This window comes from Peromyscus eremicus, chromosome 3 (assembly GCF_949786415.1).
Source record: "Peromyscus eremicus chromosome 3, PerEre_H2_v1, whole genome shotgun sequence".
In the NCBI taxonomy this organism is placed as follows: Eukaryota; Metazoa; Chordata; class Mammalia; order Rodentia; family Cricetidae; genus Peromyscus; species Peromyscus eremicus.
Window position 1 is genome coordinate 27159528 of NC_081418.1, and position 72089 is coordinate 27231616.

Genomic DNA, 72089 nt, shown 5'->3' on the forward strand with positions numbered 1-72089 from the left:
TGCCTGAAAACCTCCCATTCAAAGACACAATTTTCTAGTAATTTGCCCATCCTCGGTGTTCAGCCTTAACATTCAGAGGGCAGCAATCAGTGTGCTGTCATGTGATTTGTAATCTTCACTTCAGGTGATCTTGAGGGCTTAGAACTGGCCTGTATCTCTCACATAGTCTTAGATGGAGAAAATCAGTTAACTTTGAAGAAGTAGCTAATTGTATTACTTAGACTCAGCTTACGATTTCTCTTAAATTTCACTCCCCTATTTATTGGTTTATTGCATACTACAGTTTGTCTGTTTAGTACTGTTGAGACAGTATTATATTAACCATTTTAATCTAAATTATCTAACTTGTATACCTATTCAAACTGACTTATTAGGATAATTTCAATATTACTTTGGTTTATATGCTGTAGATACATAATAAAACTAAGCCATTTTTTGACGCCTGATCATATCCTATTGGATATAGTACTTGGTTTTCTAAGCATAGCAATATTATGTAGAAAGGACCGAGAACATTTAACCATAAACTGCATCAAGATGTGAGGTTCCGAGTAAATCATGTTACCTAAAGAATCTGAAAGGAAACATAACTTCATGTCTTCATATGCAATCCTGGAATTGTACATTTCAGGTGTTTTTTTGTGTGTATGCAACAAAAATGTGCAATAAGCAAACAGAGCTTCCATCAAATTCACATTTAAACATGCTTCTGATAAATAATGAGTAATGTAGAATTCAAATGTCCTAAAAATCCCTCTTGAAGGATCTTCATTCTTCCACTCTGCTTGTTTCTGAGCTCAGAAGTTTGTCTTCTTATCTAGAAGGAATAAGGAATGTTTCTGCCTTCTGAGGACTGTGTCTCACTTCTGGTTGAAGCATAGCTTACTTCCCCTGCCAGTTCCTTTTGTACATCAGCTAATACAACTCCCAGAGTGCATATTGGCCACATCAAGAAATGCTGTACCTTTCATCCAAATTAAACCAACTGGTTTGCTTTTTGATGTACCTACCAGATGCTGTATAGTGGCATCTGCTATCATGGTTATCCCCTCGAGCAACCTGACCACCATCACATCTTACAGGGGGTCATAAGAAACTCAAAACATCCATTGGATGCGAGGACAGTGGATATAGCTACAGTTACACCACTTCTTTCTAGCTTCATAGTATTCCGTGGTTCCCCTCCAAGACTGATTTTGCTTGAGTATGCTTTGAGAAGTAAGGAACAATCCTTGCTGCTCTGAGTTCTTTTCAAGTAGTTTACATGGATTCAAGGCCAATGTTTACGTGGGCTGGAATGCTTACATTGCAGTAACCTCTCTTGTTCTTGTCTTCTTCGGTTTCTCCCAACTCTGCTTCCCATCCTAGAAAAGCATCCATCAAACCTTCCTTTCTCACTGCTCCATGTCTTATATGGGGAGTCCTCAGTTTGCACAGATGTGAGACACTTAAACAACATCTATACAAACTATAATCACACAAAGCAGTCTTGACAATTAATGGGAAAGGTTTGTCACTTAGCTGTTAAAATACACTTTTAAAATACCATAGATCTTATTATAAACTATAAATATATAAAATAACAGCTCTAGAGCTATTATTCACTTATATATTCGAAATAGTAAGAATAAAAATATTTTATTAATTTGCAAATGTACTGAGCACTTTGGACAGCAATGTCTTTTTCCCTTGTTATATTGAATAACCATCTTTACTATGCTTTCAAACTATATAGTGTTCACGTCTAATCTTAAATAGCATTGACACTTTGTCCTGTGTATCTTCAAGGAAATATCTTTAGTGATTCCTTTCATAAAGTGTTTTCCAGTGTCAGGTCCTCTGAAACAGTGTCTGTCAGAACCACTTTCCTCGTTTTTGTCTGTAGCTCAACTTCACTTCTTTCCTTCAGATGACTGCATTCTCCTGCAGTGTCAACATGGTGACATTGTGAACACACTTCTACAACTTCATTCACTCTCAGTTGAATTATACTTCCAGGATTCCATTTCAGTTGCTATGTTGCACTTTTATGCTTTCTAAACATTTTTTTTTTTTTTTTGGTTTTTCGAGACAGGGTCTCTCTGTGTAGCTTTGCGCCTTTCCTGGAACTCACTTGGTAGCCCAGGATGGCCTCAAACACAGAGATCCGCCTGGCTCTGCCTCCCAAGTGCTGAGATTAAAGGCGTGCGCCACCACCGCCTGCTTATTTCTAAACATTTTTACTACATGCCTGAGTATATGTTTTTGTAATGTGCCAGGAGAGTTCACCACTAGGAGGTCAATCAGCAACATAGTTGCACGCATTACTCTCTATTCATGAACTAGATATTGCATAATGTCCTTTTGGTTATAGGCTTTGAAAGATATATCAGTGGTCACTAATCACAATATACATCTGTAGTTGTAGACTGAAAAATTATGGTGATGTTTATGTTTTAGTCATTATGAATAATGGTTTAATACCGTGATGACTGAATTTTATGGGGGACTGACATAATTTAAATAAATAATATTATCTGGAATTTCTGTATATCAGATTCCCTCAAATTGGAGTTACTGTTATCTGCAATGTGGGTGCTGGGAATCAAACCGTAGTGTTGTGGAAGAGCATCCAGTGCTTTTAGCCACTGTTCTATCTCTCCAGTCCCTGTAAGTTAATATCTTTTCAAAATATTTAGCTGCATTTTGAAAATTATCTGTGAAACTATATACATTTCCATATCAATAAGTGATTCATTCGATTACCAATTTGAGACACCCTTACCAAGCAGTATAGTTGAGAATGTTATTAGTATCTTTGTTTGGTCTCTTGTGTTTGTTTTGTTTGGCTTGGTTTCATCTATTACTATTGTTATTTTTCATTTCTCTTCATTGGGTAATTTTAAAAAATATTAGTATATTTTCATAATTTTACAATAATAAACTCATACCTTACATATGTTCTGAACATTTTCAGTAATATTTTAACAAGTTGTTGTGATATTTTAGGAAGACCATAGAATGAATACTTGCTACTATTCTTTTGATGTGTGAGGCAGATTATTAAAATAGTGAACTAAAAAATGACAGCTATGATAATGAAGTTAGGATTTATGACAGTAGTGTTTGAAGTTGTTTTAAAGTCAATATATAAAGCAAAGTTGTGCATATAATATAAAAATATTGTGAAGAGTACTTTAGATTCTTAAAGTTTTGAGCAGGTCTAGAAGAAATAAGACAGAGAACCTATTACCACAACTATGGAAGAAAATCAGCAAACCTTGCAGCAGGTTGTGATTTCATGCTGAATTGTAGACATGAGGGATCAGAGAAGGCAGAATACAGAACACCGGTAGCTGTGCATCAGATTTCAAATGATCAAGTTGAAAACCCTTAAATTAGTCATGTACTGTTTACTTAAGCAGTTGAGGAATAGTAACAACAGCATTTATATAAATTAGTAGTATAAATGCAAAGGAGGACTTTCAGAGTGAGAGACACGGAGTTCACTATCCATCCCCTTCATCCATCCATCCCTCCATCCATCATCTATCTATCTATCTATCTATCTATCTATCTATCTATCTATCTATCTATCTATCTATCTTATGTATCTATCTATCTATCATCTATCTATTATGAGAGCTTGGGAATATCTGAGGCTCCCAGAAGCACTACTAATACTTGCTGATTGTACAAATAAAACAACACAGCTAAACCATTACTTTCATCTTATCAATTGCTTCCTGAGCCTTTCATTCTGCAAAGTAATCATTTCAGACTTCAGGTTGCATTTTATATCAGTGAGAACACTATATTTTCAATAAAAATTTATTTATATGACTAAATTCAATGGTATGAATGTCAGGAAAAATGCAATAAATATCACAGAGAGATTAACACAAATTTTAATGTGGAAGGCAATCAATAACACACTTGATGGCTTTTATAGTTCCATGAACATATTATGATTTTGTAAATGATACATTACTGGTTTGATGAGTGTAGGGCAAAGTTAATATCTATCTCTGAATTAGTCACTTTCAAACTCATTTATCTTAAGGCACCTTTCTGCATTTTTGGCCATAAAAATGATGTAATTGTTAGATTTGGATTAATTTTATATGACATTTTTTTCTTTTTCCCTCATGCTAAATGTAGTATTCATTTGTAAAAGTCTTCCTTAGTTTTCCACACATTTGAAGTGACCACTCTGAAGAAAAACTGGAATTAATCTCCCCACTCTACAACTCTATAGCATTTGTTTACCTGGGCTTGTTAAATTCTGCACTGGTGACACATTAAGTAATCTTTCTGCCAAACATGAAATGAAAACATTTCATCTTTTCCTTCTTATATATAAGAAATTTTCAAATGTGCTTCTAGAAATTATTTCATTTTTGAAGTATTCAGGATTCAGGTTAGTGAACAATCTATAATTTGGCCATGAAAATGGCACTAAATAACATAGCTCATTCATGTAGAAATTACTAGTTTACCAAGGCTGAAGTGTTATTAAGGCAAGCATGTTGTTTTCAGACATTTTAATTCATTACTTTCCTATGCTGTAAAAGCACCTTCAAGTCAAATGGAATTTGGAGTCAGGACAGGCTGAAGATTTTGTGTCTACCCCATTTAGTCTTTGCCCACGTTGCCCTTTATACAGAATACTTATAGCGACTATCTCACAACTGAATGACAATTACCCTTCAATTTCCCAAGGTCATATTTTCACCTGTGATACCAGTAACATTAGATGTGTCAATTACTATGACCTCTTTTCTCAGGTGACTGAAAATTCAAAACTACTCTTCCCTTAAGAACTTAACCCATTTCCTGCTAACCTGTAAGGTCATAGCTCAATAACTATGTTTCTGCCAATTAAATTTTTCTTTCTTTTAAGTCACTATAATGTCAAAATATTAAAAATAAATTTAAAGTATATTTACGTTGTTGAAGAATGTCAGAGAAAAACTGCTTATGAAATCATATTTTGAACTCATTTCATTTATTATACAAGCAATTGCATAGCCCGATCTTGTTGTAATTTACAGCTCTAATCTTACTTACAGGAAAAAGGAAAGACCTTAACTGAAGTTGTGAGCTGTTACTTCATCTTTTCGTATTCCAATCATTTCTGTTTTTGCTGCAGTATATAAATTCTCTAGTCTTCTACCCTCCATCCATCCTCATTCTTCCCACCAGTTAAAAATGCATTTGGCTGTGTTGCATTTAGTTGTGAAAAGTTCTGTAATATTATAAACAAAAAGAACTCTCTAAAAATAGTGGAAATTTATAGTTAGCTGAGAGAAAGAAAATTTTTCCTTATTTTTTAAAGAAAATGTAAACTCTACCATGAGAAGATATGAAAACTGAATAATCTAAGGATAAAGATACACATAGCCAAGTTTCCATCTCCATTAAAAATAAACAGTTGATTGGCTTGATCTGTTTGGGAAGCATCCAGGCAGTGGGACCGGGTCCTGTGCTCATTGCATGAGTTGGCTGTTTGAAACCTGGGGCCTATGCAGGATCACTTGGCTCGGCCTGGGAGGAGGGGACTGGACCTACTTGAACTGAGTCTACCAGGTTAATCTCAGTCGTCGGGGGAGGCTTTGCCCTGGAGGAGGTACGAATGGGGGGGTGGGCGGGGGGAAGGGGAGGGGGGCGGGAGGAGGGAGAACAAGGGAATCCGTGGCTGATATGTAGAGCTGAATTGTATTGCAAAATAAAAATTAAAATTAAAAAAAAAATGTTAAACGTTTATATCATCTATTGAATTTTCTATGCAGCAAAAGAATATGTAAAATATATAGATTGAACAAAGGCTAAACATGAAAGAAAATCATTTGAAGATATATTGTTAAACATGGCAGATTGAACAAAAAAAATTGTTTTCCTTGCTATTAAAATTTCTCTACAAATAAAAAAAATAAATAAAATAAAATTTCTCTACAATGTAAAAAAAAATAAATATTTGTGAGCATAATTTACACTACACAACTCAGGAACTGAAAGCAGCATTATTCAGGAATGGAAAAATTTTTTAGAAAACATACAAATGGGAAAAAATGACAAATTATAGTAATTAAATAAACACTAATGTTTTTGTTGTTTTTTTGTTTTTTGTTGTTGTTTTTTGTTTGTTTTGTTTTGTCCTTTAGGAATCCTACTTTAAGTAACTATTTTCTTAATAACTCACCATTTTCTGTAGAACAATGCTAGGAAATGATTCTGATTCTCATAAGCAAGCTACTTATTTCCTCTATAATGTATCTCAGATATCCTCTTTTGCTTCACACATTAACCCATCACCAAGAGGCACAATATTTACTAAAAAATGTTGGAAATAATCTGGAATCCTGGTCTTCAAAGTCTTTATAATAGGACTTCATTTTACTTCATTTATCCTATTTCCCACTGTGTCTGTAGGAACATCCACTAAATCTGGTTACTGATTTCTTCATCTGTCAGAATGCACACGTGTACTTATTTTGTTCATTGTTTAAAAATTCATGCTTATTCTGCTTGCACAAATTCTAAAGGTCAAGTTTAAGTTTATTATTCTTTTATTTCCCTATGTTAAGATATTCTATTTATTTACTTATTTTATTATTATTATTATTTGGTTTTTCGCGACAGTGTTTCTCTGTGTAGCTTTGTGCCTTTCCTGGATCTCTCTCTGTAGGCCAGGCTGGCTTCAAACTCACAAAGATCTGCCTGCCTCTGCCTCCTGAGTGCTGGGATTAAAGGCGTACAGCACCACTGCCTGGCAAAATATTTTATTTTTTAATTTAATATTTCATAGAAAAGATGTACATCATATCCATACCGATCTCTTCTTCTTCCATGCCAACTTTCACAAAGGTCCAACACCCAGATCAATAGCTATGGCCTCTCAACCAGAAAGAATCCATTTTCTCCAGGGATAAGAGACAAACTTTCTGATAGAATATCCAAGTCCGTGTGATTGGCCCTAAACACATATACAGAGGAACAAAGCTAAGTCACACATTCTTAATAGAGCCTCCTTTGAAAATCACTTGCGCTTACCAGTTTCCTTTCTTTCAATGTTCATATGTATAAAACACGGCTTTCAACCCAAATCATGATATATGAGAGGAATGTCTGGCATCAACATAGTTCTGTCATTGTGTACTGGTTTGCTTTCCAAGTATATTGTTAAACAACTCTAGGGACAAGTTAATTCTGTTAGGGGCTTATATTCATATACATTAACTAATAAAATATTGAAAAGTTGTTCTCCAAAATAAAACTTACAGCAAAATAGAAATATGCCAGCAAAGACGTGGAATAAATGATAAATAATACCTAGCAGTTACATTACCATCATTTTAAAAACTAGGCATTTTTCAAATGTTGATAGTTATACTGTTATCAACCATCATCACAACATTGCACAATGGCATTCTTCAATTCATGTTTTCTACCTAAAAGAAATCTACATACTCCTAGCAATCACCATCATATTCTATGCTTCTATGTGATTGACTGTATTAGACTCCATACCAACAGTGTCTTGTAGACAAATTTCTAAATGGTCTTATTAAATAAAAAACCATGGAGCCAAATATAAGGGTGAAAGCCTTAGAGAGAGCAGGGAAATAGGGACAACCTTACCTCACCAACTCTGAAGCTTCCAAATGCAAGCTACTTCCTGTCTTACCCATGCCTTTATTGCCTTGCTGTTCTGCCCTCTCATTGGCTATCTTAGCCCAGCTACCTCACTACCTTGTGACTGTCTATCTGTACAGACCTTTGTCTCTATGGTTGGTACTGGGATTAAAGGCATGTGTCACCACGCTTGGCTCTGTTCCCTAGTATGGCCTTGAACACACAGAGACCTTGCCTGCTAAATGATAGGATAAAGGGCATGTGCTAACTTACTTCTTGTTTACTTAAAGTGGCTGGTCTTTTCCCCTTGATCTCCAGGCAAGCTTTATTAAAGCACAAATAAAATACCACATTTCAGCACAAATAAAATATCACCACAGTGTCTTCTTCATCTTATCCACTTAATATTCTCTGGGTTGATCTTTCTAACTGTAAGGCCAACTAACGTTAGACTGCATTGAAAGACGTGTGAAGGCTAGAGAAGTAGAAAAGAACTGAAAACATTAGAGGGGTCTCCCTGAACAATGAATCCATATCCTTTTATGGGTATGCACTGATTATTTTTATTTCAACTTGACACAAGTTAAGGTCATTTCAAAAGAGGTAACCTCAGTTAAGAAATTGCTCCATAACAAGCTTGTAGGGCATTTTCTTAATTAGTGATTGATGGGGGAGAGCTCAGCCCATTGTGTGATACCATCCCTGGGCTGGTCATCCTGGATTCTATCAGAAAGCAGGCTGAGCAAGCCATGTTGAGTAAGGCAGTAAGCAGCACCCCTCAATGGCCTCTGCATCGACTCCTGCTTCCAAGTTCCTGGCCTGTTTGAGTTCCCGTGCTGACTTCCTCTTATGAATATGAAATATGAAAGAAAGTGTATGCCAAATAAACTTTCCTCCCCAACTTGCTTTTTGGTCATGGTATTTCTTTTTCTTTCTTTTTTTTTAAGTTTTTTCTTTTCCATTTTACATATCAAGCATAGTTCTACCTCCCTCCCTTCCTCCAACTCAACTCCCATCCACTCCTCAGAGAGGGTAAGGCCTCCCATGGGGAGTCAACAAACTACGGCATATCAACTTGAGGCAGAGCCAAGACCCTCTCCTCTATATTGAGACTGAGTAAGGCATCCCTCTATAGAGAATGGGTTCCAACAAGCCAGTTCATGCACTAGGGATAAATCCTGGTCCCACTGCCAGTGGCCTCACATACTGCCCAAGCCACACAATTGTCACTCACATTCAGAGGGCCTAGTTTGGTCCCATGGAGGTTCCCCATCTGTCAGTCCAGAGTGTTCACAGCAATAGAAACTTTAAAGAAGACAACTTGGTACCAAGAGTAGGGCATTGCTATGACAGACCTAATGATGTTTGAGAGTTTATTGGGCCACTGATGGTGCATATCAAAACTGTGTGCTACTGTGATATCTACTCAGAGGTCCTCTGTACCATTCCACATCTTGAGCTGCTGTGGCGATTCTAGGGAAGAATTTAATAAGAAACTTAGCAATGGTTTGATCCCAGAGTTCAACCACTGGTTTCACACTTAGAGAGAAAAAGGACTGAGAAGCAAAATACAGAGCCTATGAGACTCTTTTACCAAATTTAAAAAGTAATTTACACACTGTCACTTATGTGTGTCTCTATTGTTTTGTAGAAAATACCATGACCAAAAATCAAGTTGAGTAGGAAACAGGTTATTTGGCTTACACTTCCACATTGATGGTCATCATCAAAGGAAGCCAAGGCAAGAACTCAAACAGGGTAGGAACCTGGAGGCAAGAGCTGATAAGAGAATATGGAGGGCTGTTATTTATTGGGTTGTTAAACATGTTTTGATTATCTTACTTTCTTATAGAACCCCAGTATTCTTTTATCATTTATTCACACCACCACCACTGTTCACTTCCAGTCTCAAAAGGCCCTGCAATCCCTATGCCCCACCTCTTCCTCCTCAGAGGGACTCTCCTCTTCTTGTCCCAAGTATGACCGGGAACTCCATGATCCATTCTGGCCAGCTGAATATGAACCCTGCCTCTCCAACCAATGTTCTACTCCACTGAACATCAGAGCACAACACAGACAAAATTCCCATAACACCCCAGACTACCAGCCAAAGAATGGCATCGTCCATAATGGGCTCAAAATCCCTTCCCCCATTGATCATTAACTGAGAAAATGGCTTACAGCTGAATCTTATGAAAGCATTTCTTCAACTGAGGCTCCTTCCTCTCTGATGACTCCAGCTTGTGTCAAGTAGATACAAAACCAGCCAGTAAAATGTGGTAGTGTTTTTGTTTACTTTATTATTTTTTTAAAAATCTGTAATTTACAATTTTATATAATAGAACCAATATGTTTCAAAAGAGATCAATTTTTAAAGAATGAAATGATAACTAAGACCTCTGCCCACAAAAGTAAGCATTTCCCATTTTTTCTGACTTCTGTTGACTCCCCTATTCTTTTCAATCATAGTCTTCATTTTCTCATTCTAAATCTGCCATGCTTTGGGCTTAGAGTCTCAACTTAGTACATGATTTATATGTCTTCTAAAAATATTTCTGGCACATGTATATGACTAATATACATTGAAGTTATACATATAAATCCAACTCAATAGCTGTATTACTCATCCTTTGTTATTTTTTCAATATTCTACATCTGTCAAGAGAGATGTTTTAACTTTTCCCCAAGTGATCCTCATCCTGTAACTTACTCCTATATTTCTTTGTAAAGAACTTTTCTTTTTTCTTTTTTTTTTGGTTTTTTCGAGACAGGGTTTCTCTGTGTAGCTTTGCACCTTTTCCTGGAACTCACTTGGTAGCCCAGGCTGGCCTCGAACTCACAGAGATCCGCCTGGCTCTGCCTCCCGAGTTCTGGGATTAAAGGCGTGCGCCACCAAGAACTTTTCTTAGTCCATCTTATTTATACAAAATAATTAATCTTCTTTGTGACATTTTCAGACATGCAAGGCACATGATTGGGTTCATTCCTAAGCTCATTTTTTTTCAATCCACTGACCCCCTTCCTCTTCCCAAACGGTGCCCTTTCTCTCCTCTATATCCATGTTATTTTATATGACTATTAAATGTCACCTGTGAAAGAACACATGTTGTCCTAGTTACTGTTCTATTGTGTGAGGAGACACCACAAACAAGGTAACTTACAAAAGGAAGCATTTAATTGGGGATTTGTTTTCACTTTCACAGGGTGAGTCTACGACCATGATGGTAGATGGAATGGCAGCAGGAGAGCAGGCATGGTGCTAGAGCAGTAGCTGAGAGCTTGCATCTGATCCACAAGAAGGAGGCAGAGAGCCAGACTGGACCTTGCTCAAAGATGTTTCATGATAAGTAAAACATCTCATCCACCAAGGCCATACCTCCTAAACAAGTACCAACTGGGAATCAAACATTCCAATCCATGAGTCTGTTAGGGGTGGGCATTCTCAATCAAACCACCACACATGTAATATTTGTTCTTTTGATCCTGAATTATTATTATTTTTTATTTAATTTTTTTATTTTTATTTTGCAATACAATTCAGTTCTACATATCAGCCATGGATTCCCTTGTTCTCCCCCCTCCCGCCCCCTTCACCTTCCCCCCAGCCCCCTGAATTATTTGGTTTTATATACAACATGATTATTTGGTAATTTTTTTTAATTCTTGAGGATTTCATACAATGTATTTTGATTCTATTCACCTACAATTTTTTCCCTTAATCTGCACTTCAGATATCTCTACCTCAGTACCTTCCCTGACTTCCCTGACTTCCCCCCAGCCCACCCCCCATTCCCACCTCCTCCAGGGCAAAGTCTCCCCCGCGGACTGAGATCAACCTGGTAGACTCAGTCCAGGCAGGTCCAGTCCCCTCCTCCCAGGCCGAGCCAAGCGATCCTGCATAGGCCCCAGGTTTCAAACAGCCAACTCATGCAATGAGCACAGGACCCGGTCCCACTGCCTGGATGCCCCCCAAACAGATCAAGCCAATCAACTGTCTCACCCACTCAGAGGGTCTGATTCAGTTGGTGACCCCTCAGCCATTGGTTCATAGTTCATGTGTTTCCATTCGTTTGGCTATTTGTCCCTGTGCTTTATCCAACCTTGATCTCAACAATTCTCGATCATATAAACCCTCCTCTTTCTCGCTAATTGGACTCCCAGAGCTCCACCCGAGACCTAGCCATGAATCTCTGCCTCCAGATCCCTCAGTCGTTGGATGGGGTGTAGCTTGAGTTTTCCTGCCTGGCCCACAGTCAGGACAAATCTCTCTCACCTGCCAGTCCCACAGCCGCTCAGACCTGACCAAGTAAACACAGAGACTTATATTGGTTACAAACTGTATGGCCGTGGCAGGCTTCTTGCTAACTGTTCTTACAGCTTAAATTAATTCATTTCCTTTAATCTATACCTTGCCACATGGCTCGTGGCTTACCGGCATCTTCACATGCTGGTTGTCATGGTGGCGGCTGGCAGTGTCTCTCTGACTCAGCCTTCCACTTCCCAGCTTTATTCTCCTCCTTGCCCCGCCTATACTTCCTGCCTAGCCAATGGCCAATCAGTGTTTTATTGATTAATTAGCAACACATTTGCCATACATCCCACAGCAATGGGGTTTCTAGTAGGACATTTAGGGTGTTTGGCCATCCCATCACCAGAGTAGGTCAGTTCGGGCTGTCTCTCGATCATTGCCAGCAGTCAACTCCAGTATGTGCTGTCCATATACCTCTGGATTAGAGGACCATCCACTGGAGCATGGTTGATCCACCAGTAGCCATATTCTTAAATAAAACCTACTCTCTCCCTCCTGCAGAAGCCATCAACTGTCAGTAAGTCCTCAGGTACGGCTGGGGGCTATAAGCCCCTCTCCCCACTCAATGCTAGAACGTTGATTGGCTCGATCTTTCATAAGCCCTGTGTGAGCACCCACAACTGCTGTGAGTAGTGCTGAATCTTTATATTTGTTTCTTTGATGTGGAGTACCTGAAGAATCCAGGAACCTGGAAAGGAACCATTTGTGAAAGATAAAAGAGAGGCCTTAATGGAGGGAAAAGACTCAGGTGACATGACAGGAAAGGGGGAATAATGGGGAGGGAGGTTTAAGTAGAGAGAGAGATGATATATTTAGTTCCTTTTATGGTAACTGAAATTCCTTTGTTTTGGTTTATTTTTTTTTTATTCATTTACCCATTAGTGAGAGTTTTAGGCTGATGACACAACTTAGCTGTTATGAAGAACGTAAAATAAACATGGGCATGTGGGTATCTCAGAAGTAAGCTGACTTTGATCTTTGAGGGCATGTACTCTATAGCTGGATCATATGGAATTTCTCTTTTAATCTTTTGATTCTGATTTCCAAACAGAGTGAAATAATTGACAGTCACACCAAGAGTCCTTCTGAGAACTGTCTTTTGAGTTCACTTGCACACTTAATGATCTAATGACTTATTCTCTTGATGTTTGTTTTAATTCTTTGTTCATGTTGAATTTTAAACATGTCAGTTAAACAGCTGGCATCAATTTCCTCCTCTTGTTTCCTCTGCTGATTCTTTACTTTGCTGTGCAACTTTTTTAACTTTTCATAATCCCATTCATCAATAACTCCATTTCCTGAGCTATTGGAGTCCTGTTGAGGAACTTGGCATTTATTACTATAACTTGAAGTATTTTCCTATGTTTTTCTTTCATACTTTATCTAATTCTTTTAAAGTCTCGTGTCTTTGGTCCATTTTGAAATGCAGTCTCCCTCACCTCCTTATCTTATAAATTCCATGGCCTCTTATCTATTGGATTCATTGCAGTCATCTAACGCAAATTCATGAATAATTTTTCTTTATATTTTCTATCATTTCTCTTCCATCTGGACTGAAGATCCTGGAAAGCAGACTTCTTATGTGTTTAGGTTCTACTGAATTCCTTACTTTTAGCATAATTGCTGGTCTATGAAAAGTGCTGATTTTATTTGTTGAAGTTGGGCAGATAATCATGTAGGAAAGAAGGAAGAAAAATTAGGCACTGCAATTATAATTTTTTTGAAGAAGTCTATGGAGACACAATCCTTTGCTATTTTATCCAAATTTGAAAGAAACTGTGACTAAGTTCAATTATTGGCCATACCATCACATTTATATGGTACAAAGCACTTCCATGGAAATATAAATGTACAAAAGAACAGGTAAGAGCCCCACCTGTTCTTTGAACCCTCCTATGCCCAGGGTTTGAACCCAAAGACCCACCCTGGTGACACCTCTTTCTTTTCACCTTCTACCCCCACTGCCCGGCTCCCAGGGCCCCTACAAAGGCAGATATCTGTCCCCTCGAGTACAGGAGATGCCAGTGAGAACAGGTAAGAGTCCCATCTGCCATCAGAAACCTCCCAAGCCCAGGGTTCCAATACCAAATACCCACCCTGCTGATGCCTCTTCCCACTTGAATGCCCACCCCAACAGTCTTCTCCCTATCCCCACCTCTGGAGCTAACTGTTATTTAGGTGCAGGCCATAGCAGTCAGAAAAGCCAGAATAGGTACAAGCCACACCAGTCAGAAGAGCAGAGACCGCCTGCTGGACCAAAGGCCACACCAGCTGCCAGAAGGCCAGCCCCCAACTCTGATAGAAACTCCCTACTAGACCAGAGGTCACACCATGCACTAGAAACACACACTACAAAGACCAGAAGACAAAAGAAGAAACAGAAACCAAGAAACAAAAGAACCATTCAACAAAGATAAACTCAGAAATTGGTGCTTAGGCCTATATTGATCCTAAACCCAGATACCTTGATGCCAGTATAAGAAAACAATCAATAGCAGTCAGGGCAATATGGCACCACTGGAGCCTATCTATCCTATTACAGCAAACCCTGAATATTCCAGCACAACAGAAACACATGAAAATGATCTTAAAACCACATTTAAGAACATGATATAGGTCCTTAAAGAGAAAATGAGTAAATCCCTTAAAGAAATCCAGACAAACACAAGCAAACCAACAAACCAGAGAGAGAGAGAGAGAGAGAGAGAGAGAGAGAGAGAGAGAGAGAGAGAGAGAAATGAATAAATTGCTTAAAGAAGGCCAAAAATAAAAAACAAACAAACAACAACAACAACAAAAACAAAAACAGACAAATGAAGAAAATGAAAAAAAAAAAAAACTGTTCAAGACCTGAATATGTGAATAGAAGCAATAAAGAAAACACAAACTGAGGGAATCTTGGAAATGGAAAATCTAGGTAAGCAAACAGGAACTTCAGATGCAAGCATCACCAACAGAATAAAAAAGATGGAAGACAGAATCTCAGGCAGAGAATATATGACAGAAGAAATTGATACAATAGTCAAAGAAAATATTAAATCTAAAAAAATCCTGAAACAAAACATCCAGGATATCAGGGACCCTATGAAAAGACAAAACCTAATAATAATGGAAATAGAAAAAGGAGAAGAATACCAGGTCAAAAGCCCAGAAAATATTTTCAAAAAAAAAAAATCATAGAAGAAAATTTATCTGATCTAAAGAAGGAGATGCCTATAAAGGTATAAGAAGCTTACAGAACATTAATAGATTGGACCAGAAAGAAAGTACCTGTACCACATAAAAACCAAAATACTGAAGGTACAGAACAAAGAAAGAATATATCTGCAAGGAAAAAAGGCAAGTAAAATACAAAGGCAGACCTAAGAGAATTACATCAGACTTTTCAATGGAGATTCTAAAAGCCAGAAGGTCTTGCAGACTCTAAGAGACCACAGATGCTAGCCCAGACTACAATACCAAGCAAAACTTTCAATCACCAGAGATGAAAAAAAAACAAGATATTCCAAGACAAAGTAAATTTAAACAATATCTATCTACAAACCCAATTCTACAGAAGGCACAAGAAGGAAAACTCCAACCCAAGGAGGTTAACTACACCCATGAAAACAAAGGAAATAAATAATCTCACATCAGCAAAATGAAAAGAAGGGAAGTGTATACACACAGCATGCACACATACACACACAGAGACACACACACACCACCACCAACAAGATAATGGGAATCAACAGTCATTGGTCATTAATATCTCTCAATATCAATAGACTCAATGCCCCTAAAAAGACACAGGCTAATGGATTCAAAAACAGGATCCATCCAAATACTGCGTACAGGAAATACACCTCAACATCAAAGATAGAAATTACCTGAGAGTAAAAGACTGGAAAAAGATTTTGCAAGCAAATGGATCCATGAAGCAAGCTAGTGTAGACACTCAACCATCTAACAAGATAGCCTTCCAGCCCAAATTGATAAAAAGTGATGGGGAATGACACTTCATACTCATCAAATGAAAAGCCCACCAAGGTGACTTCTAAATTATTTACATCTATGCCCCAAATACAAGGGCACCCACATTTGTAAAAGAAACCTTACTAAAGCTTAAATCACACATCAAATCTCACACATTAATAGTGGGAGAATACACTCTCACCAATGGATAGGTCATCCAGACAAAAACTGAACAGAGAAATAATGGAGCTAACAGAAATCTTGAATGAAATGGACCTAACAGATATCTACAAACATTTCAACCAATCATAAAAGAATGTACCTTCTTCTCAGAACCTCATGGAAATTTCTCCAAAATTGACTATTTACTCACTCATAAAGCAAGTCTCTAGGGATACAAGAAAACTGAAATAACCCCTGTATCCTATCAGACCACCAAGGATTAAAGCTGGTTGACAACAACAGAAACAACAGAAAATATACAAACTCATGTAAACTGAACAACTCTCTACTGAATGATCCTGGATCAAGGCAGAAATAAAGAAAGAAATGAAAGACTTCCTAGAATTCAATTAAAATGAATGCAAAACACACGAAATTATGGGACACAACGAAAGCAGTACTAAGAGGCAAGATCACAGCATTAAGAGCCTTCATAAAGAATTTGGAGAAATCTCATACTAGTGGCTTAACAGAACACCTGAAAGGTTTAAAACATAAAAAAGCAAGCTCATCAAAGAAGAGTAGACTGCAGGAAATAATCAAACTGAGGGCTGAAATCTATAAAATAGAAAGAAAGAGAGCAATATAAAGAATCAATGAACCAAAGAGTTGGTTCTTTGAAAACATCAACAAAATAGACAAACCCTTATCCAAACTAAGCAAAAGATGGAGACAGAATATCTAAATTAACAAAATCAGAAATGAATAGGAGGACATAACAGACACTAAGGAAATCCAAGATTCAGTAGGTCACACTTTATAAACCTCTACTGCATAAATTAGGAAATCTGAAAAAATTGACAATTTTAATAGATACCACTTATCAAAGTTAAATCAAGATCAGATAAACAAATTAAATAGACCTATATAAGGAAATAGGAGTCATTAAAAGTCTCCCAACCAAAAAAGCCAAGAACCAGATGGTTTCAGCATAGAATTCTGCCAGAATTTCAAAGAGCTAATGCCAATACTCCTCAAATTATTTTACAAAAAAAAAAAAATGGAAACAGAAGAAACATTGCCAAATTCAGTTTATGAGGCCATGGTCACCCTGATAATCAAACCACACAAAGATTCTACAAAGAAAGAGAATTAAAGACCAATTTCACTCACAAACATTGTTGTAAATATACACAATAAAATACTCACAAACTGAATCCAAGAACACATCAAAAAGATCACCCACTGTGATCAAGTAGGCTTCATCCCAGAAATGCTAGGATGGTTCAACATATGAAAATCTGTCAGTGTAATTCATCATATAAACAAACTGAAAGAAAAAGCCCACGTGATATCTCATTAGATACTGAAAAGGCCTTTGACAAAATCCAACACCCCTTTACGATAAAAGTCTTGGAGAGATCAGGGTTACAAGAGACGTACTTAAACATAATAGAAGAAGCTGATTGAAAAAATTAAATTAAATGGAGAGAAACTCAAAGCAACTACACTAAAATCAGGAACAAGACAAGGTTGTCCACTTTCTCCATACCTATTCAATATAGGACTTGAAGTTCTAGCTAGAGCAATAGGACAACTAAAAGAAATCAAGGGAATATAAATCAGAAAGAAAGAAAAGGAAAAAGTCAAAGTATTACTATTCACAAATGATATGATAATATACATAATTGACCCCAATATGTTAACCAGGGAACTCTTACAGCTGGAAAAAAAAAAAAACTTTAGTCATGTTGTTGGATACAAGACTAACTCAAAAAAATCAGTAGTCCTCCTATATACAAATGATAAACAGGTTGAGAAAGAAATCAGAGAATCAACACCCTTTATAATAGCCTCAAATAATATAGAATATCTTGGTGTAATTCTAACCAAGCAAGTGAAAGACATGTATAACAAGAACTTCAAATCTTTGAAGAAAAAAAATTGGAGAAGATGTCAGAAGATGGAAAGATCGCCCATACTCGTGGATTGGTAAGATCAAGATGGTAAACATGACCATCCTACCAAAAGCAATGTACAGATTCAATGCAATCTCCATAAAAATTCCAACACAATTCTTTACAGACCTTCAAAGAACAATATTCAACTTCATGTGGAAAACAGAAAACCCAGGATAGCTAAGACAAATCCTGTTCAGTAAGAGAACTTCTGAAGGGGTCACCATCCCTGATTCAAGCTGTATTACAGAGCTCTAGTAATAAAAAAAAAAAAAAAAAAAAAAAAAAAAAAAAAAAAAAAAAAAAAAAAAAAACTGGTATTGGCGTAAAAACTGACAGGTTCATCAATAGAATCTTATTGAAGACTGAGATGTAAATCCACATACCTCTGGACACCTGATTATTATAAAGAAGTCAGAAATATACAATGAGAAAAAAATCCTCAAAAAATGATGGTGGTATAACTGGATGTCAGCATGTGGAAGAATGCAAACAGATCCATATCTATCACCCTGCACAAAACTCAGTCCAAGTGGATCAAAGACCTCAACATAAAACCAGATACACTGAATCTGATAGAAAAGAAAGTGGGAAATAACCTTGAGCACATTGGCACAAGAGACAACTTCCTACATAGAACACTGATAGTGCAGGCACTAAGATCAACACTTGATAAATGGGAACTCATGAAATTGAAAAGCTTCTATAAGGCAAAGGACACTGTAAATAGTACAAAATGAAAGCTTACAGAATGGGGAATTTTTTTTCACCAAACCCACACGTGTCAGAGAGCTAATATCTAAAATATATAAAGAACTCCAGAAACTAGAAACCAAAAACCAAACAATCCACTTAAAAATCTAAACAGATCTAAACAGAGAATTCTCAACAGAGGAATACCAAATGAAAGAGAAATACTAAAAGAAATGTTCAACAACCTTAACTATCAGGGAAATGCAAATCAAAACAACTCTGAGATTTCCATTTGACACCTGTCAGAATGGCTAAGATCAAAAATACAAATGACAGCTCATGCTGGATAGGATGTGGAGCAAGGGGAACACTCCTCCATTGTTGATGGGAGTGCAAATTTGTACAGCCACTTTGGAAATCAATGTGGTGGTTTCTCAGAAAACTGGGAATTGATCTACCTCAAGACTCAGCTACACTACTCCAGGGCATATACCCAAGGGATACTCCATCCTATCTCAAGGACACTTATTCAACTATGTTCATAGCAACTTCATTTATACTAGCCAGAACCTGGAAACAATCTACATGTCCCTCAACCAAAGAATGGATTAAGAAAATATGGTACATTTACACAATGGAATATTACTCATCTGTTAAGAAAATTATGAAATTTGAAGGCAAATGGATAGAAGTAGAAAAAAAGTCATACTGAGTGAGGTAACCCAGACTCACAAAGACAAACATGGTATGTACTTGCTTATAAGTAGATACTATTTGTAAATTAAAAGATAATCATGCTACAATCCATAGACCCAAAGAGGCTAAGTTACAAGGGAGGCTTGGGGGTGGGGGGACTCATGGGGTATGGATGGGAACAAGGGGGATCAGGTTGGGGTGAAGATTAGGATTGGGGAGAGATTGTACTGGGAGTGATGACTAAAATAGGGTGTCATTTCTGAGGCAAAGTAGAAACTTCATGCAATGGAATCTCCCAGGAATCTGTGAAGATGACCCTAGCAAAGATTCCTGGTAATGAAGGATGCAAAGCCTGAGCCAGCCATCTTCTGAAACCAGGCAAGACTTCCAATGGAGGGATTTGTACTCCAACCCAGTCACAAAACCTTCAACCTGCAATATGTCTTGCCTATAAGATGTGCTAGGGTAAAGGTAGTTCAGAACTCATGAAAGTGGCTAATCACTGACTGGTCCAACTTGAGACCCATGCTACTAAAGGGAGCCCACCACTGACATTGCCTATGGAACCAAGAACAGAAGCTGAATAGCCCAGAGACTAGGATAGAACCAAACATGATCTGAAAAAAAAAGTTAATGAACTGATTTCTGATGATACTCTGCTATACTTGTATGCTGGAGCTTTGTATAATAATCATCAGAAAGTCTTAATCCAGCAACTAGTTAGAGCAGCTACAGAGGTCCACAGCCAAATATTAGATGGAACTCAGGGAATTCTGCAGAAGAGAGAGAGGAAGGATTATTGGAGCCAGAGAAGTCAAGGACACCACAAGAAAACAGCCCACAGAATTAACTAACCAGGGCTCATAGGGGATCACAGAGACTGAACCTACAATCAGGGAACTTGTGCAGCTCTGACATAGGTCCTCTGCATATATGTTATGGTTGTGTAGCTTGGTGTTCCTGATGGGACTACCAACAGTGGAAGCAGGGGCTCTTTTGGCCTCTTTTGGGATCCTTTTCTTCCTACTATGAAGGGATGTGTCATGTTTGATTGATATTTCTGGAAGGTTTGCCCTTTTCTGAAGGGAAACATAGGAAGGATAGATCTGGGGGAGGGGAGTTTGGAAGAAAGGGATTAGGAGAAGAGGAGGGAGGGGAAACTGCAGTCTGGATGTAACATGAGGAAGAATAATAATAAATAAATAAATAAATAAATAAATAAATAAATAAATAAATAAATATTTGTAAATATCCTGTCATATTGCAGAGATTATTAAAGAATAGTCACTAGGTCAGACTGTAGTTTAAGATATCTGATGAGCAAAAACAAGTAGTATTATATACAATATGAAATTAATCTTTCAAGAATTATTTTATTCGAGTGCATAGGCATGTCATATAAATTTTATGTATACCAGAAGTTTTCTGTCACATGTCTCAGACAGTTGTACAGTCTGGTCTGGTGAGACTCTGCCCAGCAGTTAGCATAGATCAACTTGATGAGTCTTAAACACACAGAAGGGCAGAGTTGAGTAAGACTCTGAAAAATATCTTAATTCTATTCTTCTAGTCCATTCTTTTCCATGGCATTTAAATTAATAAGAAAGATAAAATCAAGAAAAATTCCATATATTTCAGAAGCTAAAACACTTCTAATTGATATACTTCCAGATAAAAGAGAGTGACTAAATAAAAAGCTATGTATTGGTTATTGAGACAGATAAACCATGAGAAACATTAAAAATCAGAGGGAATGAATAAACAATGCTAAGAAAAGAAAATACATTTCTCATATAAAAATTTTATAAATATTATAGTATTAAATGAATAATGTTTTATAAATAAATTTAAAATTTTATATTTCCAGTTGAGTTAAATAAAATCAAGAACAATTCTTAGGGAAAAAATCAAATCAATAATAGAATTGACCCGAGAAGAGTAAAATATCCTGATATGATCATATCTGTTAAATTATCAGTCACCATCTGCACACAAACATGCTGATGCATGAGTGTGAGAAGTTAAGAACTGAGAGGTCAGGAAGGTATAGAAGAAGTTGAGCACTTGAAGACTACAAACAAGAAATGATAAGGATGTAGATTTAGTAGTGAACAACTAAGATCCAAGCACTGTTGTTGGTTGTTTTTACTCTTTTGAAGGGCCCACCATCTAGCTCCCAAATAAATCACACATGGAGACTTTTTTCTTAATTATAAATGTCTGGCCTTAGCTTGGCTTGTTCCTAGCCAGCTTTTCTTAAATTATCCCGTTTATCTTTTGCCTCTGGGCTTTTACCTTTCTTTTACCTTTCTGTATACCTTTTCTTTCCTTCTTACTTCGTGTCCGGCTACATAGCTGGGTGGCTGGACCCTGAAGTCCTCCTCCTTCCTCTCTAGTTCCTTGATCTTTCTCCTTCTTCCAAATTTCTCCTTCTATTTATTCTCTGTGCATGCTAGCCCTGCCTATCCTTTCTCCTGCCTCCCTATTGGCTGTTCAGCTCTTTATTAGACTGTCAGGTGTTTTAGACAGGCAAAGTAACATAGCTTCACAGAGTTAAACAAATGCAACATAAACAAGAATCACACACCTTAAAATAATATACTACACAGCAGTGTCTAGGGTGAAGTACAAAGGGTAGCCTGAGCATAACAGGCTTTTTCTTTTGGGCCACCAACCAGCTCCCAAACCATGACAGGAGACTTTCATTAGTTTTGAATGCTTGGTCTAGCTTACTTAGGCTCATTTCTGGCTAGCTCTTTTAACTTGAATTAACCTGTTTCTCTTTATCTACCTTTTGCTTTGGGGTCTTTTACTTTTTCATTTGTGTATCTTACTCTCACTGTTTCTTGTGTCTGGCTGGCAGCTGCCTGACTTCTGGCCCCAGACACGTCTCTCCCCTTCTCTTCATTCTCTTCTTTCTTCTCTTCTTCTATTTATTTTCTCTGCCCACCAGCCTTGCCTATCCTTCCTTTGCCTAGCTATTGGTCATTCAGATCTTTATTAGACCAATCAGGTGCCTTAGGCAGGCAAGCTGAAACAAATGTAACATATCTTTATACAATTAACACACATCCTTACATCATTAAACAAATGCAGCATAAAAAGATGTAACACATCTTTACATAGTCAAATATTTCACAACAGCTGAGAGATACATAGCAAAGCCCAGTCCAGACTCTTCTCCCCACTTCACAGAATAAGCAAGCAAGCAAGAAAGACTGGCAAGTTCAAAACGCCAATAACTCTGATTTAATAATTACATTTCACCCACAGGTATTAGAGTGCTAATATCTACCACAAACATGTTCCATTACACCTTAATTGAAATAAATTTCCCATCAAAGCTTTCACATCTAGGTAAGACTGTGATGATTATTTTCCCCACAGAAGCCTGCATAGCACCTTTCAATATTCTGGTAACTATTCGACAGTTACTGTAAGCTACATAGTAGGTCCTGATTTGAGTTCTCTGTGTTCTGTGACAAATGCATGAGGTGTCTTCAGCCATAGGGTCTTACTATCAAGTTCTAGTGGGCAACCCAGAGCAGTGGCAAGATGCTGTATTGTTTGGAGGATCTCTGGGACACCTCTGTTCAACGAATCAAGAGGAGACATCCTACTCCTGCCACTGAGCTTTTTATTTGACAACCTAAGGCTTTCAAGACATGCATAGTCAGAAAGGCCATGAGCCTTGGAGAAAATGAACTGGTTTCTGATTGGATTTAAGGTTGGATCCACAGAGGGAAAAACATGCCTGATACTGCAAATCTAACCAAGAATTCATAGTTGTGAAATCTTCAGGAACCAATTATGAACTGACTACAATATTTTGCTAATTGGCCATAGTATCAAATTTCTCTCTGAATGTGCATCTCTCTGCTTTCAGACCTCATCAAAGAGTTTCTTTGCATGGTGGATATGGTTAACACAGAAACTCAGCTGTTCAAATTCAGAGACATGATCCTAGAGTACTCAGCCATACTGGGACATCTTTATCACACTTCCTCCCCCAAACTCTGGGATCATTGTGGAAGAGGTAGTAGAAAGATTATAAGAGGACTAGGGCAAAACCATTTATTCTGGATATGAAAGGACTGCTGCACTCATGAAATCACAGCAGCTGCTGCTGCATGCATAAGAACAAACTGGTCAACATTTCAGCATGGAGAGATGGAGGTGCTCATGAGGCCCCACCCATAGCTACAGGACTGTTGAGTCTGTTTTCATTAAGAATAATGTTCCAATTTGCTTCATCACACCTATGTCTGGAAAGTGGGGAAGGCACAGGCAGGGAACTATTTCACAGGTGTTGAACATTTGTTTATGTGTTGTATTTAAGTAAATAAAGAACTATAAACTATTAAAATTTCAGGTAAAATTTAAAAAAAAAAAAGAAGAAGAAGAAGAATATTCCTGGTAGGTTCACCATGTTCCCGTGGAAGGTCCCACATAGAAATATATGGACAGCAGAAATCAGAGTTGATGGGCTATTGAGATAACACTAATAAAAGTAAGCAAACAAATAAACAAAAACAAAAATGTAGCAAATCTGGAGGTGTTTTACGGCTTAGACTATGTTAGGCTAATATGTTCAACATTCAAAGACAGGTAGCCCAAAATTTGTATAACTTCTAATCCAATAGATAAAACCAAGAATTGATTTTCTGCAACTCATATTACCTACACAAGTAAGTGATCAAATATTCTTCATATAAATAAATCACTTAGATATTCAAATTTAAATTTTAATGATTTGGATTATCTTTTGTTCTGCTTCTTTTAATTTTATAAAAATAAGATTTCTTGTCAGCATGTTTAAAACAGTTTCAGTTTACACAAAGCTTCAAAACCTCATCTGACTGTATTCATTTTGTACACATTTTGTCAAGTACTTGTATTAAGGATGTCTAAATAATTTTGAACAAAATATAGTCAAATTTTACAAGATAAGTCTTTAATCAAGTTCAGTGTCTTATAGGACATCTATTTCAATTTATAAATAATATATTCAGTAGATTAAATATTTAAAAATGCATTTGATGATGATAAGCAATTAGAATAATGAAGTAATTAAAGTCTGGAGTATTGCTTTATTCAATATTTTGAGTGTCACATTTTGTTGCAAATTATTTTATACTATAAATAATTATTATATATATATATATATCAATCACATATACACATGCTTTTTTGAGGATTTTTGTAAACTAAAACTGTTTAAAACATACCTAACAAATAAGCTTGTTTTTATAACATATTGTGGTGGTTTGAAAGAAAATGGTCCCCAAACACAGTGGTACTAATCAGAGGTGTGGCCTTTTTGGAATAGGTGTGACCTTGTTGAAGGAAGTGAGTCACTGTGGGGGTGAGCTTTGAGCTCTCTTATGTCCAAGCTGCACCCAGTGAGATGGACAGCTTCCTGTTGCTAGGGAAAAAGTACAAAACTCTCAGCTACCTACATCTTTAGCACTGTGTCACCTGCACACTGCCGTGTCTTACCACAATGATAATGGACTGCACCGCTGAACTATAAGTCATCCAATTAAGTGTTTTCCTCTATAATATTTGCCTTGGCCACGGTGTCTCTTCACAGCAATAGAAACCCTAACTAAGACAGAAATTGGCACCAGGGACTGGGGTATTGCTGTGATAGGCCTGATCATGCTTTTGTTTTAGACAATAGAGACTTTGTTAGGGTATTATTTCAAGTGATGCTTAATGGGTCATACTTGTAGAAACATGGAAGACAGTAGTGCAGAGATTACTTGAACTGTGGAGGATTGCTCAAGATTTTTCAGGGGAAAAAAATTTAGTATGTTGCCTAGAAATAATTCTTGTCATAGTTTGGTGAAGAATGTGGAGCTTTTGCACCATGTCTGGAGAGTTAGTCTGAGGCTAAAGTGAGTTTTGGATTCATTCCTTTGGCAGAGAAAAATTTCAAAACAGCCTAGTATAGACTCTATGTTTTGTTTACTGATGCTCATGCTTATAAGATTTACAATGAAAAAGAACAAGCTGAGCAAGAAAAAATAGAAAATGTACAGATTGAGGGAAAAAGTGCCACCAGGAAGTGGAATGGAGCTAACTCCTCTATTCAAGGAGATAAACCAGCTAAGAAATGGAATAAAGAGAGTGTGACCTCAGGGTACAATCCCACCCAGTTAAGTTTCCAACTTGTAAAAAGTAATTAAAGATAAGTTTAGAGCCAGGTCTGGTGGTGTTCACCTTTAATCACAACACTCACAAGGCAAAGGCTGGCAGATCTCTGAGTTTGAGGCCAGTCTGGTTTATAGAGCAAGTTCAAGAACAGCCAAGCTTGTTCAATAAAGGAAACCATGGAAAACAGAAAGCTGGTAAAGATGTAATTGAATGTTCCAGCCCATGTTCCAGGCCCATCAAGCAGCAGAACTTGGCAGTTTTGGCTATGTGGTTATGGCTTTAGAGTTAAGGACAGTAGAAGGGGCTATAGAATTTGATCTATGTCTAAGGAAAGCCACTGTGGTCAGGAGTGTATCAGAGGTGTCCCTGAATGGAGGCCTAGAGAGGCCATTGTGTGAAGCTGTGAAGTTGAAGCCTGGATTGCCTTGGAGACCTCAAGAGATGTTGGAGATGCCAGAGCTGTGAGATGTCTGCCCAAGAAAGCTGCTAACAGGGAGCGAAACCAGCCCAAGATAAAGAAGTGTGTTTCAGTCAACAAAGCTGAAAAGAGTTGGGAATCTGAAGATCATTTTGGCATCAGACATGGGGATGCAGAGGTAGGAGTTTGCCCAGCTCATTTTTGGTCTTGTTTTGGTCCAGTGTTTTCTCACTATGGTCCCTTCCCTATGTTTTGGAATGATAATGTATATATTGTACCATTATATGTTAGAAGTATGTGATCTGCTTTATGATTGTGATATGGCCCTGTGGGAAGAAGTGTGTCCACTGTGTGGGTGGGCTTTGAGGTCTCCATTACTCAAGCTATGCTCAGTGTGGTACACTGTTCACTTTGTTTTGTCTGTAGATCAAGATATAGAATTCTGAACACACACACACACACACACACACACACACACATATATATATATATATATATATATATATATATATGATGTCATTCAACTGCACATATGTTCTTCTTAATTAAATATAAATATACAAAGCAAAACCTTAGGGAAAATAGAAAATTATTTGACTTTGGGGTACAGAGACAAATTATCAAACAAAAAAGAAAAACATTACCAACAAATGTAAATAAAGTAAGCCCAATAGAAATGAAAAGTTAAAGCCTAGACAGCAGAAAGATATTAACAAAAGTATGATGGATAAAATTAGAGTAAAATTGTCATGTAACAACATTGACTTCCATCATGTAAAACCTACACACACACACACACACACACACACACACACACACACAAATATACATTTTGTTTAGAAGAATATTTTTTTAAATGAAAGTTAAGTCAAATAATAATTTTTAAAAATCAATCATTTTAACATTTTATAATTTGAAGACATATAAAAATAATTTAATATTATTTAAATTTTACACACATATTGTCACAAACACATGAGCATACACACACACACACAGAGGCACACACACAGAAATAAAACCTTAAAGATGGATAAATATGTAGCCCTTTCCTATTCCATTTAATATTCCTAAAACACTTAAAATATGAAGGATTATAGGAATGAATAATAAGATTTCTCACATATAGAAGATGTGAAATGATGAAAACCTTGGAAAAACATGTGGAGGTTTAAACATTTCCTACACAATTATCAAGTATTTCTTCTGTTCAGTGTATACTTTACAACCCAGGCTTTAATCTGGGAGTGTTCATATATGGTCCATGTAACTAAGTGTGGGCATCATGAAAGAACTGATAACTCTAAGTTTTTAAGAGCACAGTAATGAAAATCTTACTGCAAATCAAACATGCAATGAGTCCCCAATGTTTCCTGTGTTGCATCTGGTCACTTCATTGTGATCTTGTTTCAAAATGTATAGCTTTGGAGTTCAATGTTTCCTGCTCTCATAGAAGCACAATGATTTACTAATGAAAAACAGTGAGTTTTTAAAGTATGTTTATTTATTTTGATTTTCTGTGTTTTGCCTGCATGTATGTATGTACCTGTCTGGTGCTAATATTGGTATCCACGAAACTGTAGTTTTAGATGTTCTGTGAGCTACTATGTGAGCACTAGGAATCAAATGTGGGTTTTCCAGATGAACAACAAGTACTTTTAACCACTGAGCCATCTTTCCAGGCATGGAAAACAATGAAATTTTGATATTCTTATTACTATTCTTTAACATAGAAATATAACATTATTTTTATATGTCTTCAAATTATAAAATGTTAAAATGATTAATTTTTAAAAATTATTATTTGACTTAACTTTCATTTTTAAAAAATCACTAAATTAATTTTGGCCTGAGAGTAAAATAGAAATTCTAACAACTTTTGAGAGGGCCATAAACATGTTCTTTTTATTTTGTACTATGTATTTAATGTGAAACCACATAGTCAGCATCAACTATAATAAAATAAAAACATTGACCAGCTCCAAAAACCACTAAAAATTCTTTAGATCTTATAACATCAAACTTTTACCATGAAAATTCATATGAAATAAATAAGTATATCCAACCATTAGTGTGCAAATTTTCTGTTATCTTTGCTAGGTGGAGAATCATATGCATTCTAAACAAAATAGTACTCTAAATAAGTTTCTTTATCATTTATTTTCATAAAATATTGGGATATGTATCCATCTTGGGTGAAAGCATATGAGTGCATAATGCTGAAGGAGCTCTTTGCGATGAATCATTTTTCTGAGTGTAAAGAAATAAGTGTAAAAACATTCACTGTATCCACACTTGAAATGGGTAAAAGCTAGAAACAAGCTAAATATCCTTTCATGATTATGATAAACTGTGTATTTATATAACATGTTCCACACAGCTGCATGAGTTATTAAATTTGATTCATGTATATCAGCTCTAGGTTGGTTATTTTATATTTAACAATATTGAATGCTTCATGAATTTGTGCATCATCCTTTCACAGGGGCCATGCTAATCGTCTCTGTGTTGTTCCAATTTTAGTACATATGCTGCCAAAGCAAGCACACTTACTGAGTTTGTAGCACTTATGTTCACTCATGCTACTAAATATAAACCTAGTTTTTACATCTTAACTGCTATTAAATTCCCATAAATATGTAACTTGAGTTTTCTGTTCAATTTTTTTATATATGGTATGTAAATCATAATGTATTCTGTAAAATTTTAAATCACATCAGTCAGTTTTCTACTTAGTGAATGGTGAAAACCGATTCAGTAACCATAGAGATAAATCATAAATATTCCATTTTAGGGTTTTGATGGAAATTGGAAACTTGGGTGGAGTAATGGAATAGGAAAGGGCTACATATTTATCCATCTTTAAGGTTTTATTTCTGTGTGTGTGCCTCTGTGTGTGTGTGTGTATGCTCATGTGTTTGTGACAATATGTGTGTAAATGGGTGTGTCTCCACATGTATGTAAATGCATGTGAAAACAGGAGGAAAATTACTGGTGCTGCTTCTCAGGCACTAACCACCCCAGTATTGGAGACATGGTCTCCCAATGACCTGGAAATCACCAAGTAAGCTGCTCTGATTGGCCAGTGTTTGAAGAATATAATCTGTTCAATCTTGGTGATCAGGTAAGGAAACAATTCTCTGCTTGTTTAATTACAACCATAAGTCATTGTCCTGGAACATCTCTTAGGCTCATTTGTGTATTTCCTTAAGCAAAGACTTATTCTGCATTAATTGAACAAGAACAGTCACCTCACACCCTTGAGATGATACTTCACTCTCCTTCACCTGGATACAATACATACACCTGCATCTCTGTAAAGGAGATCCTGCTAAGTTTCTTATTGTTCTGATGCACAGTTTAGGCAAGTTCATGATTTCATATGTACTGGTATACCAAGAATTGGTGGTACAAAGCAGTTCAGATTTTTCAGCCAGAAAATATAGAGAGGTGTAGGAGAGTGGTATGGTGTAGAGCATGGCATCAGAACTCCTTGATCTAGCATAACAGAAGTCTCATAGCAATTGAAAACTAGTTCTTCAATGGTTACCTGCTATGGATATCACTCTATATAACTAAAGCACTGATTGGCCAGTGACCAGGCAGGAAGTATAGGTGGGACAAGAAGAGAAGAGAATTGAGGAAGGAGGAAGGAAAGGGACACCGGCTGGAGCCACCGCCAAGACAAGGAAGATGTAAAGTACCGGTAAGCCACGAGCCATGTGGCAAAGTGAAGATTAATAGAAATGGGCTGAATATAAGAGTGAGAGCTAGACAATGATAGGCCTGAGCTAATGGCCAAGCAGTTTAAATAATGTAAGATTCTGTGTGTTTATTTTATAAGTGGGCTCTGGGACTGGCGGGACTTGGCGGTGGGAGCTGGAGAAAAATTCTCCAGCTACAGTTACCCCATAAGCTCCTAAAAACCAGAAATGAATTCTCTGCTCTTGTGAATGTGAATGTCATAGATACATCATAAAAATGGAATTCTCCATTTTTATTTAACTCCAGATTTTTAATACCTTTTATAATAGATGCTCCAACTAGATCTTAGCACCAAGTAGCTTCTCAAGCCTCCTATTGGCATCATTTCAGTTTACCTTTATCTGTGACTTCCTAGAAACTGTTGAAACAACTGGAGTCAGGACTACTTATTGGCTTCTCACATTGCTAATGCCAATTACTAATTTATCAAATTTTATTTTAATACTATTTCATAATTATAACTTTAAATAATTTATGCAAACTAAATACATCATCTTTGACTATATATTAGTCATAGCCAAACTATTTTTTTGTTTCTGTAACTATAGGCATTCAAAGTTATTGAATGAATAAGTTGGTGTAATTTCTAAATGTGTTCTTTCAATAATATCATGTTAGTAGGTATTTAATGACATTAGTGATAAGTGTTATCATGTCAATGTATCATAATATAAATAACACAAATTATATGCATAGTTCTGTGATATATTTATACTCTGAGTTGTACATTCATGAGAACTTATAATTCAACTCCACTTGTTCAATGTATTATAAAAAGATCTAATATACTCAAAATATTCCTTGATAAATTTATGTAGGCATTTATATTTTTCTATTTGTGAGACTAAAAGTAGAAGGAATGTAATTTTCATTCACTTAATAATTTCATTTACAAACATTAGTTGTGTATCTTATGCTAAGTAAAATGTTAGCACCTTAGTATGCATCTGCAGGCATCATAGGTGAAGAATGAACTAGGAAAGAAAAAGCATATATTTTGAGTGCTCAGATAGAAGTTACTAATAAGCTAATGCATGAATGATGCATAAAGCTATAAAAAGAGAAATTCTCTGACATAAGGAAAAGCATAGCGAATATAAAATAAAGAGTAGCACCTGGAAGAATCATGATGAATTCAGGTGAAGAATGGAGGGATAGCTGGATCATATATGTCCCTCTGGATCAAGATAATAATACTGATATTCTTTTACAAGTGCAAAAATGTCACCCAATGATTTTACACAGGTAATAATACTGAGATACACTGGAGGAAAAAAAGACAAAGTGATGCTGTGGGATAATGCTCTTGTACACTGTAAAGATTTGTCACTTGAATTGGTTTAGTAAAAGGCTAATTGGCCAGTAGCTAGTAAGGAAGTATAGGTTGGGTGACCAGACTAGGAGAATCCTGGGAGGAGGAAGGGCAGAGTCAGGAATCACCAGCCAGATGCAGAGGAAACAAGATGAGAATGCCACACTGAGAGAAGGTACCAAACCACATGGCTACACATAGTTAAAAATTATGGGTTAATTTAAGTGTAAGAGCTAGTTAGTAATAAGCCTGAGCTACTGCCCAAGTATTTATAAATAATATTAAGTGTCTGAGTCAATTATTTAAGAAGTGGCTGCTGGGTATTTGGGAACAGGCAGACAGGAGAGGAACTTCTGCCTACAAAAAAAAAACAAAACCCATCTAGTTTGGCATCTCCACACAGTGCTAGAACTAGAAAATATGTTAAAAAAAAAGTAAGAGTTTGAGAACCTAAAAAATATAGAACTAGAGTGAGGACTAAAAGCCATATTCACCAACAGATAAAATTATAAGAGAATGAGTCAACAAAAGAAAAGTCATGAGAAAGTATCAAAAATTTTTAAAAGTCAAGAGAAAGATACAAAACATGAAAATTAGTTTAAAGGTGTGGCAGATATACAAGATGCTAAAGTAGAAAGCTTGCAGATTCAAGGCTATAGAGGAGGTTGAATGTCAGCCTGGGTGGTTTAGCAAGACCCTCCCTCAAGCAAACTAACTGAATAAATAAAGATTTATTTTTATTTTTATTTTTTAAAGACAGTGTTTCTCTGTTGAAAATATATATGTTTGCTGTGGAGGGGTATAGCTTAATGGTTGAGTACTAGCCTAGAAAACACAAAGGTTCTAAGCTTAATACCCAGTACTGACAATAAAGGAGGGGCATTTAATTCATGTAATATATACCCGACGAAGAGTAGAACAAACAGAACAGTCATTATGCAAACCTGTAATCTCAATACCTGGGAGATTGATGCAGAAGGATTGCAAGCTCCAGACTAGTGTGTACTACAGAGCAAACCCAACACTCAATATAAAAGAAAAATTAAGAAATCCAAATATAACAGAATGCTGTCACATAACTGTAGCCCCAGTTTTCAAGAGACTTGTGTGAGAGGATGATAAATCTTATTAACTTTTAGAAATGCAGTTTCTTAAGCAGTGGTGATTTAAAGAGATCCTTCATATCTGTTATATGATATACACAAAAGGTTCATAGTACATGAAGAACTGTCAGCATCATCAGTGATGAGGTTGAGAATACTTCTTTAAATAATAGAAGGGCTAAAATTTACATCTACAAAAATGTGTCAGTAGGAAAGTGGACCAAATAGGTTTCCCAGGCACTGCTTCCAACATAAATTTGGACATCCACTTTGGAATTTACTGCATCTGTTGAAGAATAGAATCCATTTTAACTCTGACTTGTCTACTCACATAAGTAAAGAGCAAATTTGAGGAAGACTTTTGTGCAATGTTTAAAACAGCATTGTTACAGACACAAGTTCAGCCATCCAAATCACTGTCAACAGTAAGAGGAAATTGCTTTTGGGAGCATTTCCAAGAAGCTAATAAAGCTTCATTTTTTGGGACTATGCTTATTAATTTTATGTATTTGTTTTGCTGTTTGCTAACATATATTTTAGACAAAGTATTATATTTACAAATATAAATATTATGTATTTGTTTTGATGTTTTCTGACACATATTTTGGATGAAGTATTATATTTATAAATATTTATATCAATTTAAAAGCAGTTACAAGCCGGGTGGTGGTGGCTTACACTGTTAATCCCAGCACTCAAGAGGCAGAACTAGGCTGAGCTCTGTGAGTTCGAGGCCAGCCTGGGCTACAGAGTGAGTACCAGGAAGGCACAAAGCTACACAGAGAAACCCTGTCTCAAAAACAAACAAAAAAGCAGTTACAGTTCACTAGTTGCTATTTTCAAACAAGTGGTTATTATTTAGCTTTAAATTGAGTTAATATCTGGATGATACTTATGAAATACTTGGTTTTTCATTTCAATGCCTTTTATATTTTTTTCTAATGTGTTATCCTCCATGGTGCAGGAACTCTTGGAGAGCAGGGAACAAAATCTAATTAGAGAAGCCTCTCTTTTAGCAGCTTGCACTAGAACTCACTGTGACTATTTCAGATATTTCACAGAAAATCAAGAAAAATTCAAATCAGTCTTAACATCCAAAATCACTGCTTTAAACAGGCTCTGGTATGACCTTAATTTAAGTTTAAATCACTTCAGCCACAAAACAAAGAAGGTAAAATTATTCATCTTGTCTTTCAGTGAAAGTTTTTTTGTAGACAAAATTTTAAATGTTCTTATTAAAAAAAAAAAACATTCTTTCTAAAGTATCTGCATTTGAATCAGCTAGTAAAATATCATCCATGTAATGATAAATTATAGATTTAGGAAATTGTATATGTATTATTTCCAATGGCTGTCATACAAAATACTAGCACAGGGTTGGGCTATTTAACATTCCTTGTGGAGATAACCCTCCATTAATATCTCTTAACTGGCTGAGAATTATTATAAGTAGGCACCATGAAGGCAAATCTTTCTGTCTTCTTCTTGTAATTGTATTGAGAAGAAACAGTCTTTAAATTGATAACTATAAGCAGCCATCCTTTAGGAAACAGAGTAGGCAAAGGAATTCCAGATTGTAGAGAGCCCATTGGCTGAATTACTTTGTTAATTGTTTTTAGGTCTGTTACCATTCTCCATTTACAAAACTTCTATTTAATAACAAATACAGAATTCTAAGGGTTGGTTGATTCTTCAATATGTTCAGCATTTAACTGTTCTTGTACCAGCTCTTCTAAAGGCTGCAGTTTCTCTGTTGTTAAAGGCCATTCTGAACCCATACAGGCTTTGTCCATTAACCATTTTAAAGGTAGAGCTGTTGGTGTCTTTGAAGGATCATCAGTTGTTGTGCCCTGTTCTTGGACAATCTGCATGGCCAGTGACTGTTCTTTATAATAATACTTCCTAATATTTCTCTCAGTAATGTGTTAGCTTATGGTTTGTTTCAGAAGTTGGAGGAATGCTGATCTAAGAATACCATTGTTGTAATAAATCATGGCCCCATAAATTCATAGCCATATTAGCCACATATGGCTTTAATTTTCCTCTCTGTTCTGGCCCTATACATTCGACTCATCTTGCACTTTGTTTCACTTGAGATAATGTTCCAATCCCTAACAGCTGAACATTTACCTCCTGAAAAGGCCAATTTAGATGCCAAAATTCTGACGCAATTATTGTAACATCAGCACCAGTGTCTACAAGACTTTCCAAGAGGACGCCATTTATTCATATTTTTAATTTTGGTCTTTGTTCCTTTATAGAAGTTTGCCAAAAATTCACTTTATGGTTTCTCCTTAATTTCCTGTTCTCTCTGCTACAGCTGTTCTATCACCCCAAGTAGAATGGTTTCTTACAATAGGCATTTGTTTATTTAATTGCTCTAAGAAGCGATTTCTTCTATGATGGCAGGAAAGGACTGTAGCTGGAAGATTTCTTGTGTCCTGCCTGACCAACAATTGAGACAAATTTCTCACCCACAGTCTCACAGCCTTTTATATAATAATCACACAGAGGCTTAAATTAATTATATCTGCTCAGCCATTAGCTCAGGCTTGTTACTGACTAGCTCTTACTCTTCAATTATCCCATAATTCTTGTTTTTGTTTAGCCATGTGGCTTGGGACCTTTTATCAGTTCTGCCTTGTCATCTTGCTTCCTCTGTGTCTGGCTTGTGACTCCTGACTCAGCCTTCCTCTTCCCAGAATTCTCCTTGTCTGCTTGTCCCACCTATACTTCCTGCCTGGCTACAGGCCAATCAGCATTTTACTTATCAACTAATCAGAGCACCACATATTCACAGCATACAGAACATCCCACAGCCAAGGACTATACTGATTTGCCTTGGGGGCCTGAGTGAGGCCCTTCAGGGAGTTTCCTGATGGCAGAGGCAAAGGATTACCTTGTCTGTCCCTTGTTGATTTACATTTGTTAGTCTAATGTTTACCTTTACCACACCTTCTGCATAATCCAGAAGGGAGGGGCATTCTGTTGCCATTTTCCTTGAATAAACACTGTTTCTAAGAATGCCCTGTTTATACTCCCTTATCAGGCAACCTTGTTTATTACAATTAAAATATCTGACATTATTATTTTCCTCAAAACTTCTGATATCACCTCTCCTATCCACATATCATCATGGTCATGAGACTCAGTATTAATTGTGTCCCTGATCCAATCCTCCAAGGGTGCTGATCTGGCCTTTAATGGCCTGGTTACCCTCTTGCATGCTGCATTAGCATTCTCAAAAGCCAAAGATTCAATTATTTATCTGTCTAGCTTCTGAATTTGGTATCATTCTATTTACTGCTGTAGACAGCCTTTGTAAGAAATCCATAAAGGCTTCTCTCCGGCCTTGTATAACTTTTGTAGATGTTTCAATTTTCTTTCCTGGTTTCTCAATTCTGTACCATGTATTCATGGCTGCCATGTGGCATAGAATTAGGGTTTGGTTATCATATAATCATTGTCTTTGTATATCAGCATAATCACCTTCTCCAAGAAGCTGATCCTGGGAAATTTCTACACCTCTAGTCCTACATCATTATTCTATAGTTTTAGCCTCCTTTTTAAACCATGTTTTCCACTGTAATTGTGGACCAGACTCTAGGACAGTCCTGAGGGATCATTCTATTACAAGTTGACCATAAGATGAACATCTGCTTTACAATGAAGAATGCATGCCATATGATATTACAGCTTCTTTAAATCTCCGTAAATCTAACATTTTTACTGGAGTCCAGTTAGCTTGTATGTGAGCATTTGGCACTTCCTGTAAGGTTACCAGGTAGATTAAAGTTTGCTTTCTGGTAACCTGAGGCTGTTTCTCTGTAACTGTATAATTCAATGCTGAGATAAGTTCACCTTTAAATTCTTCTGCCTGGGTCTGCGTTTCTCTATTATTCATGTTAACAGGTTTTTCTAAAGCCTTTATCTTGGCACTCAAATTGACCAACCTTATTAATGTTAAAATAAAAATTATCAAGCAAATAATATTCATAATTGATGTTATGGACATCCCATTAATATTAATTATCCTCTCATTTAGTTGTTTCATTTTTAGACTGCCTAATGTGTTATCAAACAGAGACCAAATTTCTACCATTGTAAAAATGTTTTCCATTTTTTAATGTGGGAAAAAAATTCTCTTTTAATTAATTTTTTTCTTTAAGATATCTTAATTGACTTACCAAGACTGTCCATTTCATAGAGCAATAGAAGTCCGAAGGAATTTCAAAGCAACTACCTAGTGTTGTAGTAGTCCAAGATGGGAATCCAGAGAGAGCCCACCACCCACCAGGAAAGAAAAAGCCAGAGACCCCAGCCATGTGCTCTGGCCTGAGCCATGCAACTGGGTCTGAGCCAAGGGCCCTGTAAACCCACAAGTGACTTTATAATGAAATCTTGCCACATTGGAGCACCAATTGTAGATGAATTCTTAAACAGTCTTATTAACAGAAAATACAGAGCCAGACATAGGGGTGAAAATCTGAGAGACATCAGAGGAATAGGAACAGCCACATGCTAAACTCACCTCACTATCTCTGCAGCTTCCAAAAAGCAAGATACTTCCTATATTCCCACACCTATATGCCTTGCTGTTCTGTCATTTGATTTGCTCTTTCTGTCCAGCTACATCACTTCCTCTAACTGCACAGCTCTGTCAGTTTCTTTCTGTCTGTAATGACCTCAAGACCTCCATGGTTAACTAGTGTTGGAATTTAAGGCTTGTACCATGACATCTGGCTCTGTTCCCAGTGTAGCCTTGAACTCACATAGATCCAGACAGATCCCTGCCTCCCAAGTGATAGAATTAAAGGTGTGTGCTCACATTGCAAGATTTTGTGTTTATGTATAATGGCTGGCTTTTTCCTCTGATCTCTAGAGAAGCATTATTTATTAGAGCACAAATAAAATATCACCACAAGTGATGTATTCTGACATCACAATACTGCACAGTAACATCATAATGATGCATTCTGACATCACACTACTGCACTGTAATATCATAATGATGCATTCAGACATCACTATACTGCACTGCAACATCGTAAGATTACATTCTGAAATCATTATTCTACACAGTACCATCATAAAGATACATTCTGATATCACATCATAAAGATACATTCTGACATCACAATGTAACATCATAATGATGCATTGTGGCATCACAATGCTGCACAGTAACATCATATTGATGAATTCTGTCATCACTACACTTCAGTGTAGCATCATAATTATGCATTCTGACATCATAATACTGCACTATACCATCATAATATTGCAAGATGACATCATAATGCTGCAATGTAACATCACAAGTATGCATTGTGACATAATAATACTGCACTGTAACATAACACTGATGAATTCTGTCATAATTATACTTCAGTGTAAAATCATAATGATGCATTCTGACATCATAATACTGTAGTGTAACGTCTAAGGATACATTCTGACATCACAATATTGCATTGAAACATCATAATATTGCATTCTGAAATCACTGTACTACACTGTAACATCATAATATTGCATTCTGAAATCACTTTACTGCACTGTAACATCATAATATTGCATTCTGATATCATAATCCTGCACTGTAACATCATAATGGTGCATTGTGACATCACAATACTGCAATGTAACATAATATTGCATTCTGACCTCACTATTTTGCAATGTAGCATCATAATAATTATAGATTAATTTCTAAATGGTCTTATTAATAGAAAATATGGAGCCAGATATAGGAGTGAGAACCTGAGAGACATCAGAGGAATAGGAACAGCCACATGCTAACCTCACCTCACCATCTCTGCAGCTTCCAAAAAGCAAGATACTTCCTATATTCCCACACCTATATGCCTTACTATTCTGCCATCTGATTTTCTCTTTTTGTCTAGCTACATCACTTCCTCTTCTTACCCAGCTCTGGCACTTTCTGTCAGTCTATACAGACTTCCAGACCTCCATGGTTAACTAGTGTTGGAATTTAAGGCATGTGCCATGATGCCTGGCCCTGTTCCCAGTGTGGCCTTGAATTCACATAGATGCAGACAGATCCCTGCCTCCCAAGTGACAGGCTTAAAGGCACGTACTAATGTTACATGACTTATGTGTTTACTTTATAATGGCTGGCTTTTTCCTCTGATCTCCAGGCAAGCTTTATTTATTAGAGCACAGATAAAATATCACCCTAGATTCTTAGAATTCTGAGGCTATGCAACTCACATGTTAACAGTGATTCTCTCTCACTTTAACACTGCACTCACACTGACTGGACATTCTAATTTCACTTCTGTTGCTGTAATAAAATACTCTGATAAAAAGCAACTTTACAGAAAAATAAGTTTATTTGATTTATAATTCCAGTTTATAGTTCACCATTGAGGAGAAGTCAAGATAGCAATTCAAGGAGTTGGCCACAGCACATCCACATTCCAAAGCAAATAGAAATTAGTGCATCCATGCTTCCAACTTTCTTACCCAGTTAACTTTCTTAATCTTCAACAGTTTAGGGCCTGATCTAGGGAATGGTGCTACCCACAATAGACTGAGTCTTTCAGTAAACAATCAAGACAACCTTCCACAGACATGTCCATAGGACTATTGATCTAAACAATTCATCAACTAAAACTCTCTTCCTAGATTGATAGTCCAGTTGGTAGTCAAAACTAACCATTATATATAGGGACTACTTTTTGCTGATCATATTAAAATAGAAAATTTCTTCCCTTTACTTTGCTAGAATTCTTAGCAACTCCAGGTATATTCTAACACCATGTACTGCATATTTTTAATCTCATTATAGTGGCAGCACTGGTGGAAGGAACAGATGGAGCCTCAAAGTAATGAACTCCACATTAGAGTCTCAAGAGGCATTGACTCAGACCTTCTACCATGCTACTGAAATATTTAGCTAGTGATGCTGCTCTGTATAGAATTAAACAATCAACTAAGAACACTGAGTATATCAGCATTTATATATCCAAAGTCATGGTTGGAGAAAGAAGTCAATTTTATCAGCTGAAGTTCTAGAATGTAGTTAGAAATTTTTCTTCTCTCAATATCTAGACTATTAAAATCTTTAGAAATGAAAGAAATTGCCAGACAGTGGTGGTGCATGCCTTTAATCTCAGCACTTGGGAGGCAGAGGCAGGTGGATCTGTGTGAGTTCGAGGCCAGCTTGGTTTACAGGGCGAGTTCCAGGATAGCCAGGACTGTTATATAGAGAAACCTTGTCTCAGAGTGTTGGGAGGGGGAAGAAATGAAAGAAATCATTTAATAGACATAGCACTTCTGTGCAAAATTGTTTGATACAATAAGAACTTTTATGTAGTGGGTAGCTGTTCTAGCTTTGACCTTGAAGCACTGCCCCTAATGAGGTAGTAGTAATTGTTACATCTCCCTATGACCTTGAACTACATGACCCTGGGGCTTGGCCAGTCAGGACCCTTAAGACCTGGGATGCATATACTAGGCTCTCTCTTTGACCTCATGGTATTGGTTGCTGAGATCTTGGATCAGGCAAATCAGTATGGGATATAGCTCAGCTTTCCCACACCCTATAATATATCTCCTGTGGTAGTGAATTAACCCCCAAATAAATTCCTTTGCTCATTAAATAGACTTGGTGGATTTCTCCAATTATTTTTAGCATAAGAAGGCATACTACCTTACAATACACTGGTAGAGTTTGCAGTTTTAAAGACATCATTAAGGAGCAGGTGGTTAAATTTATACTGAAATTACTTTGATTCAAAGAACAAGTATTGACGTTAATAATTCCATAATTTAAAATTTGGAATTTAAGAGTTATGTTAAGATTTTGAATATTATGACAACTTTTAAACATTAATTATTTATCTTTTCTTAATTTATCTAAATAAGAAAATATTGTGTTTTCATTCTTGTCAAGGTTAAGTTCATCTCCATGAATATATGAAGAACATTTGTAATCATGTCGTAAATAATGCTGCAGTGTAAAACAATAATGGCTACTTAATCTCTTTTTTAAATATAGCTGCCCTACAGATTTTGAAAGACATTGTTGTCTTTAGGTTGCACAGAAACTAGGTGTTTCTGAATGCCCATGTGCAAGGATATAAAGCACAACCATCAACAGATTGTTTCTTAGTTATTCTTAACAGAAGCATATGTGTTATCAAGATCAGCCAAGAAATAATTTGCATAGTCTTTTATGGCAAGTAGAAACCATTGATTTTCTATTGCAAAGCAACACAGTAAAAACAGAAAAGATGAAGATGAATGTAAGCTAGATAAAAACTTTATTTCAAAAGTACATTAGTGGATATTTTCAAATTATAGTTGATGCTTCAAAATGTAGCAGAAATTTAAAAATAAATGAACAATTCACAATTATCGTGGCCATAGGGTATTAACTAAAGATGTAAGAATAATATATGCTTTATTTTTTAGTTAAGAATTTGCTGTAAAATATGTACATTTATGGGCATTAAATACTTACTTTTTAAAATTGTATACATATGGTAGATATGTTTTTGAAACATTTATACAATGTGTTAGTTAACATTTCTAACTTCTTGAATAGTTTTCATTTGGATATTTGATTAACAGCCTGATGATTGTGCATAGTATGAAATATCATGTGATTTCAATGCATATTTGCAGTATTTGCTGACCAAATTGGATGACTAGTATTTTCATTTTCTTTTTTAAATAAACTTTTATCACATATGTACATAATAGAATTACTAATAAAATTAATTAACTTCAATTCCTCTTTTTTTCCTGTGTGGTAAGAACATTAAAAAAAACTAATTTCATTATGGAATTATATGCAATTAAGTATAGAAAAGTGTAACAACTTCAGAAATTGTAATGTGTTAATACTAATTTTTAGTTTAATTTGAATAAATTGTTGTTTAAAACTTTTTAATTTCCTGATAATTGCATGTGAAATTTAGTTCTGTTTTGACATTACTGTCAACATTGGCAATCTTTTGACTAGGATTCAACTTTGAGTCCAAACTTGTGTACTACTAAATACCTACAATGTAAGAATATACAAAGCAAACTGTTTCCCTTTATTTTGACAGTTAACCCAATCTGCTCTAAGAAATGAATATAACGCCCATTTTAACAGTACAATCTGAGTCTAGTGAAATGCCTACACAGTGGTATTACAAGGTCAGAGGATAAAATGGAAACAACATTTTCTGACTCATAGATATCTGGTTTTCAATGATATATAAAATCTATTGTGATAAAACACTAATAAATATATATTGATGTGCAAATTTTGTAGAAATTTTCTTCTTTAGTATTTCCTAGTTGGTTGAACTATAATGGGTGAAATTAGTACTATCAAATCAGAAGCCCCAATTTAAATTTGCATGAATATCTCAAATATCAAATAAAAATGTAAAATAGTAAATGTAACTTTTCTAGCTTTGTTTTTCAAATTATAGAGCTATAAAGGATAAAATATTGCAAATTATTTAGATGTTTTCCTTCATTACACTATTAGCAAAATATAATTAAAATTACTGAATTAGATTTTCTGTAGTGTTTTTATCCAATCTCAGTATATACCTGAATACTCTATTTAATTCTTTTGAACACATATCCATTGGCTACAATTAAGTTGCTAGGGATTTAAATAGATAAGTAAAAAGTGCCTACATTTACCATGTTTTCCTGGGAAACATACAGTGTTAGATACCATGACGTCCAGCAAAGTACACCTGCTATAGAAAGGACATCATGTCAAAGACACCAGAGGTAAGGCAATGTTGGACACATTACATCTACAATCTAGTTGGAGAATTGTAATCCCAGTGTGACTACCTCAAGAAGAGAGGCATAAACAAGACAACCCTTGAATATCTAGTCTGATAAACACAAGGGCAAATAGTAAGAGACCCTTTTTCAAACTATATAAAAGGCAAGGAAACATATCTGAGGTTGTCTTATGACTTCCACATATGTACTGTTCACCTGTGGTGCATGCACAAACAAACACACACACACACACACACACACACACACACACACACACACACACACACAGACAAAGTTATAAAAAGTACCAAATACACAATAGGTCCCCTCAAATGAGCACGATATAAAGTTTAATAAACTAAAAACCATGGATAAGGGGACCAACCCTTTCTGGGCATGTGTTAGGGATATTTAAAGCCTTACCTGGTAAAGGTGCCACTGGATTTAGTGAAATTCATTTTCACGTTTTTGCTGTGGGATAATGCTTTTGTACACTGGTTTAATAAAACACTGATTGGTCAGTAGCCAGGCAGGAAGTTTAGGCAGGATAAGCAGACAAAGAGAATTCTGGGAAAAGGAAGGCTGAGTCAGGAGACACCAGCCTGCCATCCAGGGAGCAGTATGTAATGGTACACAGGTAAAGCCATGGAAAATGTGGTGACATATAGATTAACAAAAATGGGCTGAGTTTAAGTGTAAGAGCTAGTCAGTAGGAAGCCTGAGCTAATGGCTGAGCAGTTTAAATTACTATAAGCCTCTGTGTGTTTACTTGGGTCTGAGAGTCTGTGGCCTGGGTGGGACACAAGAAAACTTTCAGCTACACCTTCTGACATTCATTTTTTTCTTTTTTTTTGTAACTAAGCCAAGAAATTGCCAATGGATAATGGATTCCCTGATTAGCAGTTGTGTTACTCTCCCTTGTTGCTTAAGCAAAAGTTCGTTACTCTTAACTCCAGTAGGACTTCATTTATGCCAACAACAGTCACTTTGAACAATCCATAAATAGCTTAAGATAATTCGGGGAAGACTGCAGCTGATTGCTCCTGAAGGTGCATCCTTAGCATCAGCTGTTTGGTAGAGTTTGTACCACGCTTTTTGCTCTCCAACTGTCAATGAACTCTAAATGACCTGCCAACCACCTTGTTGGTCTATCTAAACAGGCTTCCCAGTCTCAGTTAAAGGGTTTTTTTGGAATACACTCTGCTTTGCTGCTTCCGCTGGTGTGGGAGCATTGGGTTCAGTAAAAGGATTCTTCTGGGAGTCTTTTCTTTCCTACTTTTGAGAGTGCCAGCAAAGATAGTAATATAAGAAAGTGGCAGCAAAAGTGGGGCTAGAGTGTGGTTTCCAATAGCAGAGAAGGTAGGCAGTAGCAGCAACTGAGCACTGGGCAGACCAAACACAAAAGGGAAATTGGAGCCCACTGCTTGACAGCTGAAGACCCAACCCAGCACTGACACGGTGACTCATTTCTGAGTGATGTTGGTGTTGGCACTGTGCACCTAGTGCTTATTTCATGAATATGTGGGGTTCCTCAGCTTCCGAGCAGCCATCAGGGAGGGGCCCAGGTGTCCCAGTCTGCCAGGTAAGACAAACAGTCCGATTGGAAGCAAGCACTTTCAGTAGCACAATCACAAAGTTGTAGAAGGAGCCAGGCAGAGTTGCCTGACAGCTAACAACACAGCTCAAAAGTTCTACAGAAACTGGAGAGGTGAGGAAGCAGGGATCAGATCTCAGAGACTAAGAAGGAGGCAAATCTTGCCTTATCACTTCAGATCTTATGATTTCACGTCTAGAATCCCCATTTTGGTTCTCTTATTTCAGGACTGAGTTTCCATTATCTATGCATTTAATGTTCCTTATTTTCTATTATCATTAATTACACTTGTAATAGAAAATTTAAATCCCTTTCCCATTAATTCTAACTTATAACTTTATTTTCCTATTAACTCCTTTGAAATTCAAGGTAATTTTTGCATGTTTGGTAATTTTGTATTATAAACTAGGCATAATTTTATTCAGCAGGCAATCTTGTTTGCTACTTATTTTCAGTATTTGGATTTTATTTGGACTTAATTCATTTACTTGCATTGTCAGTTGGATGACTGAGGATTGGTTTGCTCTACATGAGTATGAATGGTAGATAGGTGAGAAATTCTACCAATGCCCCTCTTTGACAGCTTTCCTTGTTCTGGGAGCTTGATAGAAGTGAGCAGCCATCTGAGCTCTGAGAGCAGTGGAAGCAAAGCCCCCTTAGTGATACAGTCTTCATGCAGGCCTAGGGTTTAGGGACAATAGCCCTTGGTAAGAGCTGATATTAGAGTTCTCAGTTTGGGGTCTCAGTTGATTGGCCCAGAGGACATCACAGACCTCGGGAAATTTTCTAGTGACAAAAACCTAGTTTCTCTTTTCTGATGTCTTGTAGTCTTTAATCCTTCTTAGTCTCCTTTCTCTTTCTTTCTGTTTGTCTATCTAATCTATCTATCATCTATCTATCTATCTATCTATCTATCTATCTATCTATCTATCTATCATCTATCTGTATCTGTGACATCATAATCTGCCACAAACACACACACACACACACACCAGTTCTTCCTTTCACTCTTTCCTCCTTTAATCACTACATCAGAAATCCCAGACATATTTATGATCCTGAAGATGGAAAACACTTGGAGGGTGAAACTCTCTTCCTGGAGACCCTATTTCCCTAGATTCATACTTCTGATAAAATGTGATGTGCTTAGTTGCCTATGATTTATTTAAAGTATGATCAAAACAATATCAGTTTTCTGATGAAAAAGTTTTCTGATGAAACTATCTATCTTAGAATGTTGTTTTAAGGCCCTTTCCATTGCATTAAAGCATACCCAAATGAAATCACAAAGATCTTGAAAAATTTACCTATTTTGGGTTAAAGCTCTCCATTGAAATTTTTAATCATGAAAAAAAAAACAGGAAGGAATAAAATAAAAATTTATTAAGTAAATCATAATGTATACTTTATTTGCCTTCGACACTAATTCCTTTAGCAACTCTAAGTCTTTGTCAACGGCTGTTTCTCTAACAGACTCAAGTCTATTCTGTATTCCACCCATACTCTTCCTGCTTTTTGATGGTACCTTTGGATCACACCTTATTAACAAGAAAACAAGAGCTGCTGCAGCAGTCTGTCCTCTTTTTTCCATTTACCCACAGAATCAGAAAATCAAGACCCAAACAAGAGCAGTGGGTACTGAAGCCTGGGAGAGGAATTAGGAAGAAGAGGACCTGTCTTTGGAAAGCAGAGCTCAAGAAAAGGACAAGAATTATTTCCTTCTTTAAGCCTGATACAATTTTTGATTTATATAATCTCTATTATACTAAACATGGCACTTTATGTTTCTAGTTACATGAGTAATGAGTTGAAGTCTCTTGTGCCTATCTTTGATGTTTCTCTGTTTTGTAGGCAGTGGGAGGGCAGGAGCTTGGCTACAGTATAATTATAGTGTGCACCCATCAGGAAGACTTCTGTTACAACCTTGGAACAATTTCAAGGAGTTTGGAAGCAATGGAGCAAACATGAATTGGATCTAAATATATAAATGAAACAGTATTTGTTTTTATTTACTTTTGTAAAAGAGTGATTAACATTCGAATGTACCCAAAGAATTTAAGTTTCTTCAGTAACTGTTTTGGGGGGATTAGAATTAACTTTGAGAGATTATTGATTTCGCCTTCTTTTGATTAGAAAGAAATAAGAATATAAAGAAAATAAAACTTTGAGGAAAATATAAACTATAAACATAAAATATAAAATATTAATTTCTGCATGCATTTTACCTCAACTACTGCATGTGTCAATCAAAGCATCTCTCCAGTAGTAAACAGACAGTGGTCTTCATGTAATGAGTTAAGAAAAATTCACTGAAATGGAAAGTGATGAAATTTAATGACTATGATAAAATATATCATGGGGTAGATTAAGATAAATTTATAAACAATACAGCATGTATCCCAGAAAAATATTTTTGTTTGCTTTATTTTTTAATTTTTTAACAAAATAAAACATAATAAATTAAAACAAAAACCATCACATCAAAATTGAAAAAGGCAAACCAACAGAAGGAAATGAGTCTCAAGAGAAGGCACAAGAATCAGAGACCCACTCATTTACATTATTACAATTCCCATAATGATACTAAATTGAAAGCTATAATATATACTCAGAGGACCTAGTACAGACCTTTGTAGGCTCTGTGCTTGCTGCTTGAGTTTCTGTGAGTTCAAATGAGCCTACTCAGTTGATTTAGAAGAACTTGTTCTGTCCTCTATCCCCTTTGGTTCCCATACTCCTTCCACCTGCTCTTGACAGGAGTTCCCTGAGCTCTGAGGGGAGGGATTTGATAGAGAGTTCCCATTTATAGTTGTGTTTTCCAAGGTCTCTCTCTCTCTCTCTCTCTCTCTCTCTCTCTCTCTCTCTCTCTCGATACTTTCTGGCTGTGGGTCTCTGTATTTGTTTCCATCTGCTGCAGGAGGAAGCCTCTCTCATGAAGGTTGAATAAGGCACTCATGTATGATATCATTAGGCATCATTTATTGTTTTGTTGTTGTTGTTGGTTAGTTGGTTTTTGTTTTGTTTTGACCAGTAGTAGTATTTGGTGTTTCCCTGGGTCTCAAAGTTATCTAGTATCTGGTTTGTGGTTACCAAAGCAGTTTCAGGTATTGGTGGACCTTAAGTCAAATAGACGTTATTTGGTTACTCTCACAAGCTTTGTGCCACCATTGTCCTAGCATATTTTGCAGCCTGGACAGATTGCAGATCAATGGTTTTGTGGCTAGATTCATATCTGTAGTTTTTCTTTTGGTAGTCTTCAGAGTATCTTTCCATACCAAACACACTAGAACATGGGAGTAAATTTTCTATGTAGGCATCAGGTCGATCTCCATGTTCAATGAGTTGTATTAGTGTTGTCTTCAGCAATGGGTCCTTGCTGTTAGTCTGTGGAGAGCAACCTATAGTCTTGGCAACAACCTGTGTTGTTTGAGGATTTCCATGGGACCTCTTTAACTAACAACTCAATTGGGTATAACCCAGCCCTGGTACTAGAAACTTCATTTGGTGATAAGAGATGGCTGGTTGGAACTCAATCTCCCCCATATTTTGGAGACTTCATTAGGACCACCTTACATATTTTAGGAAGTTTCCATTGTACTATGCTTCCATACTACCCTTCAATTCTAGCTGTCTCTCCCTACATTCCCTCCTATAACAACATTTCCCCTCCCCCTCCACACATAATCTGCCCATTCCTGTACCCCTCACCCCTGGTCCACTCATAAAATCTACTCTATTTTACTCTCCCAGTGAGATCCAGGCATAACCCTAGTCCTTCCTCTACACCCAACCTCTCTGGGCCTAGAGATTATAGTTTAATTATTATTGATTTAATTGCTACCATTCACATAGAAATGAATACATTCCATATTTATCTTTCTGGGTCTGAATACCTCACTGAGGAGGATTTTTCTACTACATCATTCCTTTCACACTCACTATATTTTCTGTGCTGATTACAACACAGAGCAAAGCCCTTTGGTAGGGACAGGCACCCTCACAGGTACAGCAGACAGGCAACAGGGATAGATGAAACAAATACAACAGACAGACTAGAGACAGACTTGTAACCACAGGCTACAGAATGATAGAAGACACAGGGAGAGACATGGAGAATTTAAATTTGGGCTCAGTCTTGGTCAAATTATACTAAGAGGGAGTTTCTGTTAATATTTATTACTGTGATGTCTATGAAAATTTGTTTAGCAGCAGCTCCTTTTTCAGCTCCATGACTGCCTGCATGCTGCCATGTTCCCCGCCATGCTGATAATGGACTAAAGCTCTGAAACTAAGTCTCCACCTCAATTAAATATCTTCCTTTATAAGAGTTGTTGTGGCCATGGTGCCTCTTCACAGCAATAGAAACCCTAACTAAGACAAGGTATGATTGGAGGGGCACATTTGACACATCCCATGGTGGAAATCAAAGGACCATTTCAGGAGATAGGTTTCTTCTTACACCTTTATGTGGGTTCCCAGGAATAAATTCTTACTGTTTCTGTGTCCCAATTGGTGAGGTTGTAGATGGGCCCCACCATGCATAGTTTTTTTTTTAATTTAGCTTTTGAATAGAGCCTTATAGATCTTATATATTATATTCATATATTTCTTTACACTTGTCTAATTATTTTCTGAATGTTCTAATTTTTTTTACCTCGACCTCAAGTCCTCATATCCCGTCTTCCACCTGATCCATTGTGTCTCCTGAGGCTTTCCACTGAATGTTTGTAGTTTGCTTTTTGTACTTTCCTTTTCTAAAATTTCAATTTGATTTTTTTCAGTAATCCTATCTCTTCATTGAATTCCTTTTTCATCTTGTGCATTGACTTTCTTATTTAACTCAGCTCTTTATTTCTATTCTTTTCAAATTCATTCAGGAGTATATATCCTCTTAGTTCATTAGTCTTCTTATTTTACTTGTGTTTTTATTCTTCTGTTTTCTGGCCTGTTTTAAGTTTCATGTAATTTACTCCATTATTGTAGGACTGACATGTTTTTGAGTTGTCATGCCACCTTGGTTCTTCATGTTTTCTGTGTTTCTGCATTTGGATTAGCATATCTAAGTTTAAATTCGCAATTGGATTATTTTTCTGTTGAAATACTTGCAAAGTTTAAGTGGGTGTGTTGTGTAGTAGAATTGAGTTGTCATTCTGCTATGAAATTTAAGACTAAAATCTGTACCCCAAGAAGCCATGTTTGGTTGCTCATCTTTAGGAAGCCAACTAAAACAATCAAATTAATAGTAAAAAGCAGGAAAAGGAGGTTTTTTTCAATGTGGCCATATTGGCAAGAAGTACAAAATGATCTAATGATCTTCTCAAGTCTGTCTTCTGATATCCTGAAGTGAGATTAAAGTATAAACAGAAGGCCAGAGGTATGCACTCTAAGAAATCGTGGTCAAGGTGTGGTCCTATCCACCACTGTCTCTACATTCTCATTCTATAAAGTTGTCTAGCAACTTCTTAAAGTTTGAAATTTCTTTCCTGGAGACAAGTTTCCTCTCCAGGTGGCACTTTTTCTTTCTTGCAACTTAAGATCCTGAGGAAATTGTTGCTTCCTGGAGTCCTTTATTTCTGTAAGATTGAGGCTCATGAGTATTTCTTCAGAATATATTTCTTCTAGGCCTGTTAAAATCCCACCCCACTGGGCTGGGCTGTTAGTCAAAAACTAAAGTCTCAATCCATGTGCTCATAACATCATTTTCTATTCCCAGTTAGTGGAATTTTAGCTGCAGAAGTATCCTTTGATGTATCAGCCTACAATACAAATACAGTTATAGTTAATTAAAAATGTCTCTGTAACCCCAATGACTTCTGGGGAATAAGGAGCTGTATGACTAATGTCTAAGGGAAGAAATGGAATAGAGGGAAGCTGAGCATACGGATTAGTGTTAGACAAAGAACAACAGAGGAAAAATAGAGGAGATAAAACAATTTGAAAGGGAGAATAGGAATTGTTTTATACTAAACAACATTTTATGGTCAGTAACGATAATGACATAACTAAGAAGTGAAATGAAGGGAATGGGAATGAGACAGAGAGTAAAGTGAGAGTATCTGGGAAAATATATGCTTAGTAGGCAAGGGAAATAGAATAGAGAACCTAATAGAAGAGCCACAGAAACTGAAAATTTGAGCAATATGAGAACTGGAGTAAAGAAGTTAGGAAATAGCTATGCAAGAGTGAATTTTTTAAATCAGTGAAAGTGACATGAAAGTGAAATCCTAAGTATTATGACATCAGTGAACATTCCTTCCTTGTGTGGTGCCTGCTGCATACCACTCCTCCCTGATACAGCTATGGAGCAAAGGATCCATACGGTAAACTCACTGATGGAGTCTTTAGATTAAACATGTTAGACTACATTGGTTGGTATAGGTGTCTTCTCTGATTTCCAATAGGTTCTCCTTGGGTTGACTTTCTGCCTGTGCATCAACAAAAATCAGTCCTTCTTTATCAGTTTCACAGTCCTTAGCTGGAGTTCCTTTCCAGAGTACATCCTCCTCCTACCGCCACACATACCTGTACATACACGTCAGTGTGGGCTGGGTGGTCACTTCCCTGTAGATTTGTTTGAGTTTATCATGAGAAAGTTTTTTTTCTCCTTCAATTATGAATAATATATTTGCTGAGCATAGTAATTGCTGTTATAAAAATAAGGGGGTAAGAGTGGTGGTGAATGGTAATGGGGGCGCCCTGTTTCCCGGAACTGCTCCCATCTGACTGGGTGGGCATCAGTTAATTTTGGGGGTGGGGTATGGAGTGGTCACACCCACACCTCTATTTACCAGTTTGTTACGAATGCTCGTCTTATGGATGGTCAAGTTGTGTATTTGCCAGTGTTTGCCATATTAAGCTTGAGAGGTTTGCTGAAAAAACATTTCCGTTCTGGTGAAATTTGTGGGGTGTGCAAGCGAGTCTGAGTTTCTACAGAGCAGTTTGCTTAAAACTGCTTGGGACCCCTTCTTAACCCAGATTTACAGAAACTGATGTGTGATGACAGGCAATTGGTAATTCTCCAGAATCTTCTTCATGCAGTTTGTATGTTTCTTAAGGTTTTATCTTGCCATTTTTGCTCTTAGATCTCTCTCTCTCTCTTTCTCTCCCCCCACCTCTCTCTCTCTCTCTCTCTCTCTCTCTCTCTCTCTCTCTCTCTCTCTCTCTCTCTCTCTCTCTCTCTATCTCTATCTCTATCTCTATCTCTATCTCTCTCATATTCAAGGGGATGCAATAAAGACACTACCGAGAATGCTCTATGGTTTGGTTAAGACTTTATTGAAATAGAAATCAGCCAGAGGCATCTGCACGAGTCCAGAGCAGAAAGAGAAAGGAGTGTACTGAACATGGTCAGCAGACTCGACAGGGCCTTATCTGTGAGAGAGCGAAGAACATTGGGGTATATGGGGTAATATTTTATCTATATACCCCAATAAAGCTTATCTGAGGATCAGAGGAAAAAGCCAGCCACTATATTAAACATAAAAGTCAGGCAATGGTAGTACACACCTTTTATCCTAGCATTCGGGAGGCAGAGATCCACCCAGATCTCTGTGAGTTCATAGCCACACTGGAGAACAGAGTCAGGCATGGTGACACAGGCCTTTAATCCCAGCACTAACCATAAAGATCTGGAGGTCTATACAGACAGACAGGAAGTGATGTAGCCCGGCAAGAAGAGGAAATGAACAGAGAATAGAAAGACATATAGGCATGGGTATACAGGAAGTAGGTCTCTTTGGAGACTGAGGCATCTGTAAGGTGAAGTTGGCTGTGGCTTTTCCTATTCCTCTGATCTCTCAGGTGTTTATCCCAATATCTGCCCAATATCTGGCTTGGTTTTTTTTTTTTTTAAGACCGTTTAGCAATTTGTGTTACAGGAATAGAAAAGAGAGAGAGCACATTGATAACAGAAAGAGCTGGAGCCCAGTGACAGACAATAGTAGAATCAGAAGCCGCAGCAGAGAGAGACCTTAGTGAGGATAGTAAGGGTTAAGGGTTATAAGGAGGGTAGGTAGCTGGGGGGATGGAAGGCCAGGAGATTGGCAAGGAGGCTTTGAGATGTATAACAAGTATTTGTGAGTAGGGACTGAGGGAGGCTGCAGACTAGCATGGACCTTGATATGTTAATAGGCACCACAGGTATATGCTAATTGGAGAACCATTATATCCCTTCTGCAAGACATAAGGGAAATAGAAGTGAACTGACTTCACAAATTCCTGAGAAATGCTGGCTTTTATCTAATCACCAAAAATTCCCCTATAGACCAGATGAAGCTCATTTCTGGGTATTTGGACTATCTTTCAGAGTTTGGGAAAATGGAATTTCATTTGGACCTAAGATTCCAGTCTTTTGTTGTTAATAAAAGACAACAAGAATCTCTGATTGCTTCAACCCTGGGAAAGAGGTGGCTGTCAGGGTCCAGGAAGGATGGGCTGCCAGTTAAAACTGAGGAGAGGGTGGGTATTCAGGGAATGATGGGGACAATAGTCAGAAGCATCTGATTTGCTGACCCAGACTGAAGAAACTGAGTAATCATATTGGCTGGACTGGTTTACATTAGCTTTTAGCAAATTCTGGACTTGCTGGTTCTTCATACCACCTGGGGCTAATTCAATGTAGGTTGCTTTCCAGAAGTTTGCAAGGCTGAATTTGATTCCAAGAAAGTATCTGTCAGCTGAGTGGAAATCTGCTGGGACAGATGTACACTAGGGAAAGAAGGGAAAGTTGAGGAGCTCACAGAAAAATCTTCATCTTGGTTGTACACTTGAAACTTCCAGACCTGTGGTCCTGATAGTTGGAAGGATGAAAAGAAGTCACAAGAACAAGAGAAAGAGCCCTTTTTCAGGACTAGGCATTAGATGGGAAAGCTTAAGCTGTTAACCGACAGGAGTGTTTATCAATTATCCCAGAGTCCACTTGATCTATGACAGGTGGATCTATCCCTGAAGCTTGCATGAATTTTTTAAACTTTATAAAGAGATAAAATTTTTAGATATATTAGCATGACCACTGTCTGTAATGAGTACTGAAATTCTCATATTAGAAAAAAAAAAGCACCCCCCCCCCAAAAAAAAAACAGTTAACACATGTCTGTAAACAGCTGGAGTAGAGTCACGTCTTTGAGACACAGCAAAACAAAACGTGAAACGCTATCAGCATGGTAGAATTATGTCTGGATAAATATAGATTGAACAGAGTTTTCAGCCCAATGAGAAGCACTTGTGTGTCTATATTTATAAAACGACCAAAGGGGATTTTAAAATGTTAAGCCTGTGACTATGATAATAGTCATTTTCAGCAGGAGACCTAGTAGCTCTAGAAAAAGTAAGGAGGCATGATTTTTACACATTAAATGGACTGATGGAGAGCTGTAGCCTCGGCGGGGGGGTGGTGGGGGGGGGTTGAGGGGAGGAGCTGGCTAAGATTGGCTTGCTGCTGCTAAACTATCTGATAGAGAGGGGGCTTGCCACCAGTGCCCTCACAAAGATCTGAGGACAAATTTGAACACAAAGTATAAGCCAAACGGACTCTGTATCAATTAAAATGGCAGACGTACCCACTACCAGGACAGCTGGACTAGGCTCCTCCACTGTGGCACTGATAGCTTTGTTGGAGGCACAGAAGTCCTCAGTCTTTGTCTGTCACACAGGACAGTATTAATTAAGTCTTCAGCTGTCACACAGTGCACTATCATCTTTTGGCCACTGGACCCAAAACGTCTGAGAAATTTTCCCATAAATGGGGAACTTGGGGAAACTCACTTACCTAGGTAAGTCAGAGTAGGACAGCCAACCCAATAGTGTCCAGTTTGGACAGGGCCCTGGTCATAGGTGAAGTATGGGACAGGTCTTTGCCCAGTGGTCAGTGTTACCACACTTGAAGCAACCTCCAGGTGGAGTCCGTTGATGCCCAACTTCTTTGAAGATAGCATCAGCTGCTGCTACCAGATGCTTATAGCTTTGTCTATCAGGGAAAGTTTTTATTCATGAAACATCTTTAATGCCATATTCAGCAGATATTTCTGAAGAGTTTGAGGACCATCATCTAAGCTAATAAGTATACTTGATTTTAAACGAACTTTATTTATTTTTAGTTACTTGCTTCAGGCTTATGCTTGACAACATATACAGAAGACTAAACTTGTCCTTGTAAATTAATTACATTTGTGCTTAACATGACTACAAACACAGTTCTGAGTACATTAAAGGATTTGATCAACTATAGGGCAATTGAGCATTAACTTGTGTGTCTTATTTATCTTTAACAGTTTACAGCAAGCTAGTAGCTTTTATAAGATTAAGATTTTACAAATTTTCTCTGTTAAGTTTGAATCTTAAAATTTGAATTAAAGATTTAATTGAAAATCCTTTAACATAGAAAACTATAAACTATAAATCCAGTCCACAGAGACCAGAAATCTTATTTTTCTGATTATTTCATTGTGAACCTTTATGGAATATCACAGTTTCTTGTGTGACTCAGTTTATCCAAATCTAAAGTTATCTAAAGCTTAACAATGTTAGCAAAGACAAAGAGGTTAGACATTTATATTCAAGTCAGTTTTTGCTAGCCTGAGTAACCCTTTAGAACTTTAGGAATTTATACACCTTAATCATTCAACATCTGTAGTTTTATTTTCCATACACCTTGTTCATGGTTTTATCCTCATCTGTTATTTCTTTACTCTCTGGACAAAAATCATAATACAAAAATCCGTCCTAATCCAAAACATCTTGGAAACCTGCTGTTGCCTCTTTAGTATAGGGGAAAGAAAATGAAACAAACCATCTTGGAGGCCTGGTGTTGCCTCAGTAGTCTAAAAAGGGAGATACATTGACCATAGAAGGCTCAGTAGAACTACAGTTTTATTAGTTGCTGTCTTTAGTTGGTTTATACCATGTGGTCACCTTAAACAAGATGGCAGTGAAGTCACATGGCATGCCCTCTCTTTACCCTTAGTAAAGATGGCTGCAGGCCACTTGATTGTTTCCATCCTGATGAGGTTATTATCCAAGATGATGGCAAGCCACACAATTGGTATATACTCTAAGGTGAACCAATCAGGCACACATTCCCTTAGAAAATAATCTATTTTCCTAAATAAGAATTGAATACATGTTACACACGAGCATATTGTAGATTTTTAACTATCAGCCCTTTCTGTTAAGCTAACTTTTTGTTACAGATTTTACAGTTTTCAACCTTACCCCAAAACTTACAAATACTGAGATACATAAAGTTTACACAATGATCTTGTAAATCTTAAGATAAAGCTTACACTTTAGCAAAATATTTGGAGATTTGAGAGGATAGTATTTAGAGAGTTAAATAAAACCAAGAAAAGGAGTGTGAAATAAACAGCAGTACTCTCTAGTGGGGATAGTTTACTATTTGGCTTCAGTACATAGAGTCTTTGAGGGTGTTCTGCACTGTTCCCCTTCTCCTTGTCGCTGGACTGCCTGACCCAGGACAGAAATTGTGGAGGAAATATTTAAACAAACATGCCTATGTCTGGAAAGCAAGGGCCATAACCCACTCCAAAGCCTGTTTTGTTGTTGTTATTGTTGTTTGGTTGGTTGATTTGTTTTGTTTTGTTTTGTTTTTATAGGGTAGAGCAGCATGTGGCAATATTTAATTATTCTTATCCAAAAGACGTTTGAGTCTCACTGAATTTAGTGACCAGAGAGAGGGGAGGGGGGAGGGAGAGAGAGAGAGAGAGAGAGAGAGAGAGAGAGAGAGAGAGAGAGAGAGAGAGAGAGAGAGACTAGAGAGAGCAGAGCAAAGAAGGTACAGAGATAAGATAAGAGCAGGAAGCAAAAAAGGCCTAGAGATAAGAGATTTTTGAGAATGAAAAGAAGAGAAAGTTAAGTGATAAGAGATTTTTTGAATCATTTACTTCTTCTGTGGCAGAAATAGTCACAATCTTTGAGAATTTGGAAATCTAGTGTGCCATTTTTGGGCCATCGAGATTCATTATATATTTTATTCTGAGGCCAAGACCTTGGCAGTAATAGAGTAAGGATTTGATGAAATCTCTAACCCTGAGGGAAAAAAGAGATTGGAGAAACATGTGGAGAGGGGGCCAGGAGCAGAGCAAGGAGACAGGAGAGACTCAGACAGAGCAAGCTGCAGGAGCAGGACTAGAACATGTGGAGAAGGAGAGTAATGATAGGGGGGAGAGGAGTAAGTGCCTTCATGGCAAGAATTTCAGTCGAGAGTGCCCCAAGCAGACCATGAAATTTGTCAGGTAAAATGTCCTAAATCACAAAGGAGAGGCACCATTTTCTACATGATGGGTGCCCAGTAGGGCTAGAGAAGCTGCCTAGTGCTAAGCATCAGTTTCATAGCAGCCGTAGGCTGCAGTAGGCAATAAGAGACAGAGCAGACAGCTTTGAAGTGATAGCTGAGTGCCAGTAAGGGGAAGAAGCAGCTGAAGAGCGAGACACTACAATTTAGAATTGAGTATGTAAGTGGCAGAAGCCAGCAGAAACAACTAATCCATGTCTTAGGAGAGTTAAACCAGAGGATTTGGTTTGCGACGGTGGGCCAGGCCCCTTGGAAAGGGGTCTATTAGTGCCTCTCTTGGATTATGGCACCAGACATAATAAATGACGTTCAGTAAAGAAACTACTGATGTAACTATTCCATGGTATGGTTAAGATCTTATGGAGATACAAAAGATCCAGAGACATCTAGAGGAGTCCAGAGCAGAGAAAGAAAGAAGTAGACTAATATGGACAGTAGACTAGACAGGGCCAGTGCTATCTGTGAGAGAGGGGAGAATAGCAAGGGTTAGAGAACAGAGAGAGAACAGTGAGAAGAGCAAGAGCTGGAGCCTAGGGAGAACAGGCAGGGCAGCAGATGGAGCAGAGAGAGAGATTAGTGAGAATAGCAAGGGTTATAAGGAAGGTGAGCAGCTGGGTGGGAGTGCAGGGAAGGATTAGAAGATTAGCATGGAGGCTTTGAGATGTATAACAAGTGTTTGGGAGCAGGAAGTGAGGGAGCCTAGAGGTTAGCATGGACCTTCATATGTTAATAGGCACCATATGCACACATTAATTGGAGAACCATGTATCTCTTTTGCTGGATGTAAAGGAAATAGAAGAAAACTGCTTCATTAATTCCTGAGAAATGCTGACTTTTTATCTAACCACCAGAAATCCTCCTATAGCCCAGGTTGAGCTCACTTCTAGATATTTGGACTGCCTTTCCGAGTTTGGGGTATTGGAGTTTGCTTTGAAGCTGAATCTCTCTCTCTCTCTCTCTCTCTCTCTCTCTCTCTCTCTCTCTCTCTCTCTCTCTCTCTCTCCCCGTCTCTGACTCTCTCCCTGTGTCTCTCTATCTCTCCTCTCTCATTTTTGCTTTTTGTCGTTCTCTGACATTTTGCAGATTACTGTAATCCTCCAGTGCCTTTCTCTGTTTATCACCTCTTTGTGGAGTTATAAATTAGTTTTTTTTTCAAATTCATAAGGATATAGGAAATGATTTCTTGTCTCTGCTACATTGTCTTTCAATATTTTTCAAAGTCTTATGAGGTCTTCCTGCATTAATCTTCTTCATGCTGACCCTCTTAAAATCTAAATATAATTCTCTAAGGCACTGAACGCATTTCCTCAAAGATGATTATAGTTGTAATATCCAAACCACAAGCCATTTTATGACCACTCCAGGTACTACTAACTGACATAGAGTGCTGTTTATGAGCTACATTCATATCACACTCATTTTCATAACAACTTTATGATGCCAATAATATTTTTTTCTGATTTTATAAACAAAATAATGGAGATTTTGAAATGTTGATTTATCCCATATTAAATTTATGTTCTGTACATTTTAGATCTTCTTATATGTGCAGAAATAATAAAGTACAATGGCCAAGCAAATATTTGTTATGTTTATTACATTTTTGTTCCTACCATATTGAAAGCAAAGATATTTTATCCAGTACAGTTTCTAACACAATGCCTTGTGTATATACAGAAAGGAATAGATTGATACATGGTAAATAAATATGAAAACTTTATGTTCATCCTGAAAATGAATTTTAAAATGTAATTTAAAATACATTAAGATGTATTATCTTATAATTAAGAAAGTTGAACAACAATAGAATTCTTAATTATAACAGAACAAAATATTATATATAAATTTTAATGTTTTTATTACAATTGTGATGTTAAAAACTGATTGTTCCTAAATAATTAAGTACAGCCTGCTCAGTCTATGTTACTTGTTATGTATGTATATACATATAACAACAGTTAATGAATAAGAGTGCATGAGCTTTAAAAAGAACAGGGAGGGGTATATACAGGGGTTGGATGGAGAACAGGGAGGGGGGAAAGGATGCTGTTGTATTTTAATCTCAAATAATGATATAATTTTTAAAAATCAAGTGAGTAAAGAGGAAAAGTTTGGTTTTGAGCATGTTGATGACTCATTTGTTTATAAAATATGGCCTGATTATTTCAATTTTTTATTCAAATATAGTATGTAAGATTGAGACTACAATACTGTGGCTCCACACATTTTAAATAACTGATGTTTCTCAAAGTAATATAACCAAATTGTCACAGTGACATACTCTTCTCTCTAAAAATCAGTAAACATTAAATAATGGTACATTCTTTAGATACTTGAAGGTGTTTAAAGTTATTACATATCTTTGTGTGTAACTATCTATAATATATTATTTTTGGCTATTTCATTTCCTTATGTGAAATGCAAGCTGTGCAGCAGGTTTGTGTGGTGGTATTGTGTTCCCCAAAATATTGTGTACCTTAATAAACTTATCTGGGGTCAGAGAACAGAAAAGCCACAAGATACTTAGGCTAGAAAATGTTAGCACACACCTTTAATCCTAGCATTCCAGAGACAGAAATCCCTCTGGATCTTTGTGAGTTCAAGGCCACAGTGGAAACAGCCAGGCATGGTGACTCACGCCTTTAATCCCAGAAAGCAGCCTTTAATCCCAGGGAGTGGTGGTAGAAAGCAGAAAGGTTTATAAGGCGTGGGGACCAGAAACTAGAAGCATTTGGCTGGTTAAGCATTTGGCTGGTTAAGCTTTCAGGCTTCTAGCAGCAGTTCAGCTGAGACCCATTCTGGATGAGGACTCAGAGGCCTCCAGTCAGAGGAAACAAGACAAGCTGAAGATCTGGCGAAGTGAGGTTAGCTGTGGCTTGTTCTGGTACTCTGACCTTCCAGCATTTACCCCAATAACTGGCCTCGGGTTTGATTTTATTAATAAGAACTTTTAAGATTCATGCTACAGGTTTGGGATATTTATTTTCTCTCTTGAGAAGAAGCAGCAACAGCACCAGCAGGAGGAGCAACAGCAGCATCTGATTTTTGTTGGTTGTTGCAACAGACTAATTCAGAATAAGGCTGGGACCTGGAGCTCCTGGAGCTGGAATTCTCTAGCTGTAACCAGGGTATGCTGATGGTAGGAAACTGCTCTGCTGACTTCTGGAGTGGAGTTTACTTTTCACTTACACTACCTGTACACCGCTCTGAGCAACAATTGACCGTCTATCTCCATTCTGTTCAGGAGTTCTGGGATTTAGAATTGCTGCAAGCCTCTTACAAGCTTCAGTGTATAAATCTGTTTCACTTCCTTGTAGTGTTAGAGGTTATTCACATTTCTTTTATTTTTGTATATAAGCTTTTAGTTCAAATATAGCCTAGAAGTTCAAGTCATTGGGGTGGTCTCTGAAAGTCTGTAGGTGTTTTTGTCTGCATTATATTTTATATAAGAAAAAAACCTGATATATTAGTATTTTGTGATTTTATCTAATGTTTTAGTACTAGAAACAGCTTTAAACCTTAGAATATAATCATTTATCTTTAGAAAGCACACATACTTTGCAAAGAAAAGAACAGTTTGATAAGCTGTTACATTAGCTGTGAAAATGTAAATAAAATCGGAGACAATGAAGAAATGGACTATTTGTCACAAAAATGTAGACATTGTCTTTTTAAACTTTCAGTAGATGCTTTATTTTAATACATTGTTAGTTAAAGTATAATTAATAACTTTTTCCTTTCCTTCCTCCAGTGCCTCCCATGTCTCTTTCCTCCAAATCCCTGGCATGTTTCCCCATGTTCAAATTGATAGCCTCATTTTCTTTCATTATTATTGTTACATGTAAATGAACAAATATGTAAAAACAACCTGCTAAGTAAGTTTCTGAATATTAATTATCTCTAGGTAGCCTTTACAATATAAATGCCATGTAATGATTATACTATCTTCTTTAGAGGATAAACAGAAGAAAAAAGAGCCTGTGTAGACTTGATGTAGATGTAATTAACCCATGATTGGATGAATCCATAACATGTAGGATACAGATGGCTGGCTGACTGTACAGAAAGATGAATTCAGAAACCGAACTCAGTGTCAATATCTGTCTCCTACAACAGGATATACAGCATGGAATAATTTATAAAGAATACCAGGCTTTGCTGACTCCCCATGGGAGGTCTTACCTTTTGGAGGAGGGGATAGGGCAATTTGGTGAGGAGGGTGCTGCGGGAGAGAGAAGAAAAAATTCAATAACAAATTCTCAGACTAAAATAAAAAAAAGAATAATACGTATTTCTCATGGTTCTGAAAAAAAGGAAACCCAAAGTCAAAGTGATTTCAAGTTGGATTATCTAGCAAGGGCTATTTTCTTCCCATAGAGAAATTCTATTTCTTCAAATGGTAGTAGTGACTCAAATGCTGCATGAAGCTTCCTTTTATAAGATCTTCGTGCATCCAGGGGGAGTAGCCTTTATGCCACAGTCATTTGAGCCAGAAGTTTCTTGGTCCCACCCAGCTCGCAGCTGCTCAGACCCAAATAAACACATAGACACTTATATTAATTAAAACTGTTTGGTCTAATGGCTCGGGCTTCTTGCTAACTAGATCTTACACTTAAATTAACCCATAATTCTTATTTATGTTTAGCCATGTGGCTTGGTACTTTTCCCAGTTCTGCCTTCACATCTTGCTTCTCATGGCAGAGTCTCCTGAGTCAGCCTTCCATTTCCCAGAATTCTCCTCTCTCTTTGTCCCGCCTATACTTCCTGCCTGGCTACTGGCCAATCAGCACTTTATTTATTAACCAATCAGAGCAACACATTCACAGCAGTCATTTCTTACAAGCCTTGCTGGTTAATACCATCAACACTGGAGTGTTGTGTGTGTGTGGGGGGGCACATTCAAGCTAACACAGTGATACAAAGCATTTTTACAGTATGTCTGACTCTTAGAGTGACTTTTTTTTAAAAAATATTCAGTTATTACTATCTTGACTTTTCTAATAATAGCATGGTGATACATCTTGTATTCAGATTGTTCTATTATTGACTGAGGTTGCTTCTACACTATTAATACTAGATTAAAAGCTGGTGACTTTTAAATTTTGCCATGTTGTTTTGGGATTTACTTGGATTCCTCTGACCAACCATTAGAAAGGAGGTTTCTCCTGTCTGGCATCAGGGTTTTTTTAGTCTATGGTTTGTATGTGGAGTATTGTCAGCCCAAGGGCCTTAACTTCCTTTAAGATAGTATGTATGTTATCACATATGTATATGTTTTATATGTATACATATATATATATCATAGACATGTGTCTTAGGGTTTCTATTGCTGTGAAGAAACACCATGATGATGGCAATTCTTTTTTTTTTTTAACCATGGCAATTCTTATTAAGGAAAACAATTATTTGAAGTATCTTACATTTTCAGAGATTAGTCCGTTATCATCATGGTACAACATGGATTGCAGGCAGACACAGTGCTGGAGAAATAACCAAGTGTCCTGCATCTTGTCTTGTAGGCAATAAGTGGTCTGTCTCAGTGGGCATGGCTTGAACATATATGAGACCTCAAGGCCCATCTGGACCATAACACACTTCCTCCAGCAAGACCATATGTCCCAATAGTGTCAGTCCTTTTGAGGACCATACACTACCACATACTACCACATACACATACGTGTATATGAATGTATATTTGACCCCCCCCTCTTTCTCTCTCTCATGCACACACACACAAACACACACTCACATACACACTTAAATGTATTGTATCAAAATAGCCAGTGGTTGCCTCTCAGGGGTTGATGGTGGCCCCTATTGCCAGAGAGAACACAGACTTAGGACACAAAACTCAAATGATTTTAGTTGGATCTCATCTGAAAGTTTATTTCCTGTTGTCTAGCTTCTATGGTACCAGAAAATTCTATGCAAGCTGTTAAGGGAGGGAAGCAACCAAACAGTCTTTCCCATCTACAATATCTATGAGCCATAACAATGACTTGCATGGAAAATATTAATAAAGGTGTGATAAATGGCATTCATATGTCAGTGGTAATCAACAGCTGTCTAGTCAGAGTTAAAACACACTCAACAAGGGATACTGAAAATCTAGCCAGTTTCTGAGGGCTAGAGATGTCATCGGTATTAGAAAAGAATCTACTATTGCTACTTTGTTATAGCAGCATAATTACTTACTGTATTCTAAATCTTTTCTTTATACCCATAGATAACTATAGCTACCACCAAAGAAGCCTTGCAGACCATAGCAAATAGAGACCATTACAGAAAACCACAATTGCAGCAGATAGTGCGGAGCCCTGCTCCAATGGAAAAATCTGCACCGCAGCTCCTAACATCTATGGCTCAGGGAACATTGCCAAAGATAGGGAGAAAGTGTGCCATAACAAAAATACCAGGAAGTCTGCAGTGAAACAGATTTTCCTAGAAATGGCTGGATTAAAAAGACTATAACAATGAAATATAAATGGACACAGTATGCAAGGGGAAAATATTTGCTGGGTCCAAGCCTTAGACAAAGATCTACTGGCAACTAATGGCTGCTTGGAGAAGGAGAATTATTAGCTCTTCCAGGAATGAGGCCCTTTACTGGTTGTCAAATGCAGTTTTGTATGCACACAAACATAAAACAATGGACTCAGCATGTGGTATTTATATATTTGTGAATGTGTGTGTGTGTGTGTGTGTGTGTGTGTGTGTGTGTGTGTAACAATAATAATCAAAGAAAAACAGGCAATCAGTTTGATGGGGGAAACATGGGAGAAGCTGGAGAGAAGAAAGGAGGAGGGCAAGTGGTATAATTTTATTCCAATTAAAATTATATTTAAAATGTATTTTGCAATGATATTTATTTAAATAGCACATGCCTTATTTAAACTTTGACAATAATATACATGGAAACAATGAATCTTCATTATGCCTCCCAATTCCAGCTCCCTCTCTCTCAGTAGTAATGTAATTTAGAAGAATTTTTATTTTTACAGTGATCATACTTTCCTAAGTTATACCTACATTCAAACCTCCAGAACGATAAGAAGAGAGATTGGCTGGTTTCATAAGCAGAGAGAGCTGCCAAAATTACACATACATTTGCGCCTTTCCTGGAACTCACTCTATAGTCCAGGCTGGCCTCGAACTCATGTAGATCTGCCTGCCTCTGCCTCCCGAGTGCTGGGATTAAAGGTATGCATCACCACCGCCCGGCCTAAAGTTTCACATTTAATTTACCTTTTTTATCATAACTAAGGAAAACTATAATTATAACTATCTAGTCTTTAATTCCATCAGAGACTCTAGAGGATATAATGTTACCTGAGTAAGAAGGAAGTGCATGGCAGGCAACTTCCAAACATTGAGAGAAATGACAGAAACAACTGGCTGTCTGGACAATCATTTAAGTTTCCTTTGTAATGTTGGGGCATCCATCCCTGTCCCATAAGCATAGAATATCTGACAGATTTTCTTTGAGAAAGAGAGAATTTTGAAGGACTGGCCTGTCTTTTCTTGGCAAAGTTTGACAGTAGCTTTTGTGTGTGTGTGTCCTGTTGGTCCAGACTGGACATGAACTGTCAGCAATTGAGGCAAGAGCAGTGGTTCTTTGCCCACATTTTATCTTTTGCCATAAAGAAAACAAACTCCATATAGAGTTTTTTCATTGCCCACCACCTTCTCTGAAGTAGATTGGTGCTGCCAAGAGCAGACATGTCTCACTGTCGTGAAAAGCCTTAGGTTATTAAACACATTAAATGTCATATTATGTAAGTCTTTGAAGTGTTTGAAGACTATCTGTCTAAATATATCTGTGTATGACCTTGAAAACATATCTAACATGACTATAAGTTTGACTATTATGGATGACTAATTATTAATCTGTATTTTTAAATTATACATTACATTTTCAAATGAGCTGCATAAGCACAATACCCCAAACAAGAGTAGAAACATACATACAGTATAACAGAAATAACTTTAAATTTGTATCAATAAACTAAAATCCATACCAATGTAAAATATTTTGAGATTTATAGCTGTTTGAGGAATTAAAGTAGATTCAATAGTCTACCCTTTTTTTTCTGTTATTCCTATATCATATCCCCCTTTATTCTTTTAGAATGAGATTTTTTAATCTAATCTTTCTTGTTCAGCTTTTTTTTTTTTGACCATTACCATTAACAACTTGTAACAACCCCCCCTCCAAATGATAATAAATATCCATTACCCACCTTTTTGGAACATGAGCGTTATTCCCTAGACTACATCCTGTTGTTTGTGGGCACTGATAATCTTTGGAGGTACCTTGAGAAAATCAGGATAATTGTTAGGTCTTGGCTGGAGTATTCTGTGAGGTTGGGTCATCTCAGTCAGCCGCCTTGAAGCTGTTTTGGATGTTGGATCACCTGGGCCATCCATTTTTACTGGTGTCTGGTCCTCTTGCTCTGAAAATCATAATCTTTTAAAGGTAGCATACATATTTGTATCAATACAAGTATAGACTGTGCGTTGTACATAAGTCAATGAGAGATGATTTTGTGTTATGTGTTTGAACACACAAAATATAATCACATGTCTTGAATTTTTTTTTAAGTTTATTTCTTTATGTCTGTCATCAGGATTTTAAGGGGTCTTCCTCAATCAAACCTGATTGTCTTTAACCTAGAACGAATCCACAGTTTTTCATTTCCTGTTGAAATAAAAGTATAACTGCTTCTCCAAAGTAACTATCTTTTGACTTCCATTTTGAAGTCAAGACATTTTAAAAATATATAGGTTGGTTTAGTACAGCAGCTTTCATAATCCAATATATTTTGGCAACTGTCTTTTCTTTATTAGGAATCAGAAAATCTAAAGAAAACACAATAAAATACAAGATTCAGACTCTGTGTATTTTCTATCTTTATGTGACTTTTATCTTTTATATTACTTACTCCCTTTTTACTATTATTTGAAAACTCTATATTTTTCTATACCCCTTGTCTTTCCTCTCCCAAGCCTTTATACATTTTAAAATGCACTATAACCTATTCTATGTTTTTTTGGTTTTTGTTTTCCAATCTGGATCTATCTTTACTGAGCATCTGTAACCTTTTTTGTCTGCATGAGCAAAACCCCAAACCCACCATGCAGCATGTTGATGAAGCTCATGCTGGCAGCTCATACCCCAGAAAGTGCCTATAAAACTCCTCCTGTACTACAGCCCATGAAAGAAGAGACTGCAGGAACCTGCCATGTCTCTTACTCATGGCATGTTGGCAGTTGCCAGTAGATGCAACTCTGTACTGCTGCCAGCATGAGAGACATGAGACTAGGAAACTGCATTTTACTCTGTTTTGTGTGTTTAAAACTATTTTTTAAGTTTTCTCAAGTTTTATGTTGATGTACATGACCCTGGAAGTTGGGCACCATTTCTAGTCAGAGTTTTCCCATCCTGGCAGAGACTTCTCAAATAACCACAAAGAGAGTCTTATTAATTAAAAATGCTTGGCCAATAGCTCAGGCTTGTTAATAACTCTTACATTTAAATTAACCCATATTTCTCATCTATGCTCTACCACTTAGTATGGCACACTCATCTTATTTCTCCATGTGCCTGCTGGTGATGCCTCTGACTCCTGTCACTCCACTCTTCTTCTTAGTCTTTAGTTTGGTTTGGTCCTGCCTATTCTTTCTGCTGGCTACTGGCCAATCAGCTTTTTATTAACAATGAGAGCAACACATTTCTGCAGTGTACAGGATTATTCCACAGTAATATATAGCTAATGTTTTCAATTAATATGCTGACAAAATGCATTTATTCTACAAATCCATTTTAGAATGTATTAAATTAATAGGCATTGCATTTTTCAAAGTGTGATTTGCAAATTAAAAGAATTTTTCTTAGTATTACCTTTCTACCAAGATTCACAATAGTAATTGCAAAACTATAACATGATCCTTCCGTTTTAAGTCCCAATTTTCATGTGTGAATCAATAAAGATGCTTCTATATTTTTAGTATCAGCCTCTTAAGAAAAGTAGCATTTGAATAGTGCAATGTCAAGATATGCAACAGGATCTGTTATTACACCTGAAAGACAGATCTCACAAGCCATGCTCATAAACCAGAAGTAAGGAGAAAGAAAAGTCAAGGAGTCTAAATAAGAAGATCAACTTGTAGGTCTGAGAAACCTTTCAAATCATTAAGATTGAACAGAAAGAAGAAATAAACCCACCTGCAGAGATAGTGTAGGAATACAAAGAATACATGTCAAGGAGAGCATGGCACCTTTAGGAATTTCCTTCTAATTCCTTAGACCCTCCCCATCTTACTAGACAAAGATGCCCAAGTTCATTTCATGTCTGGGTATCAAGAGGAATTTAGAAGTTCTACAGGCTTGCTTGACTCTAAGGAAGAAGTTCTCATTTGTTCCACAATGTGAACTCTTGTTTCTAGAGAGCATATTTCTAATAAGCCATACTGTTCTGTTCCCTTTTTGAAACACAAACATACTTAGATTCTACTTTTGGGGGGTCCTCATATTTTGAGATTTCAAACCTAAACTCATTTTCCTTAGATTTTCTAGAAGTTCATTGAGGTACAATATTCACACAAGAAAATTAATACCAGATACTAAAATGACCATATAAAAACTTATCAGCAACTCAAATGAAAAAAATAAATTAGATCTATTTGAAAATAAATAAATAAATAAATAAATAAATAAATAAATAAAAACATCTTTTAAGAAAGAAAATACTCAGAAGCAAATGCAGCTGAGGAAGTTCAGGACCTGTATCCCAAAGGATCTTTTTAAATGACAAATTAAAGAAAGTACAAATAAATAGAAAGCTTCCATGTTCGTTAATGAAAAATAATTATTAATTAATTAATCAATAATCTTCTCAAAAGCTTATCATAGAAAAGGACCTATTGCATCAATTTAACAATGAATAAAATTACAGGAACGTTTTTCACAGACATAAAACTAGTCATTCTTATATTAATGTGGAACATTAGCACAAAGGATGCTTTCAGCAGGGCACAGTGGCCACACTTTTAATCCCAGCACTTGGGAGTAAGGAATTCTCTGAGTTCTAGGTCAGCCTGGTTTACATAGAGAATTCCAAGACAGCCAGATTTACACAGAGCAAAACTGTTTCAAAAAATACACTAAAATAAAAAAAAATAGATAAATCAACTCATTTGAAAAAAAAATCTATGTGAAACAAAACAAAATAAAAGACCAGTAAGTAACCAAAGCAGTTCAGAGCACAAAGAAAAAAGCTTGAGCCATCAAACTACTTGGTTTCAAATTTACAGCAATACCTTAGTCATCAAAGTGGCATGGTGCTGGCAAAAAACCCAACCTATAAAGCGACAGGACAGGACATAGAGTCGGAAACAAGACATAGAGTTGGAAACAAGCCCAAGTGTTTACTATCAAATCGTCATTGTAAAGGTTTCAATAATTCACAAAGGGAGAGTGGGGCATTTTTCAATAAAATGATGTTAGGAAAACATGACACGCACATGTGGAAGAATGAAATTGGAATGAATGATGATGGAAGTCAGCAATCACATCACCTGGGACTGTATGATTTTAGCTGAATGAATATGAACACAAGGAATTTAGTTTTCTGTCAGACACAAACGATTTTATAGGTTTTCTGTGACATCATGGTTAGTAAAAGTACTGGAGTGGTGAATACACTATTGTATGAGTTATTGAAGTTGCTACTTATTGGTCATTAAGTCACAGTGTTAGGAAGCCAGAATGTCTCCAAGAGATTTTAAAAGAGTCAATGTCTGCTTAATGGTTAACATCTACTTACTCACACAGATAAAGGAGAAAAGAGAATAGAGACCATTCACTCTCATTTTGTTTTCCTTTTATTTCTTGTATGTGTGCTTTTTAAAAAAAAAAAATGGATTAAAGGTTGCAGTGATAAAGAATGTCCAACATGAAAATGCAATTAGGAGCTTTCCAGATAACCGTGTCAGAACTGAAATATTGCAGAGAAAACTGACACTGTGTCTGTTCTGTTCTATAGAAACAGATGTTCTGAACTGATGGGGGACCGTAAGTTCCAGTGCATTTAATGAGACAGAAAATGGGAGCAGAAACCTATGTGGCATTCATAGTTCTGAGATCAAAGAACAAGGGCTACTTTCATTTGTCTTTCCCCCTAAATAATGAGTACACTGTATTTGGAATCAGCATGTGTCCTCAAGTTAAGTTCAGATTTGGTTTTCTTACTCTTGAGATCTTTTACAATTGTTACAGCAAGAAATAAATTTTTTTTTGAAATATACTGTGCTTTGAAATGAAATAATCAAGGAAAAAAGTGTGTGGTATTATTACAGATATGGTTAAATGCATTAGAATTATTTTAAATGAATCAATGAACTTCAAATCAATGAGATGGGTTGACAGTTAGATCACAGACAGTTTTGTTCTGCTTTATGTTTCAGGGATAATATTTTTAAAACATAAGTACTCTGAGACATTATTATAAATACAGTGGATAATAGATCATAATCTCAAAACAGAACAAAAATGTTATCTAAAGACATCCCCATATTTCAGCTAAAAAATTCTTCATCTAAAGCATAGGTGACAAGAGGGGAGTCCTTTTGACATAGTACTCTATGTTTACTGTGAACAGTATAGAACAGTATAGATCTGTCCTGCCCTGAGTTGGAGTATTGACTAGAAGTTTTAATTTCACATGAGCATTTATTAGACATGCAGAGTAGTACAGCCTTCTCACATACCTTCTGAATAAGAATTAACAGCCAGATACAGTATGTACACTTATAGTTAATTTTATTTGTGCATATTAATGTCTGCAGGGATTGGAATAGGCCTTGGCATTGGAAATTGGTGTTATTTAATTGAACCTTCTGCAACGAGGGAAATGTCCTTTTCTATCCAATGTAGTAGGCACTAGGAAAAAATAACTTCAAACATGGTTAGGAACTATGAGCAACTGATCTTTTTCTTTGGTGTACTTTTAATATGTTTAAATTGAAACTGTCACATGTGGTCATTGGCTACCTTATTGTCTTTAAATGTACTTATATGAATAGTATAAGCCTTCTGAAACAGTGGAACATTTGTTCTTTAGCCCTCTCTCATGAGCTAACAAGTATATGGTATCATACTTCTAAGTGTTGTACATAGGTGACATGCACCATTGCTAAGACTTATCTCATTGCACTTTGGTCATTTGATTATATACTTGTTGCCCACCATGTCTCCATAGCACCAAGATTAGTTACAGGCCTCTCAAGAGAGCTGAAGTCATTTCTTGATCTTTGTAATGTCATTCACTTAGTGTCAACTTTAGCATGACAAGTTCAATGAAGTTTACAATTAATTAGACAGGCCAAAAGATAAATCCAGAGGTACTTATTTTGATAAAAAAAAAATGAAGTTTTAAATGCCAAGCAATATTATTTTGTACAATACTCATCAATGGCCATCTGACTTCAGAACACAAAGAAACCCAAACTTCAACAAGAATAATAAACTCTTGCTTTTATGAAGCTGAAATCAGTTTCAGCCCTTTGAAGTCAGGCTAAGGGGATTAAAATGCTGATACATAATAAGCACAACATATAACTTGGCTACATACTTCCTGAACAACATGAAAATCAACAATATTGGGTAGTTTTGAATTGGCAAATGCAAGAGTTAGACTTGAGGCACAGAAAAAGAAATGTCTTCCTGAGAGACTGGCTAACTGGCAGACAGCTGAACTCCCTAGTTCCCAGGCTAATATGAGCTAAAGGAAAATGAAAAAAGAAAAAGATCAGCTACAGAAGAAATAACCCTGAGGTCACTAACAGCAGGTGGAAAGTTGACCCTTATGCCAGAGTGGGACCTAACCAAGTGCTTTTCTGACAAGCAGTATCAACAAACAGATAAATAGCTTGGGGCCCAGGCAGATGGCTTTCCAATCCCATCTTTTGGTTGTTCATGATCTCCCAGAGAAACAACAGACTGCCTATTACAAAAGTGGTTTCTAACTTTGCACTCAACAGTCATTCTCATCACATCTCTCAAACTGTGTGTCTACTGAAATAACTATAACTTCACTGTAATCAAAGCCTTGTGATCAGTTATTGTGAGCTAATATAAGGCCTGATCAATCAGGGGGACTTCATGCTTGATACTGTAAACCTAGCCAACTACACATATAGAAATCTTAGAGGAGACCTTACGATTGTCATTTTTCTTTCCCAGTATAAATGTTAATTATATTATTCTTAACACATAACTTTGTACTGGTGGATAAGTACATCCTCTTATCAAATAAACTGGTTTTTTTTTTTTGTAGTAGACAGAGTGCTAGAGAGTCCACAACTCACAACAATTCAAAATTCAAAGAATAAGTGACTACTGTTCCCAGCTCCAACAGGCAAACTTACAATGCAACTCCTACAACTAAGATTTAGGGAATATCATGGGAGAGGGGACATAAATATTGTAAGAGTCAGAATACCAGAATATCTATCACTAGATACTATCTTCTGGCCATGATAAGGATGATAAGTCCATGAATGTTCAACAATATGGTTGCCTAAACAAGATCTGCATAATAACATCTTATGCAGCGTGGATCAGGGAAATTTCACAAGAGACCACTCCTAGATGAAGATCTATAGGCAATCAACGGCCACTAAGAGAAGAATCAGTCTTCTCTTAGAAGGATCCTGATCATTTGTCTAATCCCAAGTGGGCAGCCATAAAAAAAGTAGTGTAAGAGCAACACTGAATGAACTCAGTCAGTTGTATATATACATATGCAACTGAATATATATATATAAATATATATAAAAAACAATAATAATTATAGAAAAAGATGTCATGAACTTGAGAAGGACTCAGGGAGGAAATGGAGAAGCTGGAAAGGAAGAATGGGTGGAGATGATGTAAACACAGTGCTTATGCAAAAATTCTCAAAAATATTAAGTTAAAAAGCATTTTAAATTATCTATACCATTACATTACTTGAATTCTTCAGAGTTGACAAGTTAACAGCCTTTGCCAAGAAATCTGCCACCCTGTGTTTGAATCCCAGAACCCACATGGTGAAGGAGAAAAGTGACTCCTAAAAGTTGTCCTCTGATCACCACATAAGCCATGGCATTCCACCCCCATACTTTAGCTCATCATTCAATCATAAATTGATTTAATATTTTATGATAAAACTCTAAAACTAAAAAACAGACCAGATGATAAAAAAAAATCCACGTGGTTGTTATTCAGTTTCAAAAGTGGTCAAAATCTGTATTTCTTCTCTTTTATCTATATACAGTTTGTAATTATTTATTCTTTGGTATGGTGAATTAAGTCAAATTTCAGCACATTTTTATTTTACTCATACGTGCTTCACTACATATCTTCACTACATACAAATGGACTTTTCAATTACATGTTTTTATTTATTTATGGTAAGGGGACACAAATGCCACAGAATGAGTGGACATCAGAAGACAATTTGAAGGAGTTGTTCTCTCCCTGTTTCATTCGTTTTTAGGGATTGATCCCTTGAAATAAGTTTTGGCAGCAAGCACCTTACTTGCTGAGCTGTTCCTAAGGCCCTAAGAAAAATTTGGGGTTCAATTTTACTCTTTTGTAATATAGCAGCAGGGTCTGGGGAGATGGCTTATTGCTCCTTCAGGTTTTGTTTGGAATGGTTTGGTTCCCAGCATGCACATGGTGGCTGACAACCATACCCTCTTCTGGCCTCAGTGAGCTCTTGCATGCATGTGGTGTGCATAAGCACATACATAAAAAGCAAACATAATAGTTTTTTTAAAAAAAACTTAAAGAATCCAACAATACCTTTATCACAAATCACACAAAGTAGTAAGATTTATTATGTAATAGTTCTTTCTAAATTTTCCCCAGTTAAGTTCATTTTCTCATAGTTGTTTGATCTGAAAAAAAATTCAGCAAGACATTAACTGCATTTGTCTTATATAACTCTTAATATGTCTTTTTAAAGAAAACCTACAATACAGTAACTTAAACTTCAGATATCTTCTTGTATAGTAGATTCCTAGAACATATTCAACTTGTATAATTGAAACATCTTACTATGAAGAGGAATTTTCCATTTCCCTTCCTTTCTGGCAAGGACTATTGTACTACCTGGTTCCATGTGTTTGACTCTCAAGTACATAATAGAAATGGGGTTGTGTACTATTTATTCTTTTAGGAATAACTTCTATGAAGTTAAAATATCTTAGAAGTTCAACCATGTTATAGTACA

At 36.7% G+C, this 72089-nt stretch overlaps 1 non-coding gene across 1 annotated transcript; it reads right to left on the reverse strand.

Annotated features, from left to right (window-relative positions):
- Window positions 1–28403: 28403 nt before the first annotated feature.
- On the reverse strand, window positions 28404–28510 carry LOC131907611 (U6 spliceosomal RNA). The gene has a single exon (XR_009378500.1). It is a non-coding gene; the product is annotated as a U6 spliceosomal RNA (small nuclear RNA).
- Between the last annotated feature and the right edge of the window lie 43579 nt (window positions 28511–72089).